Here is a 72089-nt window from a genome sequence, read left to right as displayed (position 1 = left end):
TAAAAAAATAAAAAAAGCAAAATTTCTTTTCTTACCTCGACATCCCTGTTCTCACTTCCACACCCCTTTTCAGCTTGGGTTTGGGCCCAGTCTGTTTATAAAAGGAAAAATAGTTTAGACACCCCTTTTTTCATTTAGACACCCCCTATTATTTACATTATTTTTATTATTTATTTATTTATTTGCTTTGTATTTATTTCATTTATTTTGTTCCCTTATTTTGCTTATTTCATTTGGTTTTTATTATTGTTTTATTTTATTTTATTTATTTATTCTAAATATCTACTTATTTTAAAATATATATTTAATAATAGATAAAAAATAAAATTTACAAAAAAAAATATTTTAAAGGTTAAGCACATGTGTGATCGCTCGCATCGTCCTTGTGTTGAAAACCTTTTATCTTTCTTTTATAAAAAATACTAAAAAATATTTTAAAGGTTAAGCACATGTGTGATCGCTCGCATTGTCCTTATGCTAAAAACCTTTTCTCTTTCTTTCATAAAAAATACCAAAAAATATTTTAGAGGTTAAGCACATGTGTGATCGCTCGCATCGTCCTTATGCTAAAAACCTTTTCTCTTTCTTTCATAAAAAATACCAAAAAATATTTTAAAGGTTAAGCACATGTGTGATCGGTCGCATCGTCCTTGTGCTAAAAACCTTTTCTCTTTCTTTTATAAAAAATACCAAAAAATATTTTAAAGGTTAAGCACATGTGTGATCGCTCACATCGTCCTTGTGCTAAAATCCTTTTCTCTTTCTTTTATAAAAAATACAAAAAATATTTTAAAAGTTAAGCACATGTGTGATCGCTCGCATCGTCCTTGTGCTTAAAACTTTTTCTCTTTCTTTTATAAAGAAATACCAAAAATGAAAAAAAACTTTCAAAACTAAAAACATCCATTTTGAATAAACAATCTTTCAGTCATGAAAACATCCTTTTTGAACAAACAGTCTTTACCCAGAACTACGTGATCCTTGATTCTTCATCAAAAGTGGAGATACGTAGGAGCAAGGTTAGCCTTTGTCAGGTTCACTTCCCAAAAATCCAAAATCATTTCCAAACAAAATTCTCAAATAATTCTCCAAATAGTTTCCAAAAGAACTACGTAACCCTGATTTCTCATTCTGAATGAGAATACGTAAGAGTAAGGTCCATCCTTGTCGGGCCCAAAAAATTAAAAAATATATTTTGTTTATTTAGAGTTTTATTTTAGGGGATAGTTAAACACTTTGAAAACCACATCATATTCGCGTATTTAGTTAAAGGTACTGCCTTCGGGCAGGCGTTGTAGGGTGCCAATACCTTCCCTACACGTAACCGACTCCCGAACCCAGAATCTGGTTTTCGTGGACCGTGTCTTATTATTTTATGGTTTTTCCGTAGTTTTCCATAATAAACTATGGTGGCGACTCCAATTCTCTTTTTCTAAAACCCGCGTTTCTGCTCTTTTGGATCGTCGTCCCATCGCGATTTCCGGTTGCGACAGATGGCGGCTCCACTGGGGACTTTTAGAGAGTCTAGCCATTTAATTAGATATGCTAATTTGATGTGGTTTTTCTTTCTGTTTTCGTTTCCTTTTTCTTTATCTATGTTTGATATTTATAATAATTGAATGTGAGTTGTTTTGCTTGTTCTTTGAAAGAATTGTTGAATTTGGAACCCTAGGGTAGAAAACATGTTTATATCTGCCTGGGAATTTTTCTGGTTGTTTTGCAGGTGAGGGTTTGGGTATGCATTGCATTCTCCCTTCACACACACACTTTGTGCAGATCATGAGTGTGGCCCTATACCCGGGTCTGAGTGTAGCTTAGAAATAGAGGGGTTGTGTAGCGGTGCCATTTGGGACATACTTCCTGTTTGGCTATCGTGAGAACCCCAGCTAGAGTTTGTTCTCTTCATTTGTGTTTTCACATCTAGTTGATTACTCGACTGTTTTGGAGATGCTATGAAGGGGGCCAGAGCTCTAGTGACCATTGATCTTTAGGCTCAGGGAACCATCCTTGTGAGTTTGCATGTACCTAACCTTGAATCTTAACAGTTGAACCTTCCTAGGGCACAAGGGGAGATGTGTGTCGTCTTATAACCGTTATTTTTTACTTAATAAAATTAAACACTTTGTACATATCACTATATCATTATGCGTCTTTCTCATGCATTTTTATGGTCTTGCTGTTGGTTCTAGATAGGAAGTTATAAATTTGTGACTAAGCCCTTGAGGTAAAATGGAAATTAACATGAGATTTGAAGTTGACCGGCCTTCAAGTTCAAACATTTTAAAGGAAAGGTTAGCCATTGAAGTAGAGGAAGGAAATATGGATGGTCTGAGAGAACTGGTAAAGAAAATGAAGACATCCCAAAAGGATGCATTCAAGAAGGAGTATGGGAATTTGTTGAGCTTGTTAGAGGTGGAGGTCCAAACATCAACAATTACTACTTTAGCCCAGTACTATGATCCACCACTGAGATGTTTCACTTTTCGGGATTTCCAATCGGTGCCAACAGTGGAAGAATTCGAGCAAATCTTAAATATACCTCTCGAGGGAAAAGCTCCATACAACTACCTTGGGCAGTATACCCCTGTCTTGTAGTTAGCGAGGATCATGAAAGTACACCTTATGAAGTTGGAGAGCAAGTTCACAATCAAGGGCAAAGTGAGGGGCCTTCCTCAAGGATACCTAAAGGGATACTTGCATCGTTTGGCTGAAGAGGAAAACTGGGAAACATTTATGGATGTATTGGCTCTTCTCCTCTATGGTGTCATGCTTTTTCCTAATGTCAAGAATTTCGTTGACTATGCCGCCATGAATGCATTTGTGGGATACAAAGAGCGCTGTGAGAATCCAGTCACTGCTATCCTGGCTGAAGTTTATGGAACCCTTAATCGTTGTTATGAGCTAAAGGGAGGAAAAATGTTATGCTGTCTACTAGTGTTGTATACGTGGTTCATCTCCCGTGTGAGTGAGGACGCCTTGAATGCCACGTGTCCCATGGATGAGCTACTGCAGTGTAAACCAAATGTGAAAGGGGCAAATGAATGGGCACAACTTTGTGCAAGTTTAAATGAGGAGCAGATTAAATGGTGTGTCCCTTGGCAGCGTAGATCGCAAATCATATATCATTCCGGGAGGTACCCTAATGTACCCCTCATGGGTGTCAAGTGTTGTATTAATTACAACCCTGTGTTAGCGCAAAGGCAATTTGGGCGTCCTATGAGAGGATCACCTACACCTACATCTCTTGCCGTATTGCAGATCTATTATGAGGAAGGAACCTTTGTTGAAGTGCTTCATCAAGTTAGGAATGCTTGGGGCAACATTGTTCGTGCAGAAAGGGACCCCAGACCATGGACTATTGATGAAGGAATTCCTTACAGCCATTGGATTGCAGAGAGGGTTAGGACAGTGAAGTTGCCTTTTGAGTTAATTTCTCCTAACCTAGATTATGGAAAACAGTTTCATGAGGCTGAAAATGAGGAAGTAAAACTGTTGAAGGCAAAACTCGAGCAAATGAAACTAGAAAATATCAAGTTGACCAGTAATCTTCAGAACCTACAACATGATTACGTGAATCTCAAACAAGATAGTGTGGAAAACAGCGAAGCATACGAGGAGTTGTTAAGAAGACAAAAGCAAGAGCTGGTAGCGGCCAACATTGAGCTGACCTTGAAAGACCGGGAATATGGTATAATTGAGATATCAGAGCGTGTTACGAAGCAATTGTGTGACCAATTCCAGAGGGACAAGCAAAAAGCACTAGAGGAGCTGCACAAAATGCATATTAGAATGGACGACGCCGAACAACAGGCGAAAGCAGCGGTGACAAAACTGAAGAAGGAACGTTGGCACCGGGCTGAATTAGAGAAGAAACATCAAGAGTTGATGAATCAGATGAAGGAGTATAACGTTGAAAAAGGGCGAGTTATAGAAAACTGGAGGCGAAGTTTCTCACAACTAGCCTCCCTTGCTAATGAAGCCATTAAGGTATCCCTAAGTTATTAGCTGATGCTGAATCTGTAATGCCGAACTTTAACCCGCCTAAGAAGGTTGAAACTTTCCTCAATTACTGCAAGAAATTGATGAGAGAAATGAGGAATGTGATGGCTAAAGCTCGTGATAGTTGATCATGTCGTTGTGTACCTCACATGTGGTGAACTTAAATGTTGTGAATGAATTGTCCTATTGACTTTGTTTCATGTTAATTTCCAGATTATATATTTGGCAATGTTTTCACATCTTTATAATTTCTTACTATAGTAATTGCGTTACTTTGTCTTTTCTCTTTTTCTTTTCGTTTTTTTTCTTTTTCTTAATTTATTTCATCTAATGAAATTCAGTTTAAAAATAACAATACGGCTAAGTCTCCAAGACACCCTAAAGGACACGAACCAGTGGCAAAATCATGGAGAACCAAGGAGAAGTTCAAGAGGGGATGGAAGCTGATATCCAACAACTGAAGGGGCAAATGAGCCAAATCCTAGAGACCCTAAATTCCCTACAAATCTCGGGAGATTTGTGTGCACCACGACCACAACAAAGAGTTCTAGAGGCACAAACTTTCCCTTCCTATGGTCTTCCCCCGAATTACACTCGACCCTCAGGAGTGGACTTGGGACATCTTGACACTCAAAAGGCCGAAGATAACGCCGTTGAAGTAGAAGACGAGTTTGGGGCAACCATTTTCACAATTCCTGGGAAGACGATCCAACCAGGTATTGAGAGCACGATAATGAAAAAACAACCCGAGACGAAGTCTTCATCTTATGTCGTTACACCAGCAGATTTTAAGGACGATAAGAGCAAATTAGAAGTCTTTGAGAAGAGGTTGAGAGCCATAGAGGGCGAAGGAAGTTTTGAATTTGGAGATGCTAGAAAACTATGTTTAGTTCCTGATGTGGTGATACCTCCAAAGTTCAAGTTGCCAGAGTTTGAGAAATATCGGGGAAATACTTGCCCAAAGAGCCACATAACCATGTACTGCAGAAAAATGGCAGCTTATGCCCATGATGAAAAACTTTTGATTCACTTCTTCCAAGAAAGTTTAACTGGCGTGGCTCTAACTTGGTACATGCGCTTAGAAACGACTCACATCTACTCATGGAAAGACCTGGTTGATGCATTCCTAAGGCAGTATGAATATAATAAAGATCTAACGCCTGATAGAGTACAACTACAGAACATGTTGAAGAAAGAGTCTGAATCATTCAGAGAATATGCCCAAAGGTGGAGAGAAATTGCTGCTCAAGTAGAACCACCTCTGAGTGACAAGGAGACGACTACGATATTTCTGAATACTCTACAACCATCATTTTATGAACACATGATAAGCAGTGTCTCCTCAAGTTTTGCTGACATAGTAGTAATTGGAGAGAGGGTTGAGGGTGGCATAAGAAATGGAAAAATTGCACTAGGCCCAGATCTAGTAGCGAGTTTACATGAGTATGGTCCTAGACATGAGAAAAATAAAGAACGAAGAGCTAATTCACATTTTACTGCCTATCCTCAGATGTCACATTCCTATGGGTCCAACCGAGCTATTGAGCGAAGAAATTACAATAGGGATGAAAAGGTCGCCAATTTCACTCCTATCCCCATGACCTACACTGAGCTACTACCAGATCTTCTCCGCAATAACCTCATAAAGGTTTGTCCCACCAGGCATGTACGACCTCCTTACCCAAAGAACTATGACATAAATGCCAGGTGTGATTATCATGAAGGAGCGCGTGGACATTCAACGGAGGCATGCAAGGCTCTAAAGCATAAAGTGATAATCAAGTCAGGATGTTTAAAGTTTGAAGAAAGTCAATCCAGCACTGTGGCAAGCCGTGAGTTCGCCTCTACAAATGCCATGAACAAATGAAGAGCACTCTAGGATTATATGGGAAAGCATAGGTTATTGTAAAAGGCGAAACTGATGTTGTTTTGCTCATGTTTTGAATTGTCTTACTATGAGGGCTATGCTCATTGATATAACGTTTTCATCCATGACTTTTAATGTGAACTTTCATTACGAGGTATCTCCAAGGTTTACTAGAAATCATGTCCTAATAGGGTGTCGCGGAGAAAACAAAAGCATCAAATAACAAAATAAAAAAAATGAATGCAATCTTGAGTCACTCGTCTTTCTTGTAAATCGTCAAACTCTTGTTTTTCAAAAATAGCAAAAAAGGAATAAAAAAAATGATAATCGAAAACAAAAGTTGCAGTGTCAGATTTTTCCGAGGTCAAATGTTGAATCAAAAATAACAATTTGACGTTTTTTTTCCGAGACGTTTGTGCGCATGTTGCTTGAAAACCTTCACCATTTGCCTTTTCCAAAATAAAGGATTTTCCCCAACAAACACTATCATTGCCCTCACTAACAAAGTAAACATTTACACTGGGGCAGATTGGTCTGGCCAAAAGTTTTCTCGCTTGCGCTAGTAGGGTGATCCCTGAATCCATTAGGACAAAAAAAAAAGAGAAGGAAAAAAGGAGGGAAGAATAAGTCCACTCGATTGAAAACCTGAAAGGACAGGCTAGCAAGGAAAAACGACTTATGTTGAGGTCATCTAATCGTAGAGTTAATCTTTTGAAAATAAAGAAATTATAGTTCAAAATGATGTGTGGCCTTCTTGTCTTTATCTAAAAGCAAAAAAATATATCCATTGTCACCCCGTTTGAGCCAAAAATAAATTCTTTTTCAAAATTATCCCCAAGCAGGGTTTGTCATCAGGTAGGAGTCAACTCATTATGCATATGAAGAGCACTCAATGATCAAACGAAGAAATTTCATCAAGAAGAGTGAACAAAGAAAAAACAAAAAGAACGAAAAATCATAAAGTGATGAAAAATGGAGTTCAAGAAAAAAACAAAGTGCTCAAAAGGTCAAATAGTTGACACAATGCCAAATGACAACCCTTGTTCCCAAATAATATAGTCGACAAGCATTCATTTGGGCCTTATACCCTTTCTTCCAATACCTTTAGCCCTTAGCTGCGTTACAAGCCTATTAAAGTCCACGCAGATTGAATAATGATTGCTCAAATTTTCATAAAGCTTAATTTTGCGATAAGGCGAAGTGACTTTCAATGTGTGGTAAAAAAAAATAATAAAAAAAAGTTGAAAATGAATGAGTGAAAAAAGTAATGTCTTAGGAATAGGGGATCTCCCTACCAACCAGCCAGAAGCATACAAAAGAAAATCAAACCAATTTGGGCCATCCTTTTAGCCGATCCTTTCATGCCCACTACCTCTTCCAAACAAAACCCCATGCGAGAAAAACAACAACAAAAACTGGGGCAGCTTGGTGGATCTCATCCCGCGTCTTTTCCTTGAAATTCATCAACCCATAATCTCAAGACTGGGGCAGCTTTGCGGATCTTACTTGAATTTTCCACCTAAATTGTCATGGATTCATCACCATACTGATTACACTGAACCGAGGCAACTTTTGGGTATCTCATGTTTCCCCTTGACATTTCCGTATTACATCTCCTTTGAGGAATGTAGGAGGTGACATGCCCGCATGGCTATCCCATTCTCTTCCAAATCATTCTAAACAGCTCTCATTTCTTCACTTGCCAGTAAATTCAAGCATGTGTGCATTGATCTCTCGAAAGAAAAAGTCAAAATGTAATAATCTCAAAGTTAGATCTCGGATGTATGACATTCCTTACTTTTCAAAGCATTGAAAATGATGACCAGTTTGATGATTGCAAGTAAGACAATTGACTGAAGCGAAAAAAAAACCAAAGCAAATGTTTTCATATGTGCATAACATAAGTTGCCATCAATCCATCAAAAAGAAAGTATTTCTGATCGAAACCCTCTTCATTCATATGAATGGTTATCGAATCCTTCTTCAAAAGAAAAAAAAAACAAAAAAAAAAACAAAGCAAATGTTTTCATATGTGCATAACATAAGTTGCCATCAATCCATCAAAAAGAAAGTATTTCTGATCGAAACCCTCTTCATTCATATGAATGGTTATCGAATCCTTCTTCAAAAGAAAAAAAAAACACACACACACACAAAAAAAAAGAATAACATTCAGATTTTCTCTTTCTTATTTCATGTCGATCAAGCTTTTTCTCTCATTATAAGGTCTTGACATCCTAATCCTGCATCAAGATTTTAATACTTTGTAATGAAAGGTTTCAACACCTTGATGTCTTTTCAAACATCAAATTTCTGTCAAAATTACAAAACATTTCACAAATTACAAGTTTCAAGAATTTCAAAATTTGAAAGCCTAGTTTCCACACTGGCCCCAAAGCTCAGTTCCCACACTGGCCTACAAAGCCCAGTTTCTACACTGGCCCCCAAACCCAGTTTCCATACTGGCCCACCAAGCCCAGCTCGCATGGCCCCCAAAGCCCAGTTTCTACACTGGCCCCCAAAGCCCAATTTCCACACTAGCCCACAAAGCCCAGCTTGCCTGTCCCCAAAGCCCAGTTTCCACACTGGCCTACAAAGCCCAGCTTGCTTGGCCCCCAAAGCCCAGTTTCCACACTGGCCCACAAAGCCCAGTTTCTACACTGGCCCCCAAAGCCCAGTTTCCATATTGGCCCAAAGCCCAGCTTGCTTGGCCCTAAAGCCCTGTTTCTACACTGGCCCATAAAGCCCAGCTCGCCTAGCCCTAAAGCCTAGCTCGCCTGGCCCCAAAGCCCAGTTTCTACATTGGCCCATAAAGCCCAGCTCGCCTGGCCCCAAAGCCCAGTTTCTACACTGGCCCCCAAAGCCCAGTTTCCACACTGGCTCACAAAGCCCAGCTTGCTTGGCCCCCAAAGCCCAGTTTCCACATTGGCCCGCAAAGCCCAGTTTCTACACTGGCCCCCAAAGCCCAGTTTCTACACTGGCCACAAAGCCCAGTTTCCACATTGGCCCCCAAAGCCCAATTTCCACATTGGCCCACAAAGCCCAGCTTGCCTGGCCTCCAAAGCCCAGTTTCCACACTGGCCCATAAAGCCCAGTTTCTACACTGGCCCCCAAGCCCAGTTTCCATACTAGCCCACCAAGCCTAGCTCGCCTGGCCCACCAAGCCCAGCTCGCTTGGCCCCAAAGCCTAGTTTCTACACTGGCCCCAAGGCCAGTTTCGACACTAGCCCCAAGGCCAGTTTCGACACTGGCCCACAAAGCCCAATTTTCACACTAGCCCCAAAGCCCGTTTTCTACACTGGCCCCAAAGCCGAGTTTCCACGCTGGCCCACAAAGCCCAGCTCGCCTGGCCCCCCAAAGCCTAGTTTTCTTTGGCATCCTAAGTTCAAGTGTTCCTTTTGTATTCCAACCTTCTGCTAGGCAATGGTCGAACTTTTTTTGTTGTGTCATGACACTCTTCATTGATTTCAATTATCGTATTTGGATCAGTTCTTACTCTTGCTTTTTCTCTTCTGAAACCCAGACGAAATTAGTGTTTCAATCTTTACTTTGCTTTTACTCAGATAATACGAAAATATCAAATTTTCGTATTACCCAGTAATATCTAAGTAAAGAGGGGCAGCTGTCAACACCCAATTTCGTCCGGATCATTTTTGGATTTTTTACTGTAGTCTATTCTCCTAGGTTTCATTATTTATTTATTTTTATTTTTATTATTGTTTTTATTTTTATTTTTATTTTCGTTTTTATCTTTTTTTTTTGTTGTTATCTATTATTATTTTGTTTTTATTCTATCTTTATTTATAAAAGTTATCTTATTTTATTTTATTCTCCCCTCTATTTATTATTTCCTTTTTTATTTTTGTTTCTTTTGTCTTTTTTTGTGTGTTTTGTTTTACCTCTTTATATTTTATTTTATTTTAATGTAATTAATATAACTAAAAAAAAGGAAAAAAATGTGTGCGTGGGTTGGAGCGAGAGGGGACAAAAATGATTTTCTGCAGAGAGCAAAAGTGGTGGCAGAGGCGGTTTTGGCATACGGATTGGCAGAGACATTAGGGCGTACGGAATTGGTACAAGGCAATTTGACGCATACGGAAGAAGCACAAGAAAAAGGGCACGAGAAGAGATGGGGGGATTTTGTTTTTTAGGGAGGAGAATCAGAAAGCAAGAAAAATTTGGCTTCATAGGAGCATCATCAAGAGTTGAGGCGGGGATTCAGGGACATCTCCAATACCAGCGCCAACTTCATTTCCCCTATTGCAGCAGCCACTGGAAACGCCAAGCAATAGCACAGGAGCTCCGTGAGGTAAACAACTCCTTTACTCATTCATATTGTCATGTATAATGGAGTAAGCACTGGAGCTTGTATGCTTGCTATTGCGTTTTTATACTTGCTATTGGGCTTTTACGCTTGTTATTGCTCTGTTAAGAATGATTTTGTATGAACCTTCACCATTACCTCCGACTACTATAGTAACCTACACTCTTACCCGGCATCACTATCACCCTTACCTATTCACTCCATATATGATTTTGCCACTAATATCATCAGTTTCACCCTCCGGGTTACCTTGTATCAAAAAAATAAAACAAACAGAAGAGACCAAATCAATATCCCAGCCAAACCCCTCATCCTTCCCCAGTGATTTCGGCATAGAGTCATTTCCACCTTCGGCCAACCGCATGAAATACTCACACCCAAGGACACTCAAGAATCAACTTCTTGTTTGCTCTCTGATCCTGACAAGTAATTGGTAATGCGGTCTTTCTGCTTCATACCTCTATCACTTCATTGTCCAATCTTCGGTTATCTATGAGCCTGCTGACGATGGAGACTCCGTGAGGAAATAACGCATTCACAGTTGCGGTCTTCAACGTTTGACACCACCGTTCATCGGAGTGGGAAGAAGATCGTCAACCGAGTAGAAGGTGGTGGCGCGGGGTTGGTTTGAGGAAGTGGTGGCGCACATGCAGCGGAGGAAAAACCCTCCCTGGGTTGCCGTTCTCAAATGCGGAGAAGAGGGAAAGGGATTGCCCTTTTGCGAACGAAGAAGAGAAAGAGATGGGAGAGCTTGGCGCTTTGCACCGCAACTCGTGACGGCCGTCGTCGGTGGCGTCAGCGGCGACGAGGACGCAAGATGGGAGACGATCTCACGCGCGGAGATGGGCGAGGAGGAAAAGGGGATTTGAGGCTGTGGCCAACGGCGGTCCGGGTGTCGCTTGGCGTCGCCGGCGAAGCTTTGGACCGGGTAGAGGGCCCTCCCGCGGTGGCTGTTTGGGCGGTGGCTGGGGCGTGGCCGTTGAAAGGTGGATGTGAGCGCCTCTGGTTTTTTTTCTCGCTCAGAGAGAAAGAGACCCTTGGTCTCAGTTGAGTGAATTGGTGTGATGTGAAGAATGGGAGAAAACCCTAAGGGTTTCCTGAGCTGAGGAATGAAAAGGCCTTGGGCCTGTTTTTCTGACCCAGCTCTCTCTCTAAAAAATAAAAATATAATAAAAACCCTTTCTCCTTCGCGCACCCCGCGTTTCTCATCCGCACATTCCCATCCTTTCCCTTGGCTTGGGCTCAGGCCCATCCTGTTCCAAAAAAAATAAAAAAATAAAAAAAGCAAAATTTCTTTTCTTACCTCGACATCCCTGTTCTCACTTCCACACCCCTTTTCAGCTTGGGTTTGGGCCCAGTCTGTTTATAAAAGGAAAAATAGTTTAGACACCCCTTTTTTCATTTAGACACCCCCTATTATTTACATTATTTTTATTATTTATTTATTTATTTGCTTTGTATTTATTTCATTTATTTTGTTCCCTTATTTTGCTTATTTCATTTGGTTTTTATTATTGTTTTATTTTATTTTATTTATTTATTCTAAATATCTACTTATTTTAAAATATATATTTAATAATAGATAAAAAATAAAATTTACAAAAAAAAATATTTTAAAGGTTAAGCACATGTGTGATCGCTCGCATCGTCCTTGTGCTAAAAACCTTTTCTCTTTCTTTTATAAAAAATACTAAAAAATATTTTAAAGGTTAAGCACATGTGTGATCGCTCGCATCGTCCTTGTGCTAAAAACCTTTTCTCTTTCTTTCATAAAAAATACCAAAAAATATTTTAGAGGTTAAGCACATGTGTGATCGCTCGCATCGTCCTTGTGCTAAAAACCTTTTCTCTTTCTTTCATAAAAAATACCAAAAAATATTTTAAAGGTTAAGCACATGTGTGATCGCTCGCATCGTTCTTGTGCTAAAAACCTTTTCTCTTTCTTTTATAAAAAATACCAAAAAATATTTTAAAGGTTAAGCACATGTGTGATCGCTCGCATCGTCCTTGTGCTAAAATCCTTTTCTCTTTCTTTTATAAAAAATACAAAAAATATTTTAAAAGTTAAGCTCATGTGTGATCGCTCGCATCGTCCTTGTGCTTAAAACTTTTTCTCTTTCTTTTATAAAGAAATACCAAAAATGAAAAAAAACTTTCAAAAACTAAAAACATCCATTTTTAATAAACAATCTTTCAGTCATGAAAACATCCTTTTTGAACAAACAGTCTTTACCCAGAACTACGTGATCCTTGATTCTTCATCAAAAGTGGAGATACGTAGGAGCAAGGTTAGCCTTTGTCAGGTTCACTTCCCAAAAATCCAAAATCATTTCCAAACAAAATTCTCAAATAATTCTCCAAATAGTTTCCAAAAGAACTACGTAACCCTGATTTCTCATTCTGAATGAGAATACATAAGAGTAAGGTTCATCCTTGTCGGGCCCAAAAAATTAAAAAATATATTTTTTTTATTTAGAGTTTTATTTTAGGGGATAGTTAAACACTTTGAAAACCACATCATATTCGCATATTTAGTTAAAGGTACTGCTTTCGGGCAGGCGTTGTAGGGTGCCAATACCTTCCCTACACGTAACCGACTCCCGAACCCAGAATCTGGTTTTCGTGGACCGTGTCTTATTATTTTATGGTTTTTCCGTAGTTTTCCATAATAAACTATGGTGGCGACTCCAATTCTCTTTTTCTAAAACCCGCGTTTCTGCTCTTTTGGATCGTCGTCCCGTCGCGATTTTCGGTTGCGACACATCACGATCGACAAGTAGAGGAGGAGGTCTCGGTGCCATTAGTTCTCTGAGAAGTAGAGAAAACAATCATTAGTTAAGTTCAAGGAGTTTAAAATACTAATCAAACGAACGTTGAGCACACATCAAAAACATAGTATACTCATAACCTACAATGTCCTTAAAGGAACAAAACTGCTCTGATACCACTAATGTAACATCCTAAAAATACAGTATAAACTATATAATAGAATAATTACATTTAATAATAATTCAGATCAGTCTTACACTAAGAAGAGCGTACGGTTCTGGCCGAACGGCCTTATAAAGCAAAACGAGAAAGTAAAACTGTACAAAGGTACACTTCTGACCGAACGGTTTACAAAAGGAACTACCAAACGGTCATACAAAAATAAAAAGAGAAGGTGATCGAACGACCACCATAATATAAAACTAAACTACTAACCGAACGTCCTACTGTTCGGTCTTAACTTCAACCTCAACTAGGTTTTCTTCTTCCAGTGCATCCTCCAACCGCTCGTCTCCTTCTGCTCACATCCACAACGGATGATCATTGCAATGACAAAAACGGACGTACAAAACAAGAAACACAGGGTAAGCTTATGTAATTTAATTCATGTATAAACATACACTTCATACAATCAACCAAACAATATAATTCATCATACATTTCTTACAAAACCTAATACTAGACTGACTGTCTGGACTGTATGAAATCTGTGTAGCTACAGGCGTTCGTGCACCCGGGTGATGTAGTAATTGGGATGCCCTCAACAGCTGCCACCCGAGGTTACTCCTATCTGTCCAAAGTACCCCTCAGGACTAGGACCTCCTGCCGTTCCCACACATGACCTACCCTCCTCTACGTGAAGACGAGTACTCACAGAACATCAGGATGAACAGCCAGCTTAGCATACCTACATTCATACTTTTCCACTTCCAATATTCATTCATGAGTCGTTCCTCCCCGGAACGCTCGTCCATAATCCAACCAATTCTATCCATATCACATTTTCTTCATCTTTCATTAATAAGTATCTCATTTAACCACCTCGTACAAAGATTCATAAGGATTCCAAATAACGAACGTTCAACCTGAACTCAGAACGAGACCGAACACATGGAGCGAGACCGAGAGATCTCCAATTCTAGAATAGATTAAGACCAAGGGGTTGATATCGGGTTGAAAAAGATAACAAGTACAATCATATATCATAAGAAACGAATGGAACGAACGTTAATTGCAAAAATGAGCCAATTAGATGAACTGACTCTTGAGAGCTCCAACTGAACATCAAAAAGACCATGTCACGTACGAAGACTCTAGGATGGAACCAATGGATACGGACACTTCAAGATATTAAAAAATCATACTTAGAAGGATTCACATGAAGAAGCCGAACGCTTGTGAATACTTAGCTTGTTTAAGTTTAGTATCAAGAAATCCAAATGCCAGTCAAAGACTGAACAATATAGTGAGCGAGCCCTAGTGGCTTGAACGAACGCTCTTATTATGAAGTTTAGCTTAAGGATTTAGAACGAGTGCCTGGTGTAAGACCAAACACTTACTTAGGACGAACACTTGGTATAAGACCAAGTGCTACTGAACTTAAAGAGAAGAGGCTTGATAATTATACTAAGATAATATTGGAGTAGTGTTTAAGAATAACTAAAATATAAAATTATATATATATATATATTTACAAAATTTAGGTTTATCACAGAATACCAAGACACAACAATGCTTGGCCGAACGCTTTTGGAAAAGTAGTTCGAAATGAAGACGCTCGTCTTCAACTAGGATTCTTCCCAAATGAAAGAATCCAATTCTACCCAAGTTTACTAGAAATGCCGAACGGTCAATGACCGTTCAGCGACGAACGTACCCTTTCATAGAGAAATTTCATATTCATAATTCATTTATCTCAATTCAATGTCTCAACATTTATCTATATAAGTTCATACCATCATATCATAGTCAAATTTCATAATTCATACAATCCAAACATATCACCCATCATGTATCATATTTATTCAGTCAATCCAACGAACGTTCATACAGCACATTAAAGATACCAATTAATTTAAATAAGCTTCCCTTACCTCTGAGCGTGAACAAACGTCCTAGAGGCAGAAGTACGGTTCGTCTGACTACAAATCCTTCTACTCTCAACGCTTAATAACTCTTCGAACTACATCAAACAGCAGAAAACCAACAATGGCTCAGACAGATGACAGCATGCAACCAGAACTTGATTTGCATGTACCAGAGAACGAACGACATAGTTAGATCAATAAAATAAAAGGTGAGAATTTGTAGAAAGAAGGGATAGCTTTTAGTGAGAAGTAGGAGAAAATGAGAATTTCATAGTTTGGGGAAGAAGGGTGCATGCAGAGAGTGTGACGGGAATTTCTAAAAAATCAGTTTTGCTTCCCACTTCAAAACGAGCGTCCGCTCATCTGCCGACACCTGCCTTCCACTATCTGATTTCCAGATCCTCGTTGCTTGACACCTGGCGTCCGTTCAGAGGGGTTTTGGGTGCGTTTTTAATGATTCTGACAGTAGGTATCAGATAAAAGAAGCAAAAATCTAAGCTTTAGTAAACCTCCAAAGTGCTAAAGTAGCCAGGTCAAGAAAGCTTGAGGTATTTCATTGTCATTGATAAACTATAATTTGTGTAAATTTGTACAGTTTCTTGCTATTGTATCTTTGAGGACCATATTGTTTAATTCACTAGTGTGTTCTGATGCTTTAGAGCAACCTTCAACGAAGCGTCGCGGTCCTTTGTCCGCTGGAGTGCTATCGTTCACGTGTTCTTTGTAGCGTCCTCCGTCCTAGCCACCTAGAAGCATTCTTCTTCATTGAAGTGTGGTCGAACTGTCGCCGTTGCAGTTGTCGGACTGTCATTGGTGAAGGCAACGTTGTAGGCGTCCCCTTTATGCGTCAAGGAACCATCAAAGTTGGAAACTGCCATTGGAGATGCATTTTTAAGGTTGGCTCCGTTCTTTTGGGTAATGCATTTTTTGTGTTCGGTTGATTTAATTTTTTTAAATTATTTTGGGCATTTATGGGTTGTTGTGTTATTTGAGTGTTTTTCCTCTTATGGTTTAGTGTGGCATGAAGGTGTGTAGAAGATTTAATTGTTGATGCGGTTTTTTGTTGGAAAGTATGAATTTATTGGGTTTGTGGTTGATATCGGATTATTTAGACTATGGTTTTGTATTATGTTTGGTTTATTGAGTTGTTGTTGGGTTAATTTTACTATGGTTTTGTATTACGTTTGGTTTGGCAGTGATGGATCACATTTTAAAAATGACAATGTTTTGGAGCTTTGATAGAAATTGTGCATTTTATTGATATGTTGTGCATTTTTTTCTTTGCAAGAGGAACTGTAACAGGTTAGGGAGAAATATGTTTGTGATTAGATTTTGGATGTGGACAATGTGCAGAGGGATGAAGTGTTGCACGATTTAGGCATTGAGTAGATGTTGTTGAATAAGGATTTTTGCAACTTTATTAATGGTTTGTTTAGAAATTTTTCGATATGTATTATTGAGGACTGAATGTACATATTTGTTGTTAAAATTGTTGAAAGAAAAGTAGTGGTTACATTTATTGTCAATGAAAATTGAAGATCAAAATGATCAATGTTTTAAATGTTTGTAATACAATCTCCACTAAATTTGGATGTGAATATTTATGAAATCTTTTATGCACAGGTTTTATGTAGAAAAAATTGATGAAAATAAATTGGCTTAAGTGTCAATGAATGCATTAACATGAGTTGGATGTCCATTAAGTTTGAAGAATAAACATTTGCCTGAAATAATAATTGACTCCACAACAGTTTTAAGTTGAAAAAATGATTAGAAATAAATTAGGCACTCCAAGAGTGTCTGTTGATGGATTGACAAGTGTACCAAATCGCACAAGTAATATAAAGTGTTAAGACCAAGTATCATAACCCAGAGGACTCTCGGCACTAAACAGTCGTGTGATAAATTAACTAATTAAGACTTAAAATAAAAGAGATCATTGGTTTAAAATGCAAAGACAAAAAATTAAATATGAATGCAAATTGATCAATATTAGAGTAACACAAGGATGAACGAATGTTGTTTAATATGAGATGAATATGTTGTTGGGGTTAGATTTCACCAAGTTCCCTCTCATGTATATAAGAATTCCTCTTTATGCATTAATGTTAACGTCACTCACTAAAGTACTTAGAACCCAATCCCTTGGCGCAATAAGTCTGCCATAATTCCTAGTTCGTGCAATTCGTAGCATTCCTAGAAAATTAAGTCTGAAGGTCAAGAGCTTAAGACGACCAAGTTCTCATACCCTCATCCCTGAGAAATATTACCCTTGGGAGAATTCAACAAGAACCTGAATTATAAGGAACCTCCCAGCACTCATGCAATTCATAAATCATGCAACTAAATGGGTTAAATAGAGCAAGCATTGAAACAGATGAATTCCCTAACAATTAATGAATAAAGCAAATATGATTAAGAATCAATTCAAATACATGAGAGTTCACAAGGTTACATCATTCTCCAACAAAAAATAGAGTTTAGTTCCCCATAGACATGGAGAAACTAGATGTACAATGGAAAAACATGAGATAATAAAATCCTAAGAGTAGAAGAGGAAGCTTTCGCCTCCAGATCCGCCTTCAGAGAGTAAAGGAGTGTGTTGTTGTGTTGCTCTAGCCAGAGATACAAAACCTAGAGCGCCTGGGTCCTTTAAATAAAGTTGGAAAAGAGTAGAAACAAGGCCCGGTCCAAAAGAGTCGAAACAGAGCAAAAATTGGGCTAGATCAGCAACGCGGGACACTCGGGCGGCCAATTTGGCTGCCCGGGCAGTGGACGTCGATTTCTGGAAGGCTTGAGCCTCCAATTTCGCCTAGGCTTCGGGGGTCCAACGCCCCAGTGGGCTAGGCCGCCCCGGCGACGAGCGTCGATTTTTCCATGCTCAAGCCTCCCGCAGGTTACCCAAGCTTCGTGCGGTTCCCTCTTCTAGTGCTTTTCTAGGCCTTTCTGAGCTCTATATCCTTAGCACTTCATCTTTGCTTCCTGTATTAATTTATTTTCTATCAAAACAAAGATAATTAGTCATAAAATCATCAAATTCAACCTCAACTCTCTTATTCACACAACTTAATGAAAAAGCATGAGTCCAAGCAAGTTTCTAAGTCAAAAAAGGTGTATTTAGTATCAAAATTACATCACAGATAACGGTATTTTAAACCGTTATCACAACCCCAAACTTAGAACTTTTCTTGTCCTCAAGCAAAACAAAATGTAACTTAGCTCTCAACAAATATCATAGTGGTTCAGCAGTTTTTCAAAAATCTTTTTCTATGACAAGTAATTACTCAAATCAGCTCATCATAGGAATATCAGTCAACATGCAGAGATGTTTTTTTCTCAAATAACTTAAGCTGATACTCAAACAGTTCAACAGATGTTATCCTTAAGAGCAATCAATCAACCAAGCAGAGATGTAATCAGAAATTCACAGAACTATTCCTCACCAAAGAAAGTGTTTCACTCAAGCACTCAAAAGTATATTACTCAAGCACTCAAAAATGTATCACTCAACTCAGGTGTATCGTGAGGTCTCTCAATCACTCTACTATCACAATATCACACAAATTAATTTTTCCTTTCATTTAACCACAATCAAACATACTCATAAGCAGGTTTTCATCACAAGGGCTTTTCTTGGCTTGTAACTTGCTTGGGCTTAAGAAGAAACATGGTTTTTCAGGAATGCAAAATCCTTGAGTTAAGAGAGATATTTATGAAATTAAAAATTACACACAGGTTCTCTTTTCAAGAAGATCTTTCCCAACCTTTTTCCCTTGCATTGAGCTCTATTTTCTTTTCTTTTTATTTTTCCTTTTTCCTTTCATTTTCTTTCCTTTTGATTTTTTTTCTTTTTCTGTTGCTTTTCAATTGCTCACTGCTTAGAAAAGTGGGGTTGCTTACCAGCAACCCCAAACTTGAACCTTTTTCAATACCTCAAAAATATTCTCAACTCAACTCAAGGTAAAGAATTTAAAACAGGACTTTCAAAGCATGCTTAAGGCTCAAGGTTCAAAGGATGGAACAAACTGTTCTCTTTTTTTATTTGGAAAAATTCATGAGTAGGCTAAAAAAATTAAGGGATAACAAAAGATGGCATTGATCATATGAAACCTGCAAACAAGTAGTTCAATCACAGAAAATTTGGGCAAAATCATTCATGCTTCAAAAGTAATAGCAATTATTCACAACAACTCTGAAGCCCAAAACTCACACAGGTAAACTCTCAAGTCCCAGAATTCATAAAAACATCCTGCTCAGTATCTCAATTAAATTTTACCTCAAGCACCTGTTTCATACTTTTTGAGCCATCACCTATAAATCAACACGTCATGCATCATCTCAACATCAATCAATACACTAGAATATCACAAAGCAATACTTATCACAAAACAATCACAATTGAATCAAAGCAGTGAAGTTCATTCAAGCAAAGTACAATAAATAAAACAAAAAAATAAAACAAAAACAAAATACAATTCTTTTCAAAACAATAAAACAAAAACAGAAAAATAAAATAAAAGTTTGTAAAACACTAGGTTGCCTCCCAGCAAGCGCTTCTTTAACGTCACTAGCTTGACCCAATCTTCATCATCATAGCATCCATCAGTAGATACTATCAGCAACATTCATCAGTAGATGTCTAGTCAGCGTCCTCTTCCATAGCAACATCCATCAGTAGCTGTTATCATTCATCATGCTCATCATAGCAACATCCATTAGTAGATGTTGTAGAAGCATCCATCAGTAGTTCCTATCATTACTGCCATCAGAAGCAGCATTGAACAAAAAAAAACTCAAACACAAAAAAAAAATCAAATCAAAACCACACAATTAAATCAACTAAAAAGAAAAGTTCAGAAAAATGGGTTATCATTCATCGTAGCGGCATCCATCAGTAGATGTTCTTATCTAAATTCTCTTAGCATCCCTCAGTAGATGCTGTCTAGCATCCATCAGTAAATGTTGTCATTCCTGCAAAGCAAAATCAAATCTAGACCCCACAAATAATCACTTAAAAAAAATCATAATACTAAAGAACACTGCACTAGAGCACTCAATTAACACTAGAAGAAAATTAAAAAAAAATAAAAAGATAACAAAAATAAAAAGATAAAAAAAATAAAAAAATAAAAGATAAAGATAAAAAAAAGATAAAGATAAAAGATAAAGATAAAAAAAAGATAAAGATAAAAAGTTAAAAGATAAAAAGATAAAAATATAAAAAGATAAAAGATAAAAAGATAAAAAAATAAAAAAATAAAAGATAAAAAGATAGAAAGATAACAAAAATTTTGAAAAGATAAAAAAATAAAAAAATTGAAAAGATAAAAAGATAAAGAGATAAAAAAAATAAAAAAATAAAAAGATAGAAAGGATAAAAAGATAAAAAGATGAAAACATAAAAGATAGAAAGATAAAAAGATAGAAAGATAACAAAAAATAAAAGATAAAAAGATAACAAAAAATTGAAAAGACAAAAAAAGATAACAAAAAATTGAAAAGATAAAAAAATTGAAAAGATAAAAAAAATAAAAAAATAAAAGATAAAAAGATAGAAAGATAACAAAAATTTTGAAAAGATAAAAAGATAAAAAAATTGAAAAGATAAAAAGATACAAAGATAAAAAAAATAAAAAAATAAAAAGATAGAAAGGATAAAAAGATAAAAAGATGAAAACATAAAAGATAGAAAGATAAAAAGATAGAAAGATAAAAAAAAATAAAAGATAAAAAGATAAAAAGATAACAAAAAATTGAAAAGACAAAAAGATAACAAAAAATTGAAAAGATAAAAAAATTGAAAAGATAAAAAAAATAAAAAAAAATAAAGAGATAAAAAGGATAAAAAGGTAAGAAGATGAAAAGATGAAAAGATGAAAAGATAATTAAAAAAAGATAAAAAATAGAAAGATAAAAAGAAATGGCTTGACCCATTGCAATTTCCCTATGCCTCAATTGTTCCTTTTTCTCGATCTTTTTTTCTTTTTGTTGAATTTTTTTAGGAATTTAATATAACCAGGAACCTGTTGCAGTGCCTCAATCTTAGGAATTTTAACCTCCAATTTCTTGAAGATTTCCATGAAGAGCAAAAACTGTTTTTCTTTTTTCTTCTTATGATACTTCTTTGGGTAAGGAAGGGTTTTTCATATGAGTCTTTCTTTTTTCTCTCATCCTCCTTCTCTCCCTTTTTCTTTTCTTCCCTCTCTTTTTCCTTTTTGGAACACTCCTTAGGGTACATAAGATTTTTCTCAATATTTTTCTTTTCTCTCTCAACCTCTTCTTTTTCTTTTCTCTCTTCATCTTTCTCTTTTTCACTCAGACTTTATTTTTCTTTTCTCTCTATTTTTCTCTCATCTTCTTCCTCTCTTTTTTTCTTTTCTTCACTCTCTTCTTCTATTTCTTTTATCTCACTCTGTTCTTCTTCTTTCTCTTCATCTTTCTCTTTTTCGCTCAAACTTTCTTCTATTTTTCTCTCATCTAAAAACTTGCCACTCTGAGTGATAACGGTCTTGCATTCCTCTTTAGGGCTAACTTCCATATTGCCCCCAAGATCGTCTAGCTTTTGAATATGTGATCAAGCTGACTCCCTATCCTTGTGACTGCTGCTTGATTTCTTTTATGATGAGAATCAGACATCTGCATTATCTGTTGAAGTGTGTCATCCATCTTAGCCCATCTTTCTGATAAGAGGGTTGTTGCTGCCATTGTTGTTGTGGTTCTCTATAAAATTGTCCGACAGCATAACCAAATTGACTTTGATCCATGCTTGAGTGAGGTTCCCACCAGTGGTTGAAATTGCCTTGGTGGAATTGAGTGTCCATATAATTAATTTCTTGTCCGAATTGCATCCTGCAGGCATTAGACACAAAACCCTAGAAAATATTGTTAGGACAAAAATAAAAATAAAAATAAAACATATGAAAATAAAATAAAATAGAATAAAATAAAATCAAATCAAATCAAATCAAGTAAAATAGAATAAAGCCAAAATTAATTAAGAATCACAAAAATAGAATAGTTTAAATCGTGAGTCCCGACAATGGCGTCAAAAACTTGTTGATGGATTGGCAAGTGTACCAAATCGCACAAGTAATATAAAGTGTTAAGACCAAGTATCGTATCCCAGAGGACTCTCGGCATTAAACAGTCGTATGATAAATTAATTAATTAAGACTTAAAATAAAAGATATCATTGGTTTAAAATGCAAAGACAGAAAATTAAATATGAATGCAAATTGATCAATAGTAGAGTAACACAAGGATGAACGGATATTGTTTAATATGAGATGAATATGTTGTTGGCGTTAGATTTCACCAAGTTCCCTCTCATGTATATAAGAATTCCTCTTTATGCATTAATGTTAGTGTCACTCACTAAAGTACTTAGAACCCAATCCCTTGGCGCAATAAGCCTGCCTTAATTCCTAGTTCGTGCAATTCCTAGCGTTCCTAGAAAATTAAGTTTGAAGATCAAGATCTTAAGACGACCAAGTCCTCATACCCTCATCCCTGAGAAATATTACCCTTGGGAGAATTCAACAAGAACCTGAATTGTAAGGAACCTCCCGGAACTCATGCAATTCATAAATCATGCAACTAAATGGGTTAAATAGAGCAAGCATTGAAAGAGATGATTTCCCTAACAATTAATGAATAAAGAAAATATGATTAAGAATCAATTCAAATACATGAGAGTTCATAAGGTTACATCATTCCCCAACAACAAATAGAGTTTAGTTCCCCATAGACATGGAGAAACTAGATGTACAATGGAAAAGCATGAGATAATAAAACCCAAAGAGTAGAAGAGGACGCTTTCGCCTCCAGATCCGCCTTCAGAGAGTTAAAGAGTGTGCTGTTGTGTTGCTCCAGCTAGAGATACAAAACCTAGAGCGCCTGGGTCCTTTAAATAAAGTTGGAAAAGAGTAGAAACAGGGCCCGGTCCAAAAGAGTCAAAACAGAGCAAAAATTGGGCCAGCTTAGTAACGCGCGACGCTCGGGCGGCCAATTTGGCCGCCCGGGCGGTGGACGTTGATTTTCGGAAGGCTTGAGCCTCCAATTTCGCCAGGCTTCGGGGGTCGGACGCTTGGGTGGGCTAGGCCGTCCAGGCGGCGAGCGTTGATTTTTCCACGCTCAAGCCTCCTGCAGGTCGCCCAAGCTTCGTGCGGTTCCCTCTTCTGGTACTTTTCTAGGCCTTTTTTAGCTCTATATCCTTAGCACTTCATCTCTGCTTCCTGTATTAACTCATTTTCTATCAACACAAAGGGAATTAATCATAAAATCATCAAATTCAACCTCAACTCTCTTATTCACACAACTTAATGAAAAAGAATGAGTCCAAACAAGTTTCTAAGCCAAAAAGGGTGTATTTAGTATCAAAATTATATCACAGATAACAGTATTTTAACCGTTATCAGTGTCATCTTCATAGTTCACCTTCATGTGCAAAATCTTTGCCTGAAGTACCCACTTATTTTGTCTTTGCTACTATTGTTTTTTTTTGCACCATGAGTTTTAATAAACATTGTTCCTTGTCCATGCAACTCTGTATAAATGGCATAGTAATTGGTTCCACATCAGTTTTAAGTTGAAAAAATGATTAGAAAAAAATTCGGCACTCCAAAGTGAGTGCCATCTTCGTAGTTGACCTTCTTGTGCAAAATCTTTGCCCGAAGTACCCACTTATTTTTCCTTTGTTACCATTGTTGTTTCTGCACCATGAGTTTTAATAAATATTGGTCCTTGGCCATGCAACTCTATATAAATGGCATAGTAATTAGTTCCACATCAGTTTTAAGTTGAAAACATTATTAGAAATAAATTAGGCACTCCAAAGTGAGTGTCATCTTCGTAGTTGACCTCCTTGTGCAAAATCTTTGCCTCAAGTACCCACTTATTTTACCTTTGTTACCATTGTTTTTTCTACACCATGAGTTTTAATAAATATTGTTCCTTGGTCATGCAACTATATATAAATGGCATAGTAATTGGTTCCACATCAATTTTATGTTGAAAAAATGATTAGAAATAAATTAGGCACTCCAAAGTGAGTGTCATCTTCGTAGTTGACCTTCTTGTGCAAAATCTTTGCCTGAAGTACCCACTTATTTTGCCTTTGTTACCATTGTTGTTTCTGCACCATGAGTTTTAATAAATATTGTTCCTTGTCCATGCAACTCTATATTAATGGCATGGTAATTAGTTCCACATCAGTTTTAAGTTGAAAAAATGATTAGAAATAAATTAGGCACTCCAAAGTGAGTGTCATCTTCGTAGTTGACCTCCTTGTGCAAAATATTTGTCTGAAGTACTCACTTATTTTGCCTTTGCTAACATTGTTGTTTCTGCACCATGAGTTTTAATAAATATTGTTCCTTGGCCATGCAACGATGTTATATCAAGAACAATTTAATCGAATTTAATGCCTTTGTAATCAATTGCGGTCTTCAAAAATGAAGTACCAAATCCACAACCTATTCATTTCAAAAACCATTCTCTAAGATCAATAAAACATGCTTCAAATCCACCATATGGACAAAAGTTCAAATAAGTATGTATCATTTCCATACAAACGTCATTTCAACAACCTTGCTCTATCATCAACAATAACATACACCTTAAGTCACATTATGACCTTCATAATATTTTACCAATGTTTTCAAAATCAACTAAATTTTTCAACATGATACCAAACATCATTGTATATAATATAAGTGTAGCTAAATTACATACGGATATATCCGTATATAATTTACATACGGAAAAATCCGTATATAAATTATATACGGAAAAATCCGTATATAAATTACATACGAAAAAATCCGTATATAAAATTTATATATAACTTACATACGAAAAAATCCGTATATAATATCTGTATATAACTTACATACGAAAAGAATCCGTATGTAATTATTTATTTCCAAAAAAAATATTAAAAATTATTTATATATGATCATAAAATTTACACATTAAAAAAATGTTTAAATAACTAATTTAATATAAAATATCTTTTTACAACATTAGTATCTTTATACTTGAAACCAAAGTGGAACTAAAAAGAATCCACTGTCAAATATATAACTCATCCAAATTTTAGATTTATAACGTGTAACTAAAATTTTCAACTAATTCGGAATCATAACTTATTATATTCTAACATTAAATTTCAACTTTACAGTATGTCAAGCCATTATGGCTACACCGTTAAAACCAAAATAAAATTATAAAAACTAATTCCAACAACTATTTATTTACAAAACAAGATTCCCTATCATATCTAAGATATCCTTACGCTCCTTGGCTTCTCTTATCTTACCATCCATGTTTTGAAGCAAATGAGACAGATCAACATTACCTGCATTGCATTAAATTTTCAGAAACTTAAAATCTAAATGTAAAAGCACGAGTCCATAGAGACAACGGTGATTAATATTCTACAGACTAAAGCATAGATGCATCATCCTTAGACATAATATATTTGAATAACTTGAAAATCAATTACTGCTGGAGTAATACACTTAAGGCACATTAGTTAAAACAATAATAAGATGCACTTAAGGCACATTAGTTAAAACAATAATGAGATGCACTTAAGGCACATTAGTTAAAACAGAATTGTTGGTAAACGTAAAACTTACATCTTCTAATTTTGAGTTCAAGTCATTAACTTTTTTCTCTAACAAACACTCGAGTTTCCGTGTTCCCTTTCTACTTGTTTTGTGTTTCCAGTTCCCCTTTAAGCTTGTCCACCTGCATAAAGAATTTCTGAGTCTGCACTATAGAATAATGATCATAAAAGACACATCTACTGGCTGATTTATAAGTAACCTGCTTCTGTAGAAAAACCTTGGCTCAGTTTGTGACAGCCGAATTTTCACTAGAGTTAATTAAATAATCATAGTTTTTTTTTAACTGGGAATGTTAAGAAAAATTAATCACATTGTTTTGTAGAAATCCTCATATATGAATTTTGTGAGATAAAGGACAGAACTAGCACCAATTGATCAATGAATATAAACATAGTATCAGTTTTAAGTTGGAACAATACATAACACTATTTCAGAATTAAAATGATTTTTTTTTCTAGAAAGAGAATAATATGACCTGCCATGAATCATGGGCTGCATTTACAAAGAAAGATAAGTAAAAAGAAGATAAATAAGCTTACACATTGATAAAATAACCAGCATCTGCAAGGCATTTCACTTTAGTTGTTCTAGGTAGTAGTGATTTGAATCGATCACAATTTAAAATTGCAGCCAACTCTCCAGCATAGAACATCCAGAGATAATTGCCTAAAGTTACAAGTTTCAACTAGTGAATTAAAAATTATTCAAGATGAAGACAAAAGTATGTAACCATCAATGTCCCATACATTTTGAGCACTTTTCATTCCTTTTGCTAAACTTTTGTTGCCCCGTTACATGTCATTGCCATTATCTTACTTTCACCTCTTCCAAAGTAATTATAATATTCAATTATTTATTTTATGTAATCACATAATATTTTTATGTATTAGATAAATATTAAATGGTTTAGTATGTTAGTTTAATTATTTGATTAGTATGTTAGCTATATTTAACTTGGATTCTTTTGTATACATATTATAAATAAATTATTCTGAACTTTGGATGTTTAGACCACATTTCTTGACCATTACCATAAAAACCTATGAAAAAGAGAATTGTTTGCTGTTGATGAAATTCATTGTACAAACAATATCCAGAACATACATCATATTCAAAAGTTAACAGCATGTTTCTATTTACTTCATTGAGTTTTTATACATCACATAATTCAAAAATTATAACCATAATCATAATAATAATAATAATAATAATAATAATAATAATAATAATAATAATAATAATATGACTTGCTTCTCTATTTTGATATCTAAAATCTTGAAACCTGCTAAAGAAGTACATGTGTCGGTATATACTCTCTAATTTCCTATCCCCAAACAAAAGTTTCTTTTATTTTCCCTACTTGAGTTTATCTTTTACAATTAAGATTTGCTACAATCATATATATCATCTTCATGTCATTATCAAATGTGAAACAATATCAAATGCATACCTGTTAAGAAAGATGGAATTATAAGGCCAGTTGTTTGAACTTATTTTGAAGAATTAGCGGTTTTTTAATTAACAGATGTTTCAATAAAATATAAATAAAAACTGAAAAGGAAACAAAAATAGTTTTAGAGCTTTTCTTTTTTCACTCTCAATATTCCTGAAAAAAATTTCAATAAAAGATGTATCACAGAATCACTAAGCAAAGAAGCACTTACAAAGAAATCAATCTCTCTGCATTGATATTAGCAAACAAAGCCTATAATTGTTCATCCTTCTAACATTTTAATAACAATATCTCTGCATGTCTAAAACCTTAGCAACATAAATTTAATACCAATCTCATCCAAATGGAAATGAAAATCATTTGGATAAAGTAATCAAACCTCACACTTTCACTGATATTCTAATTTGTGCACTTCACTTCAATATTCCTTCCAATTCAAACAAAACTTTCTCCAACATATCAGACTTCACAGGATTCACAATACTAATTTACTATAATAGGTAATAGGTATAGGTAATCTAAATACATATAAAAGAAAGTTGGCTCACTCTTCCCTGAGAATATTCTGACACACGCACACCTAAATTCTGAGTCTCTATGTTCATTTTCGTGCTATCAGAAGAGTAGATGTAGCTACAGAGACAAATATTGCTCTTTACCGTGTGCACAGAGGGTAACAGGGGGATTTTCTAGTGTAAAGTCAAACACATTCTTTGAAGGTGTGACACAAGGACAAGCAAAAACACACAAGTCACAGCGGTCCTTCTAGGACATCAGTAAAAAGAAGCAAAAACACACAAGACACAAGGTGGGATTGTATTATCCTCTTTAGTGAGAGTCTTCCTTATAAAAATAACTTCATTATTGTATAGCCTAGAGAGACCTTTACACACTTATTTTGGAAATACTTTGTGTACTTCAAATGATATAATGAAGAATCAAGAATACTAATCACCTTACGAAAAACTTCAGTCACTGGGCCATCGTTTTCTGATGCAGTCAGCTCCTCTTTAGCCTTTTCTAATCCCCTGATGATTGCTTGCATTTCCTCTGCTAATGACTTCAATTGTATCTACAAGATCATGGATTTATGATCACTATTCATTGCAATCACATTAACTAATAGTAATAGTTATCCAGTACAAACATCATTTTCTTTTCCTTAAAAGTGCAAATATCCAGTTTCTTAAGGTCGCGCTTTTCTTCACACTCAGCTGAAATTTCGTACACTTCTTGAACCTGCACAAAAACATTTACATAAATGTCGAAGAGAAGAGAAAGAACATAAATTCCGGAATATTTTCTGATAAATCACTATAGCCTTCTCCATCGAATCCACCGATTACATCCTCATTTTTGCACCATTTCACCGATTCAGCCGTTGAATCTTCCTTTTCCACCGAACACGCGACCTAAATCGCATTTCTCACCGAACAATCTTCCTATTTTTCACTCCTCTCCGAACCCTTCCCGCTCCTGGAGTATTATCATGAACCTAGGGTGGATGAAGGTACTCTCTCAGCGTCGAACTACGACTCCGAAACGAACGATGAAGGTGATTGCTTCATCAACGAAGGACAACGACATTGCTGCCTTATTATGCGACGACAGTTCGAAAGAGAAAGGGGGAAGAAGCAAGGGTTCGAGAGAGGGAGAGCGACAGTGAAGAGGGCTCGGGAGAGGGACAACGAGGCGAATAGGGCTTGAGAGAGGGACAATGAGAGCAAAGAGGGCTTCAGAGAGAGATGTGAAATCGCGAGGGTTTGAGAGAGAGATCAAATAGGGTTCGAGGGATAGAGAGAAGATCGAGGGTTTTGAGAAGAATAGGGTTCGAGGGAGAGAGAAAAGCTAGAGGGTTTTGAGAAGAAAAGGCTTTGAGGTTCGCTTCAGGTTGGCTTCATTTTAATCAGAATTTTTTTAAGTAAATTATTTTCCCAGTTTGTATGTAACATTGGTAACTAAAACGTGGATAGAGTTACGTACAAATGATTGGAGGTACATACGAATCTATCCTTAAATAACTTTTTCACCATCACGCGTCAACTTTATATACAACTTTTATATACGGATTTGTCGTATGTAAAAATCCGTATATAATATCCGTATATAATTTTCTTTCTAAAATCTGTATATAATATCCGTATGTAATATATGTATTATATACGGATTATAATCCGTATATAATAATTCGTATGTAATAGCCATATTTCTTGTAGTGACCCTTATCTTCATTTTTTGCTTCAACCAACTTTATTAAATCATGAATACTACTTTGCATGTCCGAAATAACCTGTGTTTGTTCTTCTACAACACAAATTAATTTCTCCTTAACTCCTTTATTTTGCTTGTTAAATGGAACACCATATTTCTGAACAATGTCTTTCACCATACCATAACAAAGCTCTTCTTTGGACACACCAACATCGACAACAACCTACAATGTCATTAACAAATTTCATTAGATAAAACACCAAATATAAAATACATGGCACCAACACATTCATCAAATCACCAACAACTCACCGATGCCTTAGCCAAAGCACTTTTGATGAACTTCTCCTCATCCTCTTTTATTATCCCCTAATTTTATATCACATTCCTCTTTTCTGCCTATTTCTTTTATTGTGCAAGAAAATGTACAAATTTGTTACAGAAAGTATAGTTTATCAATGACAATGAAATACCTCGAGCTTTCTTCACCTGGCCTCTTGCTTTAGCACTTTGGAGGTTTACTCAAGCTCAGATTTTTTCTTCTTCTATCTGATACCTACACACACATTATCAGATGTAAACAACATAAAGAAAATATCAACAAATTTATTAGAAATCACAAAATTTACTTATGCATTTCAATATTCAGTTCACTTGTTCATAATTTGGAAAATGGTTTACAAAGAATGTGTTAGAGATACAATATACTGAAAGGTTGTGTGTGTTACCTTAAACAACACTTGGTATTCTCCTCTTCTTCCCATGAAGCAGGTATGCAGTCAGAATCAGCTTTGTGGCTCCCATTGTGCCTCAAACTTTTTGATATTTCCTTTTCTTCCTCTTCACTTGAGCTCCAATTTGAAGTGACTATATATACATTTTAATTATAAAAGTATTTCAAACTAAATAAGCACAATATAATCTGAATGCAAAATGCATACTTGTATGGTTAGTCGTAAACATCAACTATTAATAGTTTCAATACATGCTTATCTACAACATACCGAGTAGCCCATATGGTATGATTCACTACTTACTCAACATGTTCTTATGTCCTAATTTATTATTTTAATGACAGGGTGCGCTTTATTACCTTAAAATTTGGGATTTAAGAGAATGGCCAAATCAACAATTTTAAGACTATACGTAATTTTTATTTACGAATAAGAAAATTTATGATACACATCAGACATAACAAGCAAGAAATTTATGACTGCTATAATTGATATCAAATGGATATATACCAATGAATATTTCCTTCTCCAAGCACTCATAAGTTTATTTTACTACTTGGCAAGAATCTTCATCAACATTTCCTACAAAGTATATTTCATTGAGATTACCTGCATAACAATTAAAAGTATTTCGCGTGTAAATTTTTTGTAACTTTGCACCCAAAAAATACAACAATCCCGAAATGATAAAAAAATTCAAATATTTAAAATAAGTTAAAATCACCGAACAACAACAAGAAAAGAAAATCAAAACCAACCACGAAAACTTACAAACTATGTTTTTTCGTCTTCAATGGTGGTTTTTGCCTATGGCGGTGCTTCCAAACGAAGGTTGTAGCGAAACAAACGACAAAAAGCTTTAAACCCATGTCAATGGTGGTTTCGACGTTGAACGGTGCTTCGAAACGGTGGAACCTTCAGGCAGAACGACGGCGGACACAACTCCGATGAACAATGACAGTTCGGTGAACGATCCTTTGTCGGTGAACGATCGGTTGTGGTCAAGGGAGGTTTATAGGTGGGGTGGGAGGGACGGGTGGTCGTTCTCTCTCATGGGTTTTTTCTCCCAAATGAGATCTGCAAGGTTTGAAACACTTAAAAAAATGAAATCCGTGAAATGAAAACTCTTGCAACCCCAAACCTTGCTTTTCCATGTCATTTAAAATTATTTTAATTTTTTCCACATGGACCAATCAGAATGTGACACGTAAGTGGAGTCAAAATGTTGTTAAAGTATCATTTTCCTTGGTTTTATGAGTGATAGATGAAAAAGTGAAGAAGATGGAGCTAGAAAAAGTGGTTACGTAAAAAGTACAAAAAGAAGGAGAGAGAGAAAGAGAAAGAGCTTTTAGAAATGAGTGTTTTTAAGTGGGGTCCACTTGGTGAGAGAAAAATAAAGTGTAGCTTTAGAATTAAAATGGCTTATGGGGTCCACTTGGGTTGGTAGGTTTAAGAGGAAGTATATTTAAATTAGTAAAAGTGGGGGTATACTAGAAATAGTGTTATAGTTGACGGAAATGTGAAATTAGTAATTTCATGGGGTGTATCAGTGAAAATTAATTTATTTAATTATTGTGAATTTGGAATATTTGTTGGTGAATAATTTTGGTTGACTTTATACTTGTTAACAGGAAATATGTATGGTTGTGATGGTGTGGTTGTGAGAATAAGCGTTTTGTCATTTCCTTAAAATTTTGTCGACAGATGATGTTTGTATTGTGATACGATAATGTGTTGGGTCTCTGGGAGACAGGGATTCGAGTGTAACCGTTTCCTTGTTCGCGAGGACTAGAGAGGGTTAGATGTCTCATCCAATGACTTTGACTCGTGTGAGTATAGTGCTCGGTGGGTGCACCTAACCGAAGTTTTTACTCGTAATTCCTTGAGGAGTCAGGGAGATAGGCCTAAAGTTGTGATGGAAAGCGGCTCAAAATCGCCCTGTTTTGCGAAACAGGTTTAGTACAACAAAATTCAAGAAAACAACAGAAGCTTGTGAGAATGATCTGAGTCATTGTTTTGAATAGCGTGATGTATTGTAATGTTATCACTATGATAGTCTGGTAGTGATAGTCTATGTTATGAGTTGAGCATTAGGACGTAAGGTGATGTCGGAATTATGAGTTGAGTATTGAGGGATAATGTGATGTGACGACTGGTGTAGTTTGTGTTTTGAGGATATGATTACTAAATTGTATGCTATGTTATATTCTTAGCTACTCACCCTTTCCTTTTGTGGTTGTGGTTTCACCTACAATGATCGTACTTGTACGGGAGTAGATGGGGATGCAGATAAGGTAGGGCAGAAGTAACGCGACGAGAGAAATGGGGTTTTGTTGGTGGGAAATTTATTATGTTTTATGTTTTAATGTTATTCCATGTTTTGAATAATGGATTTGAAAATTGTAAGGTTTGAATTTTATATTTGTTCGGATGTCTCATGTTTTATTTGCTTCCGCAATTTTATATAAACGTTTATAAGCGACAAATTTTAAATGAAAAAAAAAATTGGCCTAAATTTCGGATCTTATTATTTACAAGTGGCACTCTATTAGGGGTGTTACACATGATGTCTACTTGACCTCTCGTGAAACCATTCTTTATAAGGAATAGACTTAACCTTTCACACCAAGCTTTGGGAACTTGCTTTAATCCATATAAAGCTTTGTTAAGTATGAAGACGTGTGTAGGATTGGTCTGCCATTCAAACCCTAGAGGTTGTTCCATGTACACTTCTTCCTTAATGTCACCATTTAAGAATGCAATCTTGAGTTCATCTGATATAGCTTTATTTTGTTGAACGCCGCAAATGATAAGAGAACGTGAATGACTTTTATCCTTGCTACAGGAGCATAGCTTTTTGTGTAGTTGATTCCTTCTTATTGAGAATAACCTTTCATAACTAGTCTTGTTTTATTTCTAATGACATTTCCATGTTCATCTAACTTGTTGTGATAGACCCACTTAGCTCCAACTACGTGTTTTCCATGAGGCAGCTCAACGAGTTCCCATACTTCATTTTTCTTGAATTGATCAAGTTCTTCTTTCATAGCTTCAATCCAAGAATTGTCTTCAAGAGCCTGATTGATGTTTAGTGACTCGATTTGAGAGATTTGAGCGGTGGTTGATGGCTTGTGATACGATCTTGTCGTCACGTGTTTATTCAAATTGTCAATAATTTTCTGAGAGGGATAATTCTTGGTGATCAGACAATGCAGGCTTTTTGGTTCTCTTCTTTCTTCACTAGTATTGTTGTATGGCTCATCATATTGACTCTCAACTTCATGGTTGGGATTTTTTTATGTGTTTCCTTCCTTGGATGTGCAATCGTTTACCTGCATTTTAGAAAAGGATTGGTCTAGCTCTGGCTTATTTTGGTCAGACTCATGGTTAAATTTCACATGAATGACTTCTCCAACTCTCAAGGTTCTAGAGTTATAAACTCTAAATGCTCTTGATGTTTCAAAGTAGTCAAGCATGATCCATTCATCACTACGAGAATCAAACTTACCTAAGTTATCCTTGGTGTTTAGAATAAAACGTTGACAACCAAAAGGATGAAAGTAAGAAATATTTTGCCTTTTGTCCTTCCATAATTCATAAGGTGTCTTGTTGATGATTGCCTTTATGTAAACTTTGTTTTGAATGTAGTAGACAATGTTAACTACTTCTGCCCAAAAGTGTTCAGGAGTGTTAAAAGCATTCAACATGGTTCTGGCCATTTCTTGTAAAGATCTATTTTTCCTCTCAACAACACCATTTTGTTATGGAGTTCTTGGATTTGAAAAGTTGTGTTTGATGCCAGAGTTTTCGCAAAAGTTTTTTTGAAGCTCATTTTCAAATTCTCCTCCATGGTCACTTCGGATAGACATACTTTTTAAATTCTTTTCAGTGTCTATCCTTTTATAGAGTTTGCAAAAGACATTAAAAGTTTCATCCTTATGAGTTATAAACATAACCCAAGTCCATCTAGAAAAATCATCTACAACTATTAACCCATAGTGTTTACCACTCAAACTCATTTCTTGTAGGTCCAAACAAATCTATATTTTAAGCAACTCAAGAGGTCGTTTGGTCGATACCATGTTTTTACTTTTAAAAGATTCCTTGACCTGTTTTCCCTTCATGTAAGCACTAGAAAAGACTGTATTGTTGAATGATATGTCTGGCAGTCCTCTAACGAGATCATGGCATTGCAACTTTGAGATTAATCTCATGCTTGTGTGTCCACAGTTATTATATCATGTCACTCCCTCATCTTTCATAGATACTAGACATGAGACACTTTGTGACTGCAATTCATCCAGATTTATTTTATACAAGTTACCATGTCTATTAGCTATAAATACTAAGGATTTATTACTATATAATACTCTATATTGGCCTTTCTCAAAATTAACATTATATTCTTTATCACACAATTGACTTATGCTAAGCAGATTATGTTTAAGGTCATCTACCAATAAGACATTATCATTGGAAGGGGAAAGGTTTGTACCTATCTTTCAAATTCCTATCATTTTCCCTTTTTTGGTTTCCTCCAAATGTGATCGAACCTCCTTTCTTGTCCCTTAGGTTTAGGAACATACACTTTTCTCCTGTCATGTGATGTGAGCAACCACTGTCTAGGTACCATGACAAGGTTTTCTTTTCGGTCATCAAACATATCTGCAAAGAGGAATTATTTGACTCTTAGGTACACATAACCAATTTGGTTCTGACTTGTTAGACATGTACATTTCCTTCTTTTCATAAGTCAATGCATTATTATTTGATGTAGTAAATCTAATATGGTTAGTTTTCTTTTTGTGTTTTGTGTTAGGTTTCCTATAACCTAGACCTTGTTTGTTAGATGGATGCCTACTTTCTCTCAACAGACGATCTAACCTATCATTTCTCTCAAGAGCTCTGCTTAGTATTTTGGTGAGGGTATCATTTTCATGCCTAAGGGATTCTATGATTTTAGCATTTTTGGCTATTGTATTTTCTACAGGTTTTTCATTTTGTACCTTGGTTTCTTCCTTTTCCTGTTCTGTGACACTCAACTCTAACCTAAGACTATTAACCTTTTGTTGAAGTGTCTTAACAATATCCCTAGATGTAGCTACTTTATTTTCTAGGTTATTCTTTTATGCGAGGAGTTTTATATGTTGATTACATAAATTCTTATATGTACAGGACAACTTAGATGAATACGATAACAGTTCATAATATGTGTTTCTTACTGAGTGTAGATCAGAAAAGTTTACCTCATCATCAGAGTCATCTCATGTACTCTCAGCATTCCCTGTTTCCAAGCATACTTTGGCATCCTTGTCCTTGTCCTCGTCATATGTATCCAGGTCTTCCTAGGTGCTCATAATCATCATCTTTTTCTTTTCAGGTTTGTTGCACTCGTAACAGACATTTGTGTCTTCTGGTCGTTTGTCTTTTGTATTGTTCTTAGAGCCACATTCAAAATGTTTGCTCCTGAACATTGTGTCTTTCCTTTTCATCCAATTTATTGGAGCTTTCTTGTGATGAATGAAAGCTCCTCTTCATCATTCTCGTCCATGGGGTCATGTTCATCCCTTGAGTCCTCAGAGGATTCACCTGTTCTAAGAGCATTGGTGGGTGTCTTCTTAATAGCTTTCAACGTGATGTTTTTCTCCTTCTTGATAGAGCCATCTTGAAGAAGCTCGAGCTCATGAACCTTTAGTATTCCTACCATTCTAGACTCATTCTGTGTAGATTCTTTGACGTGCGTAGAGTTGTGACCTGAGGTTTCAATTGCTTGGGAAGACTTCGTAGGATTTTGTCAATATGATCGAAGTTGTCATATGACTTTCCCAAGGATTTCAGCTCGTTGAGGATCGTTCGGAATCTACTGAACATGCTCTGAACTAGGTTGTACGTTATTTTTAGGTATAACTTCAAGTGAAGAACATTATGTGAATATCTCTTTTGTCTCTAACATCCACTTTTGATATTTGATTTGTAACTCTTGGATGCGTGTAGAATAACTTATCTGCAAAGAGTAGAGTAAATTGTGCATGCAACAGATATGTCTTTTCTTATCACTTTTGTTGTTTTTTAACGTTGAGCATTTAATGTCATTTAATGTTTGCTCAGAACAACAAAGTGCTCTTTGATTTCCTACCGTTAGGTAGCTTTTAGCAATTAAGCTTTGTTCTAAAGATATTAAGTGTTGTATAGAGACTTCATTGTTAGAAGAAGTATTGTTTAAACTCATGATATCATTTAGTCAAGTAAACACTTCTTTTGGTTTTGTCTCTTCTAAGACAGATAATGTTTAACTTGTTTAAGCTTTCTTTTTATATTTTAATATTTAATGTCTTTAAATGTGCTTTGTTAGAGATATCGTCTTGACTGTTTGTTTTCGAGAGTTATATTGAACACCTCTTTCAGGTATGATAAGCATCAATCGGTTAACTTCAACTCTCTTAGACGCTTTAGGCACAATAGCGTTTAGCCATGCGTTTGAGTGTTTTAGCCTAGATGTTTTTCTATTACCTAAGACCCTAAGTGTTTTCCTAAGATTTTCTATATTGTGGATTCAAGTTCTAATTCTTTGTGTAGGTTTTCTATGTTTGGGGATTCACGTTCTAGGTCTTGTGTTTTCATCCTAAGTTGTTTTCAGATTAATTATCATCTCGTTTTAATGTTATTTGATCAAACTTCAAAAAATGAGAGTGTTTAGGCACATAGACGATTTTGTCTTAACACCTCTATCTATTATAACTAATATTCTTATTGTCTATGATCCTCCATTTTTGCTTAGTCCACTGTCAAATTCTCCTCTTCCACCTCCACTTTAGGTTTATAGTCGAAAACATCATTCCCAATAACCACCAAGTGACTCACTTCAAGTGCCAATTATTTTGTCTCCTCTGGCTCTAACAACTAAGTTTGACCTTCCAATTGTCTTCCCTAAAGATATACATTCAATTTGTAATCTCTCTCCACATTATATTCCTTTGAGTTATCATACATTGTCTTCACCTTTTTATTCATGCCTTTCATCTATTTCTTCTTTGTCCATTCCTAAAGGAAGCCTTAGCCCATATTGGTTGGCGTCATGCTAGATGAACTATGTGCTCTTTATAATAGTGAAACTTGAGAGCTCGTCCCATTACAATCTGGGAAATTTGTTGTTAGTTGCAAGTGAGTTTTTGCTATCAAAGTTAGTCCTTGTGGTACCATTGATCGCCTTAAAGCTCGACTTATAGTCAAACGCTATACACAAATTTTTGGATTGGATTATGAAGATATTTTTTCTCTAGTGGCAAAGGTGGCTTCTGTTCGTTGATTTATGGACATGGTTGTTCTTCAACAATGACCTCTTCATCAACTCGATGTAAAAAATTCTTTCCTCAATGGATATTTGCATGAAGAAATTCATATGGCCTGAAATAGTCTCCTAGGGCCTGGTTTGTCAAATTTAGCAGTGTGGTTCAACAATTTGATATGACTCAAAGTGAGGTAGATCATTCAGTCTTTTACCACCACTAAAGTGTTGGATGTGTCTATTTGATAGTATATGTTGATGACATTGTTCTTACAAGAAGTGACCACCATGGAATCTCCCCAATGAAGCAACACCTTTGCCGCCATTTTCAAATCAAAGATCCTAGCAAACTTAGACATTGGGTCTTGAGGTAGCAGAATCCAATGAGGGTATTGTTATATCTCTAAGGAAGTATGCATTGGATATTTTTGAGGAAATTAGGTTAATGAATTCAAAACCTGGTTACTCACCCTTGGATACTAATACCAAACTCCTACTAAATCAGGGGGAGCCTATTTCAGATCCTAAGCAATAGAGAAGATTGGTTAGAAAATTAAATTACCTTATAGTTACTCATCCTCACATTTCTTTGCAGTCAGTGTGGTGAGCCAATTTCTCAATTCCCCATGTGAAGATCATTGAAATGTAGTCATTCATATATTAAAGTACATTAAAGGATCTCCTGAAAAAGGTTTGTCATATGGTTCCAATAACCATACAAAAGTTATTTGTTATTCAGATGCTGATTGGGCAGGATCTCCTTCTGATAGAAGATCTACATCTGGATATTGTGTCTCCATGGTGGTAACTTAATTTCTTGGAAGAGTAAGAAACAAAATGTTGTGGCAAGATCTAGTGCAAAAGCATAATATAGAGCTATTGCCTTAGCCACTTGGGAACTTGTTTGGCTTAAGTAATTGCCTAGAGAGTTAAAATTTGGAGATTTCACTCAAAAGACACTTATATGCGACAATCAAATGACACTTCATATCATTTTTAATCCCGTTTTTCATAAAAGGACCAAACACATTAAGATTGAATGTCATTTCATTCGAAAAAAGATTGTATTTGAAGACATCGATTGAGTTCGTTAACTCAAATGATCAGTTAATAAATATTTTCACTAAGTCTTTAAAGAGACCGAGAATTGATTATATTTGTAACAAGGTTGGTACGTACCATTTATATGCACCAGCTTGAAGGGGGAGTGTTAGATATATTACATTTTATGTTAATTAGGAAAATGTAGACTTTTGTTATTGTTTGATATTGGTAGATATTGTTTTTAACAATATCTTCTATTTACCATATTTATGTTTGCTTGTCATATATACTTAATCATTCTTCATTATAAATATATTACTTTATGTGTGTTTTTAACACAAGAGAGATTAATCTTATATCTAGTTTTATTATATTCAAAAATTAACTCATCACGAATTGGCTACCACATTAGAACACTAATTGTTTAGAGAAAGTAAGAAGTCAAGTGAAACTATCTCAAGTGACTCTGTTGATAGGGGGAGCTTTAACCTCCTTATATCTTTGTCTTTTATGATGAACAATAGAATGGTTTAATGGTTTCTTGCACAACAAATTACATAACAAATGTTTTATATTGATCATGTTTGTGCTTGATATGTGAATCCATTATTGTTGAATGAATCGTGCTTAAAATAGACTGATAATCTCATTTCTGGTATAAATAATCCATCAAACAAGGTATATAATCTGTTATATTTAACCAAATCACTTAGAAAGCTTAACATGGGAAAAATGCTTTATTATAATCGATTATATAGGTTGCATAACCAATTGAAACAGAGAAAATGCATAATTTGTTATATAAGTGAGATTATATGTTAAAGAGGGCTAATGAATTACTAATATAGCTAAGTGTAGAAACAATTGATTACATAAGTTTGCTAATCGATTAAAACATAGAAATAGTCTAATTTATTACATAAATAGTCTAATCTGTTAAGATTGTTCAATGAATCAATAATAGGCTTAAGTGTTTAAATAATCGATTATACCCATAGGATAATTTGTGAAAACAAAGAAACAACATAATTGATTATACAATTAACATAATCGATTATAATGCGACATGATTTGAAAATCTTATATATATGTGACTTGAAACCTATTTCAATAATGTTATCAATTTCAAATACTAACATTTTCATTGAGCTTTGATTATAAGTGCGTTCAAGAAGCGTTCTTGGAGAATCTACACTACATTGGTTGATTACTCATCAAGATTCATTCAAGACTTTGTGTTAAAGTGGTCTTGATTCAATTGCACTTGAGGAGTGTGTCTTAGAGATCAGGTTCTTCATAAACAATTTATGTATTGTGTACCTGTGCGGGTTTGCTAGGGGTTAAGGGTTGTGATTGCTCTTGGTTTGTAAGAGAGTAAGGTTGTTCATCTCTTGTATTGCTATATTGATTTTGAGTGGTGAGAGGAGTGCATTGAGAAGGTTGTCTCTGTATTTCTGTATACTCAATTAATTATAGTGGATTCCCTTCAACTAAAGTTGTTGAAGGAGGACTTGATGTAGGCTTGTGATAGTCGAATCACTATAGATTGTTTGTGTTTATCTTTCTTTACTCTTTCTCTTTTGTTAATTCATTACTTTTTATTTATTGATTTCAAGAAAGCAAAGAACTTATAAAGATTTTGAAAAGATCATTAAAAAATGGTTAATCCAATTCACCCCTCCCCTCTTGGCTTGAGATATAAGATATTTCTTTTCTTACGAACTCCTTTAAAGATGTTGAAAAGATACAATAGAAAACAACACCACTAGTTGTATGGATAGATATTGACCTAAGTTAAAGTCCTCCAATTTGCTAGTAGAGAATAGTTTCCACTTTTATTTCGTCCATAAAAGGATGTTGGGATCCTCTCACAGGCAACAAAGTATTAGTTGATGTATGAATCACTAGTAAAAAATTGGGTTTTTACAGCGCACATTATGCCACGGTTCACTAGAAACCGCAGCATAATGGTGCGCGGTGGCAGTTTTGTAAATAAATCGAAGAAATATGCCGCGGTTCAGAGGGGAACCGCGGCATATACGCCAGTCAACCATCCCCTTTGACGCCACGTTTGAAAAAAAAATTAAATAACAGCCTATATGCCGCGGTTCTCTGGAAAACCGCGGCATATACCCCTGCCAATTTATTGCAAGGGCTGACTGAGTCAGAGAATTTCAGAAGTTACAAGGGTATATGCCACGGTTCTCAGTGTAACCGCAACCTATTCTCCTACCTGAAATAAATTTAAAATGAATTTGAAATATTTAGAGGAATATACCGCGGTTGCCCTCCGAACCGCAGCATATAGTTTAAAAATAATTTCAAAAATGCCATCTTATACCGCGGTTGCCGCCGAACCGCGGCATATAGTTTAAAAATAATTTCAAAAATGTCATCTTATACCGCGGTTGCCGCCGAACCGCGGCATATAGTTTAAAAATAATTTCAAAAATGCCATCTTATACCGCGGTTAAGTAGTGAACCGCGGTAGATTCCCCAGTCAGAGTTAAAAAATAAAACTTTGGAACAGTATCGTCTTGTTCGCGCAGACGCTCGCTGGACTTCGAGTTTTCTTCTCCCGCTGACGACCCATCTCAGTTCCCTCGTTTCTTCACCGTTTAAACTCAAAATTGTTCGGTCATTTCCCATTTTTGACGATAAGAAATAGTTTTAGCCGATCAAAATCGTTTGAAACGCCTGTCATTCCTCTCCGCTGCCATTCCCCTTTGTTGCACCAAGCTTTTTCGCCACCCCTGTTCCAGGTATTTATGCCCTTTTGCATTCTTAACATGATTTCTTCATTAGTGGTAACTTTAACAAATTTTGATAACTTTAACAAATTTTGATTTTTTCCCAAATGTTGAATTCATATACACTAATTAATATGAATTGTCTTTTGCAGAGATTCAAGACACTACTATATGCAGGTCTGTTTTTGTGGTAGTGGATATCACAAAAACAGACCTGCAATTTTAAAAAACTGCAGGGGAATATGCCGCGGTTGTAACCCCAACCGCGGCATATAGTGGACAAATTTTTTTTTTTTAAAAAAAGGATTTAGGCAGCGGTTCTTTGGACAACCGCGGCATATTCCGCAACCTATATACCGCGGTCATAACCGCGGCCTAAAGTCTCTGACTTACTACCGCGGCTGAATATGCCGCGGTTCGTAAACCGCGACGTATAGTGAAAAATAACCGCGGTAAAAGCCTCTCGCTGCACTAATGAATCAATCAAACCATTCGTTGAGTTCTTTCAACTTTTGTCCTAAGAGTATACTGATATGGGTGAGATGGGGTGACTTAATACAACTTGACATTTACATGTCCATCTTGTCATTGTATGGGGCATTTGTGGTTTCCTCTAACTTCTTCCTCATTTGTGTGTTTTCTTCTATGAAGGGAGTTCATCTTTTCAACACTTTGTTTCTTGATTTCAAACAACTCTTTATTATAATGGTTATCTTGTGTTTCAAGTATCCATTGTCTCATGCCTTTTGTTAATACCACATTATCTTCAAAGTCCAATTCAACTCCACTATGCGTACCAAATGTTCTTAAAAATAATCAATTTGTCCTTATAAGACCAACACGTGTTATATATCTTGGAATTTGCTCGTCATCATACTCTGTCTTAACCTCTACTCATATTTGTTGTACTGAAACGTGTTATGGAATGGTGTAATGAAAAGATACTTCAACGTTGATGTAGAAGTGAACAAAACATAAATAATAAAGTAACAGTATTTACTTTATAAACATCAACTTAATTATAATATTTTAATAAATTTTTACCTGGATGTGTTAGATTAACTTGATCAAAAAGTCCCAATTTCTAATTAGCATTTTATGTAGCATGCGAATAACGTAATGTTATTTAAGCAACCAATCCGTGATAATATCGATCTATATGACCGACATCAACTCGATATCGCGTAGTACAAAAATAAATTAAACAAGTGTTGAGCTTGCTAGTTTCGATAACCTATGAGAATAGAAGAACAGTAACAATGGAAACCAAACATGCAAAAAGTGGATATTGTGCAAGTATAAAAAAATTAAATATAAATTTTTTATTTAGCAGTTAGCATGTGAGTTTGGTTTGTCACTTATAACACATTGAAAAAAAACAAAGTCATGTACAATAAGAAACATAAATTTGGCGACTATCTGGGAACAACCTGGGGCTCTAACGGAGAAGTTCCGCCACCTTCTTCCTCAGGCACATCTACAATGGTACTTTCTGTTGCTACTTTTTCCTCCTCTTCTTTAAAGCCTTCCTTAAATATATCATAATTGGTGGGTTCAATAGCCTTGAATGGTCGCTCACCCAAAATTCTCCGCAAGTCCTCCTGGTGAAGTACTTCTTTTTCAAGCAACAATTCAGCAATTTGAGTAACTTGTTCCTTGTGTTCCTCGATTAGATTTACTGTTCTTTCGTATGCTTTGTTAACCCATTCGCGCACTTCGCTATCGATGATTGCGGCAGTTTTACTGCTGTATGGTTTGGACATCTCAAATGATTCCTCTCTTGAAGGAAACGAAAGGAGACCCACTTTGTCGCTGAAACCATAAACTGCCACTTGGGCATATGTCATCTTGGTAACTTTTTCCAAGTCATTTTGTGCTCCTGTTGATATTCTCCCTACAAGAACCTGCAGTGACAGGGGAAGGAAACATCATTTTCATGCCTTTTGACCTTGGAAAGCGCTTAGCATCAGACAAGGAAAAACCATTCAAAAACAGAAAAATAACAGTAATATGATTTACACCTAAAAGCTTTAAATGCACTGAACCACAAAATTCTTTCAAGATAGAAAGAAATAGCCATAGTCATACAGCAAAACATATAGAAGAGAAATAGAAGAGAGAAAGTTAAGAAAAGCGACAAAACTACCTGCTCAGCAGCCCGACCACCAAGTGTCATGCAAGTCATATCAAAAAGCTGCTCCTTTGTCAAGAGAAGGTTTTCGCTTGGAACATATTGTGCAAATCCAAGAGCGGCTGAGCCACGTGGAACGATAGTTACTTTTAACAAGGGGTCAGCGTGTTCCAAGAACCAACCTGCAACAGCATGCCCCGATTCATGGTACGCAACAGTACGCCTTTCCACCTTGCTTATTACCTGGTTAGGAAACATAGGTAATAGAGAGAAACACTAAGAAATAACGGAAAAGGCAAAGAGAGTTTCAAATACCCTTCAGTTTAAAATTTTAATTTAAGTAGCATGCCAGTTTCAGCATTACAAAGTTTCAACAAAATCTTAAGATAATATATTTTTGCAGATTAGAAACAGTGACAAAAGGACCCTGAGTATATCAGTCGGTTCTGTCAAACCTAGAAATGAAAGGGAACTAGATTCAGCATACATCATTATTCAAATTAATTAAATCCAACTTTGGCCGGATAAGTTTTATGCAACATATCTTAATTCAGGAGAGTATCTTCACTATGAATCAGGAGAACCGCTTTTATTTCACCTTTTTTGTCTCAAGTTCTAGAAATATATCATTTCAATCATTAGCACATTTATAAGGTAAACATATAAAATATATAGGATTAGATTTGTAATTAAATAAGGAATAATATTTTACAAGACTGAACATCCCAAACTTTTCTCCTCTTTCCATGTCTTCCAAATACATGTATATCCGAGTAACTTCAGGAAAGACAAATATTCCACCTATATTTGAAATTCCCACTATATTTTACTAAGACTGAATATTCACAGTTGTCATTCCCGGACTGGGAAGCGGCCAACCATAAACGTGAGACAGTGGGATGACCAACATTCTAAATTTAATAAATTTTTTAATATATGTATATATTATTTTAGTTTTTTTATATGTATGCAGTTTGTATTTATATATATATATATATATATATATATATATATATACACACACACATATATATATATATATTGTGTACATATTTACTACTATTACTATATTATTTGAAATTTTATTTAGCTTGCTATATGATATAATATGTTTAATTTAGTTTTTATTAATACAATTTGCTAAATTATTATATTTCTATTACTATTATTTGTATTATATCATATTTTATGCTTTATGCTTATTGTATAATAAGCAATGACTAAAATATTCTTTTTATATATTATTAATACTATTATTATTATGCAGTTTATCATTTTACAGTAAATAACTGTCCACATTATAATTTACAAAGCAGCCCACATGAAAATATGATGTTGGACTCCAATGTAGGACTAACGATGAGAAATGATAATACTACACCATGAAACCTAAGGACCCGCGACTATGTAACGCAACGCAACAAATTTGTTGTGCATCACCGCTGCACTCCACCCGCTTTGCTGCAATAACAGTCACCCTGACCGCTATTGATAACATGGGGATCATTAATGCATTAAATTAAACTTAAACATTCAGCTCTCTTATATCTCCATTCGGCTTCCTACTATATGCAAGACTTTTAGTTCTATAATCTAAAACATCCAGCTCCACCTTTCCACTCACAACACAAGCCTACCAAAAGAGAATAAAAACTTATAAAGACATACCTTGTTCTTCTTTTCCAAACCACCAATGATCCTATCGATTGCTGCCTCAAAATGGTCCATTGTGACTTGTGTCACCTCACTTCTTGCAGCAATCAGAGCCGCTTCATTACAGACATTAGCAATGTCTGCTCCTGCAAATCCAGGAGTAAGGGGTGCAAGCCTTTGAGAATAATATGATGGTTCATGGTCAAGTTTGATCTTCTTCAAGTAGATCTGAAATATCTGGTCACGACCTTTAATATCAGGTTTGTCAATTGCTATTTGGCGGTCAAATCGCCCAGGCCTAAGAAGGGCCTTATCTAAGATATCAGGCCTATTCGTTCCTGCCAAAACAACAACTCCGGAAGTGGTTCCAAAACCATCCATCTCGACCAACAATTGATTCAATGTACTTTCCCGCTCATCATTTGCACCAGAAAAACCACCACGCCCCCTTGCTCGACCAATTGCATCAATTTCATCAATAAATATTATACTAGGAGCACATTGCCTTGCTTCCTGAAACAAATTTCTCACCCTTGATGGTCCAACACCAACAAACATTTCCATGAAATCAGACCCAGATATAGAAAGAAATGGCACCCCAGACTCCCCTGCAGTTGCTTTTGCTAAAAGTGTTTTTCCAGTACCCGGAGGACCAACCAAAAGAGCACCTTTTGGAATTTTTGCACCAAGTTCTTCATATTTCCTTGGGTTCTTGAGGAAGTGGACGAACTCCATTATTTCAAGTTTTGCCTCATCACAGCCAGCAACGTCTTTAAAATATATCTAAACAAAGTGAAACAAAAAAAAGGTAAATATTGGTTTTAAATGAACTTATTGCTAAGTCACTTACCAGCACTCCACCCCTCAAGGAAATAATTAAAACTGGACATGGCATTTTAAAACAAATACAAGAAACATCAGTCGTGTCATTGACAGAAAAAACAGAAATCTCCCAACCTTATTTTTAGTATTTTTGTCTACTTTTGTAACATGGGCTTTTCCTATGTTGAATATTCCACGAGCACCCTTACTGCCACCACCTCCACCAACACCAAGTCCACCTTGCATTCTCCTTCCCATGTACAGGAGAGATCCCAACAATAACAGTGTTGGAGCAAATCTCATCAGTTCCTGGTACCAAACCATCTCAGCAGAATAGGTTACAGGCACAAAATCATGAGGGTCAATGCCAAGATCTTCTTGCGCTTCCTGTAGCTTTTCCTCGAAAGACTCAACACTTCCAATATTAAAGTAATATTTATACTGGCCTCCATATTCTTTTGTAGGCAGGGTCCCTTGGACTACTTCACTATCTGTTTGGTTGCGAGGAGAGTTCCTTAAGTATACTTTGGCAACCGATTTGTTTGAGACAGCAATATGGTCTACTAATCCCGGTTCCAAGAGCTTATTTTTAAATTCCTGAAAGCTAATCTGCAAAGAATCAAATTTTGGTCAATGTCAGAAGGATGATAAGAATGAAATTAAAGTAAACATAGCCAAAAGGGACATGGTTGAATTCACATCCTAATAATAATCCAAAGACACCCTTTGAGCATGTGAGATCCAGAAAAATATCAACCATTGTTAAATAACAAATCCAAATAAAGATTTGCAATATATGAAAGTCTATCCTAATAGAGCTCTTTTATTAGAGGGCAACAGCCAGCAGCATAAAGCTAATCTCAGATATACACACACATTTTCAGTCATGAAAGGTACTTTTGGCAGCATAAATATTATAATTACTAACTATTGAGATTAAAAACAGAGAAAAGTGGATCTGTATTAGACAAGTGAAGAGCTTATTTCACCCTTCTTCATCCTTTATTCATAGGATATAACAATGGAATACAACTAAGACTAAAATGGAAAACACTATCACACAACTCATACCCAACTAATACACAACTCACACAAGCTAACTCACACAAGAGCTAATTATTCTAACACTCCCCTCAAGTTGGAGCATCCAGATTGTATGAACCAAGCTTGGAATAGATAAATTCAATCTGAGATCTCTTTAGGAACTTGGTCAATACATATGTAAGTTGGTCATTTGATCCAACAAAATCAACTTGTCTCGAATGAGACAATAGAACTTCGGCTTAAAACAAGATGCACGTATGCTTCAAACCATCGAGAGAGAATGTCTATAAACCAAATTGGACTCACAAACCAGCATAGCCAAAAGAGACTCCTTCTGAAATATATGACCCGTCTTCAAGAGTGTGCGACAAACAGATGACAGTGGTCAGCAGATAGCAAAAGTGAAAACACAGATTGACGAACAACTAACAACAGCTTAATGGAAAACAATATTGGACAACAATGGACAATTGCGAAACTTCAACTAGCACCATGAAACTTCAACTAGGATGAGTTTGACAAAGGAGATTTCCATCAAAAGTGGATGATGGCCACAGTGGTAGACAACAACAAACCATAAGGACTGGATTGCCATCAAGTAAGGATGGGCATGTAGTGGCTAAAAGCGACAAACTGCATGGACTAAATTGTCATCAATAATGAATAAGGGCTTATAGTGGCTGAAAGCGATAAATTACAAGGACTAAATTGCCATCAGTAACTAATGGGGGCCTACAGTAGCTGAAACATACTCCTCCTCACGGCGAACGGCAGAAATGATGGCATGTCGATGACTGAATGTGAAGGTGGAAGATCTAGCTCTTCAGAAGACTTTTCCACAAGAGATGCAATGGTTCGAAAAAATTGGAGAGGCAATGAGAACCCGTATACAGGGAAGAAGAAGACAATGGTGTTGGTAGTGATGTTGTTACGAGTGACACACATGGCTACTAAGTGACAATGGAGACTTTGATTTGCACTGTACAATGTAACTGATTGACAAAATAATGAAGGATGTCCAAGACTTGACAGATTTCCCAAATCATTAGGAATTGACCCATTGAAGTAACTGAATGAAGAGTCCAATTTTTTCAAAGAAAACATACCAATACACATCTGAAAGGGGCTGGTGAGATTGTTGATTGAATTTCTGAATCTCACCAGAAACACACTCCCCCTCACGCCATTGAAGTAACTGAATGAGATTCTTTCAAGACTTAACAGATTTCACAAATCATTGGGAATTGACCCATTGAAGTAACTGAATGAAGAGTCCAATTTTTTTAAAGAAAACATACCAATACACATCTGAAAGGGGACGGTGAGATTGTTGACTGAAATTCTAAATCTCACTAGAAACACACTTCCCCTCACGCCATGACCAACCTTTAACCCATGACTTGGTGGTGAAATTCCTTGACTAGCTAAAAATTGATAGAGATAGTTGATAGCAAGATAAGATAGACCCCGAGCTGCACCAATAGTTATTTTCAGTCGAGTGTCCCAAGACAAAGGTTGTGTTATTATTTCTCCAACAATAGATGAGTCTCCAAGCTTCTCTTTGGCATGAATTCATACACAAGAAGAAACTCCACATCGTCACAGCAGTAACCCAAAAGCTTCATTATGTTTGGGTGAGAAATTGTTCCCAAACGTGATTTCTGACTACCAATCGTGAAGGCCCTGCGTACTTTTGGGATTCAACTTCTTTTTGTAGCTACCATGAACAAAGGGCCGAATCAGCTAGGACTTATTTTGAGAAAACGGGTCTATACAGTTTAGTCATGTTGAAGTTCAAAAAAAGAGCATAGAGAAATGCACAACAGTGGTGCGCAAGAAATAGAAGATGAAAGCAAGTGGTGCTGGCAGAAACCAGAGCCCCATGAGGAACCATCATTGGATTGTGTTATAAGTCGTTGATTGAATGAACTTGGGTGGCTTCTATTGGTGGTACTTAAGTGGTGCAAAGAGGGTGATGAAGAATCAGTAAATGGTTCCACCATTGCAGAACAAAAACAAAAAGAATTGGAAATTTTTCGATTTTAGGGTTTCGAAGAGAAATTGGGATTTCCCAACTGTTTGCCATGGTTGATGCATCCTAGTTCGAAAGGAGCTAGCGCAAGGACGAATTCATAATCCACTCGTGATGGATGGTGTCACCAAAAGCTAGTGTGAGAGATTGCATGAGTTTTGTTCTGGTATGGCAGCTATGGAGGGCTCGAACAAAGAGAGGGAGGTCCGACGAGATGACCGATAGTGACACGATGTGATTCCGTCACTGGGAAGGTGGCGCGTGACGAACACATGCCCGAGGCTGTCCGGAGAAAGGTGGTGCATGGTCAGGAGATTCATCCTGATTCCGATAAGGTTGGTCGTTGCTCGAGGAGTCCATATCTGTTGGTCGCCGAACTAAACTATACCAACAATGACAGCGGCAGACAGCGACAAACGATGGCCAGTGGCAGACAACAGCGATGGATGGTGGAAAACAACTAAAAAGGCATTGGAAATATCTGATATTAGGGGAGTAGGACTAGTCATTGAGGTACTCATAAAAGATGAAATTTTTAAGGCCGCCAACGGCCTGTGACCACTAGCGGGCAACAAAGACAGCCGAAGGAAACTCAAACAATTCCACCCTTTTATCAATAAAATCAAGATAATTGTGAAGTCAAATGGTACAAGGTTCACTTCTCATGCACTAGAAACCATTGCATTCATCTTCATCATATAGAATGCAGATAGTATTCATGAATTGAGTTCTTGACCCAACTTCACCTTCTCAAGCAAATTAAAACAAGGACTGGTTGTGCACATATAAAGAAGTTGAGATTACCTCCCGCTGTTCACGAGGACGACTAGTCAAGTATGAAATGAATAGCCCCATAACCAATAATGAGGAGATTAGAGTTTGAGCTTCAATCTTGATAGCTACCCGATAACTTCCATGATCATCTGCGTTTGCATTTGAGTTGTCTGAAGTTAAATAGCGAACCCAGGTATCAAAAGTTGTTAGTGTTACCCTTTTGATGAACTGGAATACATTAATATGATTAATTCTTGGACAAAAACATACAGATCCCTAAGTAAATCAATGCAGCCCCTGAGAGATAGAGCATATTTTGGGACTGGAACTCAAGTTTCAAAACCCAATATGCCCCATACACAGTAAAGTAGTAATTAAAGTTTGAAAGTTGACAGAAAATAGAACCTTGGCTATGGACAATAGAATTGAATCCTACCTCATTCTCCATCTTTCCATCATAAAGAAAGTTCATGCATTAAAGACCAACACTAAAAAATCTACACTGGCAATAGACAAACAATCAAGTCGTCAAGATCCAAAATGACAGATAACCACGCATAAACTTATAGCAAGGAAACGCTAACAAAACATCCCTTGAGTATTTACAACCCAAAGCACATAAACACTACTAATCAACTCTCGTGCACAAAACTAGTTCACATATAAATTACAAGAAATATACCCTCCACTTTACTCATTACACCAGTTATCACGGTTATCTTTCTATTTCAGAAGATAACAGGGTGTACACAAGAGATTCCATATTTACCTTTAGAGTCGTATTTTTTGTCATTTTCCTTCGGACCTTCCTTCTTTTGTTTGGGATAAAACTTTTCATAATCTGCCAAACAAACAAAGAACTGAGTTCAATTCTTAAAACTAATTGAAGCAGCTTCAATCACATGCTAAACACACGGCATGCCCAATAAAACTCACTCTTTTTCTTTGGGGCTTCACTGGAAAACAATCGGCGAACCCTAGGGTTTGCAGCAACAGATTTAAAATCAACCAAACTGGAAAAGACACTGCGACGGGAAGCACTGGCAGAAGAAACATAACTCCTAACAAACCCTAATACCGATTCCGCTCCATCAGACCACGCATTCGTCCGTGGTATTCCTGCAAACTTTCCCAATCTCCCACTACCGTGTGATAAATTCTGTCACTCCAATTAAAAGCACCATAGAAATTAGCCTCTTTATGAATGTCAGCAAAAAATCAATTGAATTAAAGGGAAAGTGAAAACATACTCTTGATGAGCGCGACAGAGAGCGCGCAATCTTTGAAAAATTCATGCTTTTGGAGAAAAATTATTTCTTGGCCGAACTACACAATTTCAAAACAAAAAAATGTGAATCGAAAAAATGTAAAGCTAAGAACATTGAAACAGAGTAATCAAGGTCGCAAATGAGACTGGGTAAAAATTGATGGGTGGTCCTTTCTCTTTAACAGAACAAATGGAGAAAACATTCACATACAATGTAAATGGATCAAGACAGATTAAAGCAGCTGCTTTTGGATCAGAATATTCGTCTTCTTATTAAAACACAATTAAGCTTTGCTTTGAAAATATTGAGTTCATAACATGAACACGTTGGCTTAATGTTTTCTCGACAAATTTTCTTCACAACCATGGTATAAAACCTGCCCACAGATTTTTCGTCCAAATTATTTATTTATTTTTTTCACTTTTGTGTCCAATAAGTTTAAAATGTTTGTTTTTATGTTATAAACTCTAATTTGATTTCTATGCCCACATACTATATCAAACAAAAATAAAATTAAAATAATGAAAATAGTTTATCTTAATTATATATTTTTAATTGGTTGATTTTAATTTGTTTATAAATTCTTATGTTAATTTTCAATATCTCTTGTTGTTCATTTTGTTACATGATGTTTTTTTATTTTTATATTCGATTTCTGAAGTTGTTATTATTTTTTATTTTCCAAAAATATAATTGATAGAAATATAGAATCATAAAATTATAAAATCATGAAAAGCTTAATTATTTGCTTTGTTTTATTTTGGTGGAAAAGTTTTAAATTGGCATTTATATTTAAAAAAGTTTGGCCTTTATATTTAAAAAAGTTTGGTCTGAATGTAAAGATCGTTTTAAAAAAATTAACTTAGTTAACTGTATGTTATGTGTTAATATATGATTTTTTTAAATTCTTTTAACTTTAAACTTTTTTAAAAGAATGTTGTTGCCATGTGTCATATATTATGTGATACATGGCACTCTTAGTAACACATTGCATTGTTTGTGACACATGATATAATATATTATTAGTGTCTAATTGTGAGTGTCAAGTATTATTGTTTTGATTTCACTTTACTTTCTAAATATGGTTATTTGATTTATTTTAATTCTAATTTTTCTTATAATGAAATAATCTTGTTTATCTCTAAATTGATATGAAATTTATTATTGATATAAATGTTATATGAATATTTTTATTAAAAATTATTTTTTAACAACAAACCCATATTTTCTTAATCATAAATTTTACCACAAAATTTTAATACAAAATTATTAGTATAATATTTATATAAATAATAAATTTGGTCACGGTTAAAAGAGAACAAAATATATTATTTGTATAAATGATATTAATTAATTAATTATTATAAAAACAGATTAATAATATATTAGTTTTAAACATTTACTTTTTTATAAAGATATTTATACCTAATTAGTTTTGATCTCATAAAAAAGCATAAATTAATAATATAATAATAATGTAATATGTTAAAAAGTCATTTTTAATAAAATATATAATTTTATTTCATACCAACAAAGTTATGCAAGCTTACCATATAGTACTAATAATAACAAAATTCACATCTAACATGTTTCCGGACATTTCCAAATAACACCTAGAACGCACGTCTAATCCATACATAATCATGGCCTTATCTTTTCACATATCAAAACATAAAAGATTAGCACCCCTTACCTTAGAGCATAGATATTTCTTTCATCTCTTTACATTCTTAACCCCACAACACGTATCTCTTACTCTTACACTCCAACAAAAGCAAAAAAAAAAGAAATTCAAAGCCAACACTAACCCACGTCTCTCACACTTAGACTATTTTTCACATTAACTCATGCTCAATACCTATTGTGCTTGCGTTCAGATTCAATGTATTTGCCTATAACTCCTCACTTCTACGTAACTCGAAAAAAAACTAAAAAAACAATTATTTTAGTCAAGGTTCAAACACAATATCCCAAGCACACCAAATCAATCCCCCTATCACATTCATCTTTGGTATAACAATGCATAACAAACCATATAAATATATGCACATTTAACACGTCAATTAACAAAATAATTAAAATAATTAAAACACATTTTATGCACATAACCAGAATTAAACCCATGACCACTAACCCATAACAAAGAACTTTAACCAACTATGTCACACTTCACTTGTGTTTAACATATTATTTCTTATTTTAATAAATTTAATTGACGTCCATGTTAGCAAAATGATGAAGATGAAGTTTTGATGATATCCAAATCAAGTCAAGAGAAATCAAGATTCAAAATGTTATGAAGACTTGTATTGCTATGGAAAGCTTTTGTAATAATTATAGTTTAGCATCTAGGACTTAGATTATGAGTGGTTTTATGTTTGCATTCAAAAGAGATGTAAAAATAAGCCAAACAGCAAAATTTGTGCAGTGTTAATCGATTAACAGAGGGTGTTAATCGATTGTTCCAGTGCGCCATGGAGAAGCACAGCAATGCAGACTAATCGATTAGCAGAGCAGACTAATCGATTAACGCTAATCGATTAGCAGGGGCTGTTAATCGATTAACGTTAATCGATTAACAGAGCAGACTAATCGATTAACACAGTGACCGTTTGAAAAACTAGCCGTTTTTAGAGCCGTTGAACTATCCGTTGGGTTGTTAATCGATTAACCACTGTAGCTAATCGATTAACACAGTGTGAAAGGCTGAAAACGAAAAATGGAAGAGTCTTTGGATGAGTCTATAAATAGACTCTCATTTCCTCTCAACAAGAACTTGAGAAACTCTTCCCTTGTGCTCATATACTCAGAAACTCTTGAGAATTGTGTGCTCTTGCTCAGCTAAGGAAACTCTGTCTGTAAAGTTGGTGATATACTGCTACGGTGATAGAGGAATAGCTGGTTCATCCTTGGTGTGTCTAAGGAGGTGTCTGGAAGAGGAAGTTCATCCTTCGTGAAGTATTCGGAGGAGGTGTTCATCCTTCGTGAAGTATTCGGAGGAAGTGTTTCATCCTTTGTGAAGATTCAAAGGAGGTGTTGTCTCATCTCTTGTGGCATCAAGAGAGGTGGTTTCTAAACTTTTACAAATTGTATCTTTGTGATTGTAGTTTGTAATTGTTTTGTGTTAGTGAAACTGTTTATCTTGTTTTGAGATAAGCGACTGGACGTAGGATTGGTAAGATCCGAACCAGGATAAAATCATCTGTGCAAATTTCTCTCAACCTTACTCTCTTTGTTTGTCAATATTAATTGCTAAGTAAGTTTAACTGAGTAGAAATTAAAAGGCACAAGTTAGTATTAAAAACCCTCTTGGTTTGTTATTCCACGCTAACCATTCCGCTGCAGCCGCTCCTGACAATTGGTATCAGAGCTTGCTTTGATAGTCATTCAAATGGCGGGATCACATCAAACCTTTGGAGAGGGTGCTTCTATCAATAGACCACCACTATTCACAAGTGAAAATTACGCATTCTGGAAGGTAAGAATGCAAATTTTTATGGAATCTATTGATATAGATATTTGGGATGCTGTTGTATCTGGTCCTTTTGTTCCAATTAACAATATGCAGGAACCAAAGCCCCGTGACCAATGGACTGCTGAAGATAAGAAAAAAATTTGGTAATGATGTAAAAGCTCGTAATATTATTTCATCTGCTTTAACTGTTGACGAGTTTTACAGGATTTCTATTTGTAAAACTGCACAAGAAATGTGGGAAGTACTTAGAGTAACCCACGAAGGTACATATGATGTTAAGAGAGCAAGAAAGAATACATTAATCCAGGAATACGAAATGTTCAGGATGAAGCAAGGGGAAACAATAGTAGATGTTCAGAAACGCTTCACCAACATCGTAAATCATCTTATTGGATTAGGTAAGTCTTTCGATACTGATGAGCTTAACATTAAAATTTTGAAATCTTTAGACAGGTCTTGGCAACCAAAAGTGACTGCAATTTCTGAGTCACAAAATCTCAACACAATGACAATGGCTGCATTATTTGGAAAGTTGAGAGAGCATGAACTTGACCTCGGAAGACTAGATGAAGAAGAAGCAAAAACTAAGAAAAAGACTCTAGCCTTCAAATCTGAGGTAGAAAAGAACAAAAGCAAAATGGAAGATGAAGACTCAGAAGAAGATGAAAATTTGAGTTTACTCATCAAGAGGTTCAATAGGTTCATGAAATCAAAAGGTAAAGGGAGATTCAGAAATGAAAAGAGAGAAAATCAAGGATCTTCCTCAAACTATAGATGCTATGGTTGCGGAGAAAAAGGACACTTAAAAGCAGACTGCCCAAATCAAAAGAAGGGTGAAGAAAAGAAAGAAAAGAAGTTCTTCAAGAAAAAGAAAGCATACATCGCATGGGACGATGACAATGAATCAATTTCTGACTCGAGCAGTTCTGATGAAGAAGCAAACATATGTCTAATGGCGGATGACGATGACTCTGGAAGCCAAGTAAGTACATCTAACGATTCAGATAATTCTAGTCAATATGATAGTGAAACTGAATTGCATGATACTTATGCTGCTTTATTAGTAGAATCCGAAAAATTAGATATAGCTCATAAGAAATTGAAAAAGGATTTCAAAGAGGTAAAATTAAATTTTGAAAATGTTCTTGAAGAAAATAAAAATTTGAAAATTACTTCTGAAAATTTCTCTAAAATAAATGATAATTTGAAAACTGAATTTACAAATTTATCTGAAGAAAACAGAAGTTTGAAAAATAAATTTTTATATCAAGCGGAAGAAATTAGAAATTTAAAAAGTAAAGTTTTATATTATGAAAAAGAAAAATATGTTGCTAATAATGAATGTGAATCTTGCATAAAATTCAAATATTTTTCTGAAAATACAACCACTGGAGAATGTAGTAAAACTAATGAAAATAAGGTTGTTAAAAATAAGTATGTTCCTAAAATTAAGCATAATCATAGAACCCGTAGAACTTGGGTACAAAAAGGAACAACTTATAGGAACACAAATGTTGCATCATGCTTTTATTGTATGAAAAAGGGTCATACTTCAAACAAATGTAAAATTAAGCATTATGGTGTTCCAAGTGGTAGATATGCTTGGGTTGTAAAATGATTTTAATCTTCTTAAATCTAACCCAAAGGACCCATACAAAATAGTTGGGTACCTATTGTTTAAAATTTAGAATTTCCTTAAAACAATATTTAAGAAAATTTTTAAAAATTGTTTTTGTTTTAAATATTTGAAAAAGAAGAATTAAGAAATTTTTATTTCAAAGAATATGGAATTTTTTTTTTTTTAAGCATATATAGTTTTCAAACGGAAAACATTTGAAATAGAAGAATGTGTGCATGTTGTCTTTGATGAAATTGTAGACCTTGAGGCAAAACCTCTTGAGTCATTTGAATTACATGCAGGCAATGATGAAGATTTGTAGAAGCAACAAATGAAGTGAAGAATGATGACAATCCTCAAGATGAAGATCGAAACAAAATGTGGAAACAACCTAGAGGATTCTCATTCGAAATTGAAGGCATATCTAAAGGGGTGCTTTATGTTTCTATGTTTTTATTAGTATGTGCTCTTTATATTTCCTTGCATGCTTACCTCTTTAAAAATTCAATAAAATATATATTGTTTTTCCTTAATATGCATACATGCTTGTATTAAGGGGGAGTATATTTTCTAATAAATTTAGGGGGAGCAATTATACATCTCTTTTTAATAATGATCAAAAAGGGGGAGAAATATTTAAAGTCTTAAACTTATTTCTAAGTTTACTAACAATTGTTTCTTCCTTAAGTTGTATTTTAAATACAGATTATTATCAAAAGCTTTAAATCAAGAAGGTTTTGATCATCATCAAAAAGGGGGAGATTGTTAGCAAAATGATGAAGATGAAGTTTTGATGATGTCCAAATCAAGTCAAGAGAAATCAAGATTCAAAATGTTATGAAGACTTGTATTGCTATGGAAAGCTTTTGTAATAATTATAGTTTAGCATCTAGGACTTAGATTATGAGTGGTTTTATGTTTGCATTCAAAAGAGATGTAAAAATAAGACAAACAGCAAAATCTGTGCAGTGTTAATCGATTAACAGAGGGTGTTAATCGATTGTTCCAGTGCGCCATGGAGAAGCACAGCAATGCAGACTAATCGATTAGCAGAGCAGACTAATCGATTAACGCTAATCGATTAGCAGGGGCTGTTAATCGATTAACGTTAATCGATTAACAGAGCAGACTAATCGATTAACACAGTGACCGTTTGAAAAACTAGCCGTTTTTAGAGCCGTTGAACTATCCGTTGGGTTGTTAATCGATTAACCACTGTAGCTAATCGATTAACACAGTGTGAAAGGCTGAAAACGAAAAATGGAAGAGTCTTTGGATGAGTCTATAAATAGACTCTCATTTCCTCTCAACAAGAACTTGAGAAACTCTTCCCTTGTGCTCATATACTCAGAAACTCTTGAGAATTGTGTGCTCTTGCTCAGCTAAGGAAACTCTGTCTGTAGAGTTGGTGATATACTGCTACGGTGATAGAGGAATAGCTGGTTCATCCTTGGTGTGTCTAAGGAGGTGTCTGGAAGAGGAAGTTCATCTTTCGTGAAGTATTCGGAGGAGGTGTTCATCCTTCGTGAAGTATTCGGAGGAAGTGTTTCATCCTTTGTGAAGATTCAAAGGAGGTGTTGTCTCATCTCTTGTGGCATCAAGAGAGGTGGTTTCTAACCTTTTACAAATTGTATCTTTGTGATTGTAGTTTGTAATTGTTTTGTGTTAGTGAAACTGTTTATCTTGTTTTGAGATAAGCGACTGGACGTAGGATTGGTAAGATCCGAACCAGGATAAAATCATCTGTGCAAATTTCTCTCAACCTTACTCTCTTTGTTTGTCAATATTAATTGCTAAGTAAGTTTAACTGAGTAGAAATTAAAAGGCACAAGTTAGTATTAAAAACCCTCTTGGTTTGTTATTCCACGCTAACCATTCCGCTGCAGCCGCTCCTGACAGTCCAAACCATCCTTTCATAATTTCATTTTTCTTAGGTTTTACACAAACTCCTTGGACACTAAATAGTGTTCCCAAGTTTGAAAGGCTCTTACTAATGCAGACACCTTTTTGTCATAGGTGGATAGTTGAGGGAGACACCATGAAGTTTTTCACTAAAGTAAGCAATTGGATGACCTTCTTGCAATAACACTACGCTTATGCCAACACCTGATGCATCACACTCTAGCTCAAAAGTGTTTAAATAGTCAAGTAATGCATTGATGAGTTTTTCCTTGGTTGAATGCAGACTCTTGTTTTTCATCCCAAATAAAAGACCCATCTTTCTTAACTCATTCATTAAGGGGTGAAGCTAAACTTGAGAAGTTAGGAACAAATCTCCTATAAAAGCTCTTAACCTCTCCAACATTTTTAGGAGTAGGTCATTCTTGGATGACCTTGATTTTCTCGGGGTCAACATGGACCTCATTTTTGTGGACAATGAACCTAAAAGCACTACATTATTTACACAAAATGTGCATTTTTGTGGAAAAAGTTGGTTGTCCCTGAAAGTGGAGAGAATAACTCTCAAGTGTCTTATATGTTCTCTCCTGAAGCACTTTTGAAGGCGCTAAAGGATGAAACACAAATTTCTTTTCCTTGTGTGTGAAGGTAATCTCGTTGTTGAAGTCATTGTGCATGGTTTTCTTGTCAAATTGTCCTGGTCTCCCCAATAAGATATGACATGCTTCCATAGATAATGTGTCATATACAACATTATCTTATTATTTGCCAATGGAAAACTTTACCTTTACTTATTAATTCACAGTCAAGTCCTCATCTTTATTAAGTTAATGAAGTTTATAAGGTTTTAGATAGGGCAAGACTATCAATGACAATTTATCGACCAACCTAGTGCTGCAACAATTGGAACATGATCCATTATCTATAATTAGAGAACAAGTATTTCCTAAAATATTTTTGTATCTTGTATGAAAAATATTTTCTCTTTGTGTTAGTGTTTGTGGACTTGGTTGATTATTGAGGATCCTTGTCATCATAATAAAGTCATCATCACAAGGGAAAGCATAATCACTTTTGGACTCATTAGATTCTTCACTCTCACTTTTCTCATCTTGACTACTATAAATATCAACACCCCTAAGAATCATGGTCTTTTTAGTGGGCATTGAGATGTTATATGACCTATACCAAGACATATAAAAAACTTAATATCACTAGTGCATTGAGATGTCCCTTCCCTTGGTTTTTCTTTAAAACTCCTAGAAGACTCTTATATGTTATCTTGGCTCCCTAGGGACATGTTCCTTTCTATTTGTTGTAGGTGTTGGAGGATAAAGTTCATAAAAATTATCCACTAGTATACTTGTTACCAATGAGAAGCATTGATTCTTTGAAGTGATTTTTATGATGATGCACTTGAAGACTTGAAGAATCTAATACTTTAAATGTTAAAACAATTCATTGTAGAAAGCACTTGTATAAGATTTTTTTTTCAATTGTAAAACACTCAGAAGTTTCATAACTTAGTGATTTCTTACGGTAATAAGCAATTATCATCAGAGATAATCGATTATCACAAGAAAAAGTGGAAAAAAGTTTGTCTTGACAACAATCGATTATCATAGGGGATAATCGGTTATCACTTCAAGTTTTGATATTGTCCAGGGTTCGGCAATAATCGATTATCATTAGGATAATCGATTATCATGTTTGCCAAAACCTATAACGGCTTGAAACAATCGATTATCACTAGTAGTTGGGAGCTGTCTTTTCATTTTTTGACCCATGATCTATATATAGAACTCTCCTAAACCTTTTAAACTACACCTAAACCATTTGAGGGCACAAATTTGTTATGAGAAAGTTCTTTAGTTTAAGTGTGAGCTTAATCAAGTATGTAAAAAGGAGAAGCTTGTGGTTAGTGTGTCTAAAGGTGCAAGCAGTTCTTTGTAAGTTGATTGAGCTGATATTCATTCCATCGTATGTCGAAGGAATGTGTATTTTGTTCTTAATTGTTGTATTATTCTCATTGTAATTTGAAATTGAATTCTAGTGAAAAAGTTAATCACTCTTTTATAGTGATTAATGACAGAAAATAAAATCTTTTGATTCGAACCGAGATAAAATCATTTGTGTGATTTTCTCTATTTCTTCATCCTTTTATACATAAACGGTTTGATAAAAGTTTTATAAGAGAACCAAAATTTTAAAAGAACAAATTCACCCCTCCCCTCTTGCTAATTGTCTGTTTATCACACTCTTTAAAACATTTCGCTGCGCGATACTAATTCCAACATTTGGTAGCAGAGCTTAGTTTGATAATTTTTCAAATTTTACGAAAATGGTTGGTCATAACCAAGTATATGCTGAAGGTGCTTCCATTAATAGACCACCACTTTTTACAGGTGATAATTATGCTTTCTAGAAAATCAGAATGCAAATATTTATGAGGTTTGTTGATAGAGGCATCTAGAAGCATTTGAAAATGGTCCTTTTATCCCAACTAGAATTGTGGATGGTATTGAACAAGAAAAACCTTATTTGTCTTGGACGGCTAAGGAAAATAGGAGAGCACAATTTGATATAAAAGCTAGAAATATTTTTTCTTCTATGCTTGATGAATTCTATAAAATATATATTTGTAAGACAACACAGGAAATGTGAGAAGTTCTCAAAGTCACTCCTGAAGGTACAAACGATGTAAAGCGTGCAAGAAAGAATATATTAATCCAAGAGTAAGAAATGTTCAGAATGCAACTTGGAGAAACCATAGAGACGTTCAAAAGCGTTTTACCCACATTGTCAATCGTTGGGTAAGACCTTTGATACTGATGAAATTAATGTCAAAATTTTAAAATCTTTGGATAGGACTTGACAACCCAAGGTGACTGCAATCTCATAATCACAAAACTTATCTTCAATGTCCATGGCGATATTATTTGGAAAGCTTCGTGAGCATGAGCTTGAGCTCAATAGATTAACTGCGGAAGAAGACTAAGAAAAAAGAAGAACAAGACCTTAGCATTCAAAACAGAGGTTTCTAAAGGAAAAAGCTCAAGAGTATATGATGACTCTGATGATGATGAGCATGAGTCTCATGATCAAGAGTTTTACTAAGTTCATGAAAGTTAAGGGTAAAAAAAAGTTTAGAAGTGACAAGAAAGAAAATCAAGGATGTTCCTCAAGCTACAAATGTTATGAATGTTGTGAAAGAGGACATGTTAAAGTTGATTGTCCAAACAACAAGAAAAGTGAGGAAAAGAAAGAAAAAAAAATTCACAAGAAGAAGGCTTATATAGCTTGGGATGATAATGACTCAAGCTCAACTAGTTTAAGTGATTCCGATGAAGAAGCCAACTTGTGCTTGATGACTAATATTGATGACACTACAAGCCAAGTAAGTTGCTCTAGTTCTGAAACTTGTAAAATGAATCTACAAAAAACTTTTCTTGAATTGCTTAATGAGTCTGAAAAATTAGATGTCGCACATAAAAAATTGGAAAATGAATTTAAATATTTGCAAATTAAATAATAATTGCTTGGTTTTTCAAAAAATTATTGTGGATGGATCAAATTATTCTCAATAAGGTGATGCTAATGATCATTTAATATGTTGTTTTTATTTGACAAAATTTATTGAAAGGTGTGATATTGTTTTGAATATGACATTGATATTCCTAATTTTAATTCTACTTATGTTGCACGCAATGGTCATTCACGACATCAAAAAGATCATGTCATTGCAGAACATCATTTTAGGGTGAATATATTTTTTTGTTACATTGGACTGGCAACTGCAAGAATTAAGTGACTAAGCAAACAATGGAACTTTTAACTCTAAGTAATGTTTTAGTTCCTAAGGATACTTATAAATCTTTTAACAAGATCAGGTGAGATAATTATACATAATAACAAACTAACAAATGACAAGCTGATTGAACTAGATCAGTTATCTACATGTTCAATTACTTTATCCATGAATGATATTGAAACAAAACTAATAGAATTAAAGTTTGTTTCTGTTATTTTAATATGTCAATACAACTGTTTACCCTGCAAATTATATCAGCATTCTCTTGCATGAAATTTCTGTCATATTGTAACAAATGCATCCTTATAAAAATATGGGAATATCCCACCACCATACTACAAAGATGCCTTATATTGGTATTTCCTGACTCAATGATACACAAACAAAAATCAGATAGATGTCATGAATGCTGCGATTTTAAGATGATGACTATTCAGAGCCATCAAATCCTACACCATCAAGCCATGAAACAACTAATTCAATATGGGGTCTCTGCCTTGGATCTGCATCTATACATTTACAAGCAATATCTAGTACCTCTAAGAGCTGTTTCTCAATATCCTTATGCCAAATGACTGAATCAAAAATTTCTTGATCCCTATTTTCAGATTTCATCTGAAACACCCAAGACACTAGATTCCTGCTGCATTGCCCCACAATGACTTCTACAGGCCTTCGACCAGTGAGAAGCTCAACAAGAACAACACCAAAGCTATAAATATCACCTTTGAATGTTGCTTTCAGTGCTTGACTATATTCTGGGGGAATATATCCTAAAGTTCCAACTAAATCTGTTGAAACATGTGTATCATAGGGTTGAAGTAGCCTTGAAAGACCAAAATCAGCCAAATAAGCTTCGAATTTATCATCCAAAAGTATGTTGCTAGATTTAATATCTCTGTGCACAATATGTGGTTCACACTCCTTGTGCAAATAAGCTAGTCCATGAGCTGCACCTTGAGCTACCTTGAGTCTTACATTCCATTTTAGAGCTGAATTTCCATCCTCACTCTCATGCAACCAATAGTCAAGACTTCCATTCTCCAAGTAGGAGTAAATTAACAATCTGTCATTAAGATGCTGACAATAACCTTTGAGTGAAACAAGGTTCTTATGTTGAGCTCTAGAGAGTGCCTCCACTTCTGCTTGGAATTCTCGTTCCACCTGACCACAGTATCCCGAAAGTTTCTTCACAGCTACCTTTCTGCCATTTTGAAGATTTGCCTTGTAGACAAGGCCAAACCCACCACAACCAATTATGTTTTCTTGGTTAAAGTTGTTGGTAGATTTTATCAAATCTTCAACTGTGAGATCCTTGCAATCTGAATTCTGAAAAAGAACCAATTTTGAAGAAACAACTGCTTCAGGTACCCTGTTTGGCCAGCTAAGCTCCTCATCAAAGTTATCCACCGGTTTATCCTCATCCTTCTTTGACATTCTTAGCAGAATAACTGCAATAAGTAGTGCAAGGCCCACTCCACAACCAATTGTGATGCCGAGGACACTGCTTTTACCGAATTTACCCGAGGAAGGAGTGGAAATGTCGACATTTTTTTCATTGTTACAATGATTGTATGTTTCCCCACAAAGACCCAGGTTGCCCTCAAAACTTGAATTTGGGAAACTTGAAAATTGTCCCCCAGCTGGAATTGTTCCCCACAAGTGATTATATGCCACACTGAACTTAGACAAGAATGTGAGGTTGTTAAATGATGGAGGAATAGTTCCGTATAGATTATTATTAGATAAGTCTAATGTTTCCAAATTCTTCATCTCAGAGATAGAGCTGGGAATTGTGCCGGTGATGTTGTTCCTGCTTAAATCTAAGATATGAAGTTCTCTCAAACGACCTATTTCAGGCCATATTGTTCCACTTAATCTGTTATTGCTCAAGTATATTGATGGAGGGAAACTCGAAGCATGGTTATATTGCAACCCATTAGCACTTTTGTTTCTCTTGACATAGAGAGGAATAGCAGCAGATGCAAAGAGACTTGATATATGATAATTTAGGGATATGAGGCCCTTCAGCTCTGTCAAACCTTTTGGTATTTCTCCAGTAAGAGAATTATTTGACAAATCCAAGTAGAACAAATGATCCATCCAACCAATCCAAGAAGGGACACTGCCTTCCAAATGGTTCCATGACAAATCAAGAACTTCCAATTTCGAGCAATTTAACAGCCAAACAGGAATACGGCCTTTGAGACCACAATTTCCAAGTGCTAACACCACAAGGCTCTTGAAGCTTACCGTTAAATTTTCTGAAATTTCTTCACCACGGAAATTCTTTGTGAGGATAAGAGTTGTGAGATTTTTGCAGTGCTGCAGTACATAAAGCGCCCCAGATAGGTTCTCAAAGCTGTTGTTTGACAGAGACAGAGTCAAAAGTGAAGTGAGGTTCGCATAACTCTCAGGGATTTGGCCTGTTAATTCATTCTTTGCAAGGCTTAACATTGTCAATTCATGGCAATTGAACAAAGAATTTGGAAGGGGTCCATTAAAATGATTGCTACCAAGGTCCAACGTGGAAAGATTAGACAACCCAGTGAAATTAAGGCCAACAGAACCTGTCAAAGAATTATTCCGAAGATCAAGAACTTGAAGTTTTGAGCATAAGGCCAAGGTGGAAGGTAATGATCCAGAAAATGAATTGGAGTGCGCTATTAGCTGTTCAAGGTCCGAAAGATTCCCAAAAACATTAGGGAGCTCCCCAGAAAACCGATTTCCAGAAATTATTAGAGATTTTAGGTTTGAGAGATTACTTAGCTTCATGCTTAACTGACCGGAGAGGTTGTTCATAGAGACTGAGAGCTGCTCCAATGCTGAAATTGAATACAAGGAATCAGGAAGATAGCCAGTAAAAAAATTGGAATCCAAATGTAACTCTTGGACAGATGTGCTGCAGTTTGCCAACCATTCAAGACCACCAGAAAAATTATTTTGTGATATATCAAGAATATGAATACCCTTGGAGAAGCTGCAAATTTGAGAATTGAACTGACCAGTTAATGAATTGTTGCTTATGTTGAGAGCAACGAGATGTTGTAATCCCCCAAATTGGAAGAGGTCTCCAACAAATAAATTGCTAGAAATATTCAGTATCTGAAGGGATTGCAAATCAGCGAGTGTCCCAACAAGTGGTCCAGACAGAATATTATGGCTCAAATCAAGAACTTCTAACTGCTTCAAATTAGAGAACTCGGAAGGCAATCCACCTTGGAGATGATTGAACGAAATATCAAGCACTTTCAGCTGATCCAGAGAAGCTAAAGAACTTGAAATTGTGCCGTTAAGACCCATTCCAGGTAGAACCAACTTGGACACTCTACTACCTCCATCAACCACATCTTCACAAACAACTCCAACCCATTTGCAGCAGAAAACACTATCTGACCATGCTGTGATGATAGACCCTTTTGTAAGATTGCCTGCAAATTCCTTCAGGCCCAACAAATCATGCTGGTCACAAGATTTGGCTAGGGTCTCAAGTCCCACAGAAAAGAAAACAAACCAAGCCAAGAAACTCCATTGCACAAAAGCCATACGGCAATATCTATGCAATTCCATTTCAAAAACCAAAAGAGATAATATACGTGTTCAGCTTCAAATGATCACTAGAAGGTCATTGCTTTCCATAACTCGGAAGACCCCAACCTCCAAAAATTTTCAACACTCGGTAAAATGAACCAAACTGTAACTGCATACATAAAAAAGACAAATAACGATGTGAAAACTATTGATATGACCACCACGCGCCAAAACCAAATACTGGAAAAACAAGAAGGAAAGACTACTAAATCTGAATGCAAATTAAAAAACGACCCACTTCAGGAGAGAGGATGGTGAAATAAAGAAAAGGGGTCATTTTACAACAGCGTGAGGATGAAGCAATCAATAGTAACCATTTGAAAATAAAAAGTAGACAAAGGAAGTGAAAAAGAGCACTGAATTCACGTAGAAGCAGTGATATACCTAACAGAAAGTAAAGATCCCATTACCATTAACATTGTAGGTAGCTGAACTCTATGCTCAACAGTCACCATTCAAATAAAACCTCGGCATTCTAAGGCCAACCAGAAAGTCATTTTTCGTAAAAGTGTGATTTTGGGTCAGTTAGACGGCAGAAAAGTTTGAAAAGAAGCACAGAAAGCGTTGAAGAAGCATTAAAGAAAAGGAATGGAAAGTCATAATGCATTTTACCTAACATTTTCAGACTTTTGGTCAATTGGGTCTCTGTGTCAGAGCAGGGGTGTATGATTTTCAGAACCAAAAAGGAGGTGGTGGAGTAGAGAGAAAAACAAAAGAAAGGGATGTTTCACATCAATGAACAGTGAAAAGGAGAAAATGTTAGCACGGGTGCTATATCTCATCACCTCACTTATTTTTTCAATAAACAAAATGGCATTAACGGTAAAGGAAAACAGTGTATCATTGTTTATCGAGTGATTGACATGTTTTTACACGATATAAAAATAAAATAATTATAAAAATGTAAAATTTTGTATTTTAAAAAAATAAATAAGAATAATATTAAATAAATATAAAAAATTTAAATATGTTAAAAAAATTTATTTTTAACTATCATAATACTATTGCTGAAATATCAGAAAATGATATTTTAGAAGTAGTGATAGTCTAAAAATAGTGAGACTCAGTTATTTTAATATTAAACGGTTTTATTATAAATAGTTTTGTTATAAAAGAGTTTTATTATTTTAAAACATATTATCTCTCTAGAAACTTTTCTAGAGTTCTCTACTATCTCTTTAACTTTTCTCACTCTTGGATCATCTGTTCGACGATCATAAAGTGCCTAGACGATCCTTACGTCAAGGGCAACAATCTCTACCGATCAATTTCTTGTTTTGAGTCGGTAAGTCGTTTCCCTTTTTTCTCTGTACGTTCTTGGATTGTGATCATGCAACGATTTATGTTGCATGTATCTGGTTATTCTCCTCTTCAATTTTTAGCTCAATTAGGTACTAAAATGGATTTTCTATCACCAATTGGTGATTAGTAGGGTTTTTCTAGAGTTACCTTGCGGTGCAAGCATCAATTGGAGTTTTCTAGAGTTGGGCTATATATCTCTGAGGTAAGGGAAGCTAGATTTGTTTTAAATTAGAAATTGATAGTATATGCATGATGAGTTTGTGAATATTGAGTTGGTTGAATTGAAATTGATTTTAAGATATATGTGAAGTGTAACTTGAATGTGATAATGTGCAAATTTATGATTTAGGTAATTAAGCATGTTTGGATGTTGTATGATCTGTAAGTGGGAGTACGAAGGGTTTAAAATCTATTAGGAAGGTGTTTAGTTGAAATTGAAGTAATCTATAATTGTTGTAGGTCATTGGTGAGGAAGTGGGATAGTGAAAATAAGAAGTAGAGGTTAGATGCTCAATTAGTCTGTTGGGATAGTTTGAGTAAGTCAAATGTGACTTGTTTGAGTCATCAAAATGATCAAAAACATGTTTAAAGTGGTAGATTGTGATTTGGGTCCCTAAGTTGATAAATTTCATGTTCTAGAGTAGGAATTTATCAATAAACACTTTAGATTGATGTTAGGAAGGTTTAAAATCTCTTAGCTAAGTCTAATTAGGTATATAACATAATCTAGGAGTGTTAGAAGTTGGAAAAAATAGATAGAATTGGTAATTAGGGTTTGAGTTGAATAATTTTGCAGATTTTCGTTCTACAGATTATGCAGACTCGTTGAGCGAATAGATTCGCACAATGAGTCACCCCTGGCGAGATGCTCTCTGCCAGGGCATTCGCACAACGAACTGGTGCGCTGCGCGAATGGTTTGAGAAATTTTCTCTTTGTCTGATGATCTGCATGGCAAATCGGGGCGCTATGCGACTGGTTGGGGTCTGGGACTACTGCCATTTTTATTCAAATAGCGAAGGGGTGTGCTCAGCGAGTGTTTGAGAGGTATGGACCACTGTCTAGAATTTCGCATAGCGAATTGAAGGTGCTATGCGAGTGGGTGAAGTCTGGTATCACTGGAAGTTTATTTGCACAACGAGATGGGTCGTTGTGCAAGCAGTCTCTGGATTCACTATGCGAGAGTGTGCGCTAAGCGAATGGTCTAAGTTTAGTTCACTCTTTTCATCCTTGCTTTAATTTGATTTAAATGAAGTTCTAGCCTAAGTATGAAATATGTATGATCATGTATTATAGTAATTGGTTGTTCATGTCTTGAGTTAAGTTTTAAAGTGAAAGTATGGTTGATGGACGTAATTCCATGATCCTCACAAAGAGGTTACATGGTAGTGCCCTGTGTAAGTTTAGAATGATTGTAGGAAGCTCAGTCTTGGGGGTTATCCTGAAACTCCAATGGTCTTTCACTCTCACGTAGAGAAAATTGATCCATGTCGTGAGGAGTAGGAGGAGGTCCTAGTCTTGGGTGCTTCCAGTATGATCCAAGGTGAGTGATAATAGACTAATCTCGTGAGTGTGGTAGGGTGAAACCCATTGACAATGACTTTGCAAAGCAGTAGAGGCCACCACGAGTGCACGACCCGCCATAGCTCGACAATCATCTAAGTCCGGACGGTCAAAGTCAGTATAGTGTCATGCATAAAGTATTTTATGTTGGAAATGACTGTGTATGATTTGTATAAAATAGAGTTGATAAATATAATAGTTTTCTTTTATTTAAAGTAGCTTACCCTTGCATTTCTGTGGTTTGTGTTTGTTTGTTGTTTCTATTTTGCGATGATCACCTTAATGGTGTGAACTTAGGGATACAATCTTTCAGTTATCTCAGCGAGAGGCTGGGAGTGAAGCTTGCAGTGAAGGTGGTACTTTTGTTCTTCAGGTGAAGAATTTTATTCTTCGTAAAACTGTAGTTCTATTATATCATTATCTATGTAATGTTCATTTTAGTAGTTTTATATTACTAAATTGGGATGTTACACTATTCACATCTTTCATTTATTTTCCATAGCGCATTATTCCTCTTAGGATATGTTTAAATTTGTGAGTTATAAACTTGATTTTGTTTTCATGTAAAATCTCTCTTTACGTAAAAATTTAATTAAAATAGAATAACATATATAAAAACTTAATTTTATGAATTAGTTTTATAAGATTTAATTAAACATATACTTGATTTTAATGATATAAGAAAATGTTAACCTATTTTAAATTTTAAATTAATTACAAAACTGAGGTGAAAATCTTTCAAACGAAATTAAAGATGTTTGTACTTATTTATCCTTCCTTTGTGGAAGTATTCAAATAGAACAAAAATACATAAGATATTGATAAGAGAATGGAAATGGATAGAATTTAGATAGAAGCCAAAACGAATGTGTTTTGAAAATTAATAAAAATGGATAGAACTTTAGACTGTTAGGATACAAAAGAAGCTGAAAAAGAAAAAGTTGTCTTTCAAATCATGAGATATTTTTCTTTTTCATAATATATATTTTTATGGTTAAATATGTCTTTTGATCCTCATATTTGTTCACGAATCTCAAGTGGGTCCTCGTGTTTTTTTTTCCAATTGAATCCAAATACTTGTTAATTTGAGGCAATAAAGCCCTCTCCGTTAATTTTCGACTAACGTCGCCTAACTGTGATGACGTGGATGCAGACATTAATAGCTCATTTATAGTGATTCAATTACGTGGAAATTTGATTTTAAAAAATTAGTATTTAGGGATCTTTTTTACTGAAGTTGCATTAGGGGATTAGGGATTGCAATCTGGTGAGTTAGGGATTTAACTTGGGGAGTGAGTGAAAATTAGGGATTTCATTTCGCAAGAAGAAGAAGTAGACGAAGACAATCACGTAGAGGTGGAGGTGAAAATTAGGGATTTCATTTCGCAAGAAGAAGAAGTAGACCGAAGTGAAAGTTTACGCCAGTTAAGGTTAGTATGATGTGTGCTATGTTTATGCGTTGTGGTCCCGATTTTGTTGTTCTATCTTTATAACATGTGTGTGCTATCTTCTTGCTTTGTTGTTCTGTGATGGGTCACGAAATTGGTATCTTATTGTATGATTGGGCCCGATTTTGCATCTTCAAATGTGTACTATACTATAGACATTGTGTTCCCAAAATTTCATTTTTCAAATTGTATAGAAGTAGTGGTCCCCTTGTCTGTGTGAGTGTTTCCCTAGTGGGGATGTTAGTTTGTTCCCATATGTGTGAGTGTTTCCTTAGTGAGTCCAAAGTGTAATAATAATTTTTCCCCCATGACGTACAAGTCTTTAAATCTTGTGCTTCATAGATAAAATAGTATGGCTGATGAACGTATTAAAGTTTTGGTCCACCATACTGGCTATTTTGTTACACAAGATAATGGGAATTTAAAATTTGATGGAGAGATAACAGAATGGTCTTGTGATCCAGACCTGTGGAGCTATTTTGGAATATTAGCTTCAGTGAAAGACTTAGGTCATATAGACATAAAAGAACTTTGGTACAGTTTAGGAGGTGCTTTAGTAGTGCCAGATAGGTTAGAATTATTGACTGATGATAGGGGTGCCATGCATATGCTGAATATTGCAAGGTTAAATGATGAAGTTCATTTGTACGTGGTTCATAATACCATGGAACCAGACATAATAGAAATGATTGAGGGTGAAGTTGGTAGAGAAATGGAGGAGGGTGAGGGTGAGGTTCAGCCTGAAGTTGGAACACAAATGGAGGAGGTTCATGGTCATGGTGATGGTGAACAAGTTGATAGAGAAATGAAGGAGGGTGATGGTGAACAAGTTGGTAGAGAAATGGAGGAAGGTGAGGGTGAGGTTCAGCTTGAAGTTGGAACACAAGTGGAGGAGGTTCAGGGTCATGGTGATGGTGAACAAGTTGATAGAGAAATGGAGGAGGGTGATGGTGAACAAGTTGGTAGAGAAATGGAGGAGGGTGAGGGTGAGGTTCAGCTTGAAGTTGGAACACAAATGGAGGAGGTTCAGGGTCATGGTGATCAAGTTGATAGAGAAATGGAGGAGGGTGAGGGTGAGATTCAACCTGAAGTTGATGTAGAGGTTCATAGTGAAGTTGCTAAACAGATTGAAAATGGAGACGATGAAGTAGAGGAGGAAGAAATACATGATGCAGAGGAGGCTGAAGTACATGATGTACATGATTTTGAGCTACAGGATGTACAAGAAGATGAGGATGAGGATAAGGATGATGGTGGAAATGAGGATGACGATGAGGGTGGACATGATGGTGATGATGAGGGTAGACATGATGCTGGAGATGAATTTGACGATGAGGATGAGGATGTAGATGATGGTGAATATGAAAATGTATATGACTCTATTAGTGAAGAAAGTCTAGTTGATGTCAGGGTTGAATGTGACATTGGGACTTCTAAAGGACAACCTTGCAGTCTAGAAGGTGAATGTTCAAGGAGAACTGATAATGATTCCATGCATGATGTTCGTGGGTTGTCTGACATTGAGTGGGTGTCAGATGAGTTGGATAGTGGTCCAGATAGTGAGAATAATGATGCTTCCATTCCCAAAACTTTGTTCCCCACATTTACTATGCCTAAAAGTTTGGGGGAATATAAATGGGAAGTAGGAACCTATTTCACTAAGAAAAAGGAATTCACTGATGCAATTAGGGGGTATGCACTGAGTAATGGTAGACATTTAAAATTCATTAAGAATGACAAGAAGAAGGTTACTGTAAAATGTATGGGGGGCAATGGGAAATGCAAATGGTATGCTTATTGTGCCTATATGTGTGGTGCCAAGTCATGGTAGTAAAGAAAAGTGATTGATGATCACACATGTAATAGAGATTTCAATGTGAAGTTGATAAGTACCAAATGGTTGAGTGAAAGGATGGAAAAAACTATCAGAGAGAACCCTAATATTAAGGTCATGGACATTAGGGACAAACTCAATAGGAAATGGAATGTAGGAATCTTTAGAAATATGGCTTTTAGGGCAAGATCCATGGCAAAATATAATGTTGAGGGGTCATTCAAAGAACAATTCAGAAGACTCCATGATTATGGTCATGAGCTTCTGCAAAGAAATCCAGGTTCAACAGTCCAAATAAAAGTTGAAAATCAAAATGAGGAGTGTATTTTCAAAAGAATTTATGTATGCTTGAAGGCCTGCAAAGATAGCTTCATTAGTAGTAGACCCATTATTGGGTTGGATGGATGATTTTTGAAAGGCAAGTATGGAGGGGAGGTACTAACAACAGTGGGAAGAGATGAAAATGAACAAATTCTGCCCATTGCATATGCTATTATTGAGGTAGAAAACAAAGACTCGTGGACTTGGTTCTTAGACCTTCTCATTCAGGACCTTGGTGGGGAAGACGTTTGTTCATCATGCACATTCATTTTAGACCAACAAAAGGTCAGTCAGTCAAATCAAATGTTAAGTAGAATATATTTCACATATAACTCAGCTCACTATAGTCAT

The 72089-nt window shown here is 35.6% G+C and overlaps 3 protein-coding genes and 1 long non-coding RNA gene across 9 annotated transcripts; 1 reads left to right on the top strand and 3 right to left on the bottom strand.

Annotated features, from left to right (window-relative positions):
- Window positions 1-25254: 25254 nt before the first annotated feature.
- On the bottom strand, window positions 25255-28977 carry LOC108333768 (uncharacterized). Its single transcript, XR_008248939.1, has 5 exons — window positions 28278-28977; window positions 28086-28202; window positions 26217-26343; window positions 25687-25798; window positions 25255-25403 (listed from the first exon to the last, which is right to left on the bottom strand). It is a non-coding gene; the product is annotated as an uncharacterized LOC108333768 (long non-coding RNA).
- Window positions 28978-42451: 13474 nt separating this feature from the next.
- LOC108340448 (ATP-dependent zinc metalloprotease FTSH 10, mitochondrial) lies at window positions 42452-51227 on the bottom strand. 5 transcript variants are annotated; one of them, XM_017577844.2, is made up of 9 exons: window positions 51089-51227; window positions 50861-50936; window positions 50547-50769; window positions 50380-50451; window positions 49641-49780; window positions 45896-46369; window positions 44954-45721; window positions 43301-43528; window positions 42452-43058 (listed from the first exon to the last, which is right to left on the bottom strand). In XM_017577844.2, exons 2-9 carry the CDS (start codon window positions 50903-50905, stop codon window positions 42570-42572), a joined length of 2439 nt encoding a protein of 812 aa, XP_017433333.1. In that variant the 5' UTR covers window positions 50906-50936; window positions 51089-51227; the 3' UTR covers window positions 42452-42569. The 5 variants fall into 5 exon arrangements, with proteins under 5 accessions (XP_017433333.1, XP_017433332.1, XP_017433334.1 ...); XM_017577843.2 differs by lacking the exon at window positions 51089-51227 and having other exon boundaries at window positions 50861-51081; XM_017577845.2 differs by lacking the exon at window positions 51089-51227 and having other exon boundaries at window positions 49641-49759; window positions 50861-51081.
- Window positions 51228-61956: 10729 nt separating this feature from the next.
- LOC108338964 (phytosulfokine receptor 2) lies at window positions 61957-65844 on the bottom strand. 2 transcript variants are annotated; one of them, XM_052877964.1, is made up of 2 exons: window positions 65657-65844; window positions 61957-65381 (listed from the first exon to the last, which is right to left on the bottom strand). In XM_052877964.1, the coding sequence occupies exon 2, from the start codon at window positions 65249-65251 to the stop codon at window positions 62111-62113; it is 3141 nt and encodes a 1046-aa protein (XP_052733924.1). In that variant the 5' UTR covers window positions 65252-65381; window positions 65657-65844; the 3' UTR covers window positions 61957-62110. The 2 variants fall into 2 exon arrangements, with proteins under 2 accessions (XP_052733924.1, XP_017431545.1); XM_017576056.2 differs by lacking the exon at window positions 65657-65844 and having other exon boundaries at window positions 61957-64506; window positions 64687-65500.
- Window positions 65845-69935: 4091 nt separating this feature from the next.
- On the top strand, window positions 69936-71414 carry LOC108339107 (acidic leucine-rich nuclear phosphoprotein 32-related protein 1). Its single transcript, XM_017576257.1, has one exon. It carries the CDS (start codon window positions 69936-69938, stop codon window positions 71412-71414), a length of 1479 nt encoding a protein of 492 aa, XP_017431746.1.
- Window positions 71415-72089: the final 675 nt, after the last annotated feature.

The sequence above is a fragment of the Vigna angularis genome, chromosome 5 (genome assembly GCF_016808095.1).
Source record: "Vigna angularis cultivar LongXiaoDou No.4 chromosome 5, ASM1680809v1, whole genome shotgun sequence".
In the NCBI taxonomy this organism is placed as follows: Eukaryota; Viridiplantae; Streptophyta; class Magnoliopsida; order Fabales; family Fabaceae; genus Vigna; species Vigna angularis.
This window is presented reverse-complemented; position numbering and strand designations above follow the sequence as displayed.

Excerpts from the sequence above, each read along its gene's own strand:
- LOC108340448 (XM_017577844.2), bottom strand. The coding sequence starts at position 50,905 with ATGAATTTTTCAAAGATTGCGCGCTCTCTGTCGCGCTCATCAAGA. Across the intron at positions 49,781-50,379 it reads CAAAAAATACGACTCTAAAG|ACAACTCAAATGCAAACGCA; the intron begins GTAAATATGGAA and ends ATTTAACTTCAG. Across the intron at positions 43,529-44,953 it reads GTTTGGAAAAGAAGAACAAG|GTAATAAGCAAGGTGGAAAG; the intron begins GTATGTCTTTAT and ends TTTCCTAACCAG.
- LOC108338964 (XM_052877964.1), bottom strand. The coding sequence starts at position 65,251 with ATGGAATTGCATAGATATTGCCGTATGGCTTTTGTGCAATGGAGTTTC.
- LOC108339107 (XM_017576257.1), top strand. The coding sequence starts at position 69,936 with ATGGCTGATGAACGTATTAAAGTTTTGGTCCACCATACTGGCTATTTT.